This window comes from Petaurus breviceps, unplaced genomic scaffold, assembly GCF_028583685.1.
Source record: "Petaurus breviceps papuanus isolate PSGF00001 unplaced genomic scaffold, PetGlider_PUasm1.0 90919, whole genome shotgun sequence".
Classification (NCBI taxonomy): Eukaryota; Metazoa; Chordata; class Mammalia; order Diprotodontia; family Petauridae; genus Petaurus; species Petaurus breviceps.
In genome coordinates, this window is record NW_027187378.1 from 29,341,495 (window position 1) to 29,413,408 (window position 71,914).

General features: G+C 40.1%; 1 protein-coding gene across 1 annotated transcript; it reads right to left on the minus strand.

The window, feature by feature from the left end:
• Positions 1 to 46,523: 46,523 nt before the first annotated feature.
• On the minus strand, positions 46,524 to 59,681 carry CHMP7 (charged multivesicular body protein 7). Its single transcript, XM_069075663.1, is given in 12 exon segments — positions 46,524 to 47,963; positions 48,223 to 48,402; positions 48,906 to 48,966; positions 49,251 to 49,349; positions 49,691 to 49,810; positions 50,048 to 50,096; positions 52,552 to 52,685; positions 52,799 to 52,984; positions 55,197 to 55,368; positions 58,566 to 58,797; positions 58,800 to 59,112; positions 59,115 to 59,681. Coding segments are annotated over 12 exon segments (1,989 nt in total). The 5' UTR covers positions 59,505 to 59,681; the 3' UTR covers positions 46,524 to 47,910.
• Between the last annotated feature and the right edge of the window lie 12,233 nt (positions 59,682 to 71,914).

Consider the following 71,914-nt stretch of genomic DNA (forward strand, 5'->3'; position numbering starts at 1 on the left):
TCTGATCAGAATCAAGAGCAAATCTCAGTATTAATCATATTTAAGAACTGTCTAAAGCCAGCAATTCATCATAGACTAGGACTTAATATAAGATTTCTGCTCAAGCCTTACACCCTGAAGATAGTAAGGATCCATTCCCACTAAACTGCTCTGGGGACAAGTCCAGTCTTAGCCTCTTCCAGTACCAGGTTGGGGACTCTATATCCTAAGTCCCATTCTGAGCCTGGGGTGGAGCAGTGGGGAGAGTGGAGAAAGGAAAAAAATCTCCATTCCCAGCTGGAGTCAAGCAGTGGAGAAAGAATCCAACTAACCTTCTTTCCCCCACCAAAGGCTCTGCTCTACGCTAGCTGCGGAGAATCTCTCTTACCATCTCCACTAACTAAGAAGTATTTGAGCCATCCCTGGATCCCTAACTAGTAGTGGGCCCATAACCTTTTAGTGCTGGGATCTGTACCCCTCTCACAGCATTGAGACGTCAGCTTAGAACTCCAAAGGCAGAGTTCAGATGTAGGCAATAAGGTAACTGCCCTCTGTCTAGCACAGGCTTGGTCCAGGATTATGGGTCACATAATTTTGGAGGAGAGGGGATTTCTAACATCCCCAAATTTTCTCCAACCTGTCTCCACATTTGGAAATGCAAGCACATTTCCAATGGAATGTTATCTTTCCTCCATGCAATGATTAGGTAAGTAATTAAAAAGTAGAAACTGTAATTAATGCAGTTAATAGGACAAATTCTCTTCCCTAACAACCATTTTTTTTTCTGCAATGGTCTTCTACAGGGAAGCAAGGGGAGAGGAAGAAAGAAAAGGAGAACAGAGGTTGGCCCATCATTTCTGAAGAGAGCAGTAAGAACATAAGGAGCTGGAGTTCCCCACTGGAGTGAGATTAGTACACGTTGCTCCCAGGCTGCATAAAGCCAAATTAGAATGATGGCAGAGTCCAGCAGTGAAGGGATTGGACATAGCATCTCAGCTCAAGGGCTTAATCTACTTGGCAGGAGAAGCGAAGAAGACCATCTAGCCATTCCTGTAGCAGAGGAAAAGAAATCTAGGCTTTTTCTATTTCCCTTTCCCATCAAAGCTATAAATTCATAGCATAGTAGAGCTGAAAGTGATCTTAAAGATCACTTAGCACAACTCCCACATTTTACAAATGAGGAAACAGAGAGGTCAAAGTGACTCACCAGAGTCAAAACTGGAACTAGATCTCATGTCCCAGCCCAAGGTCCATCTGTATGAAATTCCTTGACTTAGGAAGGGATTCTCTTCTCAATCATTTTGCTTAAAAGTATGTATAGCTGGAAGAGACTTTACAGATCATCTAGCCCAATCCCTTAGTTTTAGAGATGAAGAAACTGAAGGTCAGAGACAATCAGTGACTTGCCCAGGGTCACACAGGTAGTAACTAACAGAGCCAGGTTTCAATTCAAACCCACATTCTCTGATTCCAAACCAATGCTCCTGCCACCATACCTCCACTGTCCAATCACTGCAAAGAAACCAAACATTTTCCACTCATCTATTCCCTCCCTCCCTCCTTGGTTTCTTTTCAAAGTAGAAGGCTGTAACTCACAGGAAAGGGCAATAGTGGAGAGATAAACAGAGGAAGAAAGCAGGGAGCAGACTTATAAATCTGGAGGAAAAGAAAAAGAATCCACTTCAGATGATTCTCTAGGCCTATCGTCCATACTCCCAATTAGGACAGTCTTCCTAGAGCTGATAAGGGTGGGGCCTCTGGGGCAGTCCTGGCCTACCATTCCTCAGTGTAATGTTAATGGAATAGGAAGATCTTCCCTCTCCATTAAGAGGCCTATGTGACCTGCTTTGAGCTCTGATCCAGCTCAAAGCTGTGATATATCCTGAATCACATAGAGTCCGTTGTGGGAGGAGCTTGCCTAGGGGAACGTGCTTGTGGGAAGGCCTAAAAGAATGCTAATGGAAAAAAAGGCCTAACAGAAAGAATGCTTGAGATGTTAGTGTTCCCTGCATTGATGACAAGTACCTTGCTAAATCATGCCTCCTGGTATCCTAATAGTGATGTTCCAAATAAATATTTTGGTTTTGTCTTGGTGGAAGACAGTTTATTATATTTTGTGAACCTACCATGGAAATACATATGTATATTCATAGCAGCTGCTAGGGGTATCACATTGGTGTTACATTTGGTGACAGGGATGGGATTGCAAAATGTAAAGCCTCTCCTTGGGAGACAGTAAGGCTCTAGGGAAGGAAATGGATATCCTGGGATGGGAGGATTTACCTTACTCCTCCCTGGTGAGAGAATGAGCAAAAAGCACAGAACTTTGTGAAAACTGGGAACTGAGGCTACAGAAGGGAGAACCCATAGATTTAGAAAGATGTTTGCAAGGAATACCGATAGAACTGGAGAAAGAAATGGCAAGGGTATGTAAGAGGATGGGCATTGTTTTTTTGTTTTTGTTTTTTTAAGCAATTGGGGTTAAGTAACTTGCTCAAGGTTACACGGCCAGTTATTTCTGGGCGTGGTGCTGAGTGTCTGAGCCCAGGACTCGATCTCCAGGTCGTCCCAACACTGGAACCGGTGCTCTTGCTCGCTGAGCCACCTGGCCGCCCCTAAGCAATTGGGGTTAAGTAACTTGCTCAAGGTTACACGGCCAGGTGTTTCTGGGTGGGTGCTAAGTGTCTGAGCCCGGGATTCGATCTCCAGGTCTGAGGATGGGCATTGTTAACAAGTTTTGTATTAAATGTAAAAGAGACAAATTGCTGGAGGAAAAGGTTCAGGAGGAAAAGGAATTAGCTGATTTGCATGAGAAATTTTCTATGGTGTCAGAACTTTCCCTTAGAAGAGCAAACTAGAAAGTATCAGGCGGTCGCAGGAAACACAGCTGTGAGTTTAGCTCAGAAAAAGAAGAGAAAAGTTAACAAGAGGAAGGTGTATGAAACCCTTGCACATCCAGGGCCTGATTGGGACCCAGACACCTGGGAAGAAAACATAGGGGAGGAAGATGAAGCAAATCCAGAAGAGAAAGCTTCTAGAAATGTGGACACAGTCCAATAATACAAAGGAAGCAGGAAAAACAGGGGGGCCACACTGTTTAAAGAAGCAACTGAAGATTTTACTCAGTAGGAAATCATAGATATAATAAGCTGGTTAACCCCCCAAAAATGAGAGAATCAGTATCTTGGATGGTGAGAATCAGTGATGAAGGGAATGGAGGAGTATGGATAGATAACAGAGATTGTTTGAAATTTATAGCTATTAGTCAGAATCTATTTATACAACAAGCCTTCTAGGAATTACCATATTCAAGGAGGTAACAATGGGACTAATTTGCTATGTTGGACCCCTACTCCAGACAGAGGATGCAAATTTATATGTACTTGTGTTAACATCTATTCAGGTGTACTAGTGGCTTGTCCCTATGAGAATGTGACCCAGAAAAACACTTGTAGAACTCTAGATATTGTCTAAATAAAGTCTATATTGTGGAACCCCAATGCAGATTCAAAGTGACAATGGGCCACATTTTCAAGGTAATGAAATGAAAAGATATTGTATATTAAGCAATAAAGAATGGATATATCATATTCCATATTATCCACAAGCATCTGGATTAATTGAAAGAATGAATGGATTATCAAAAGGACAGTTAAGGAAGTTAAGTTCTAATAATTGTTATCAATGTTGGAAAGATAATTTGTTCACTGCTTTATGTAATTTGAATAATAGATAATTGAGAGAAAGTACACCTCTAGCCAGAATGATGACCCCAAATCTGCAGATTAGAAATCAGCAAACACATAAGATCCCAAATATTGAGTATTAGACTGTAGGGCAAGATATCCCAGAACCATATCCAGGAACACTTGGTTTAGCTGGACATGGTTTACATTGTTTGGAAGACTTTTTGTTGGATAGGAAAGAAATAAGGAAAATTCCTACTGGAATATGTATGAGTATCCCTAAAAATTATTTTGGATGGATATTACATAAATCAGGATTAGCAGCTCAAGGAATACATGTGCTGACTGGAGTAATTGATACTAATTATCAAGGAGAAATTATTATAGTATTACAAAATGTATGTGAAGAACCTATATGGTTTTGTAAAAATGATAGAATAGGGGTAGCTAGGTGGCACAGTGAATACAGCACTGGCCCTTAAGAATCAGGAGGATCTGAGTTCAAATCCAGCCTTAGATACAACACAAAACTAGCCATGTGACCTTGGGCAAATCACTTAACCCCAAGTGCCCCACATTCCCCCCTCCAAACGGCAAAAAATCCCAAAAAACAAAACAACAACAAAAAACAAAAATGATAGAATAGTTCAAGTGATTATTATTCCTTGAGAAATAATATCCCTTGTGAAAACTGACCCTCCTTCCAAAATAGCTATCAGAGGAATTGAAGGGTTTGGTTCTACTGATGGAATGAAACTGGGAGCTCAAGTATGGATAAAGCAGAAACCAGATGATATTCCAAAGGCTGCAAAGATTATAGCACATGGAAAAGATAATTCTGTAACTTTTTTTATTCAGGAGAAGATGATTACCAAATTGTACCCTTAACTCATGTATTTTGCCGTGAATAAGGCTATGATAGTGGGTTCATGGACTCCAGAAGCACAACTGACACTATATTTACCCTGCTTCTGGTTATTGTCTCATTATTTTGGCCTTTGTTTGTTTAACCTGTTTGCTAGATTTGTCTCCTCCAGGCTTAGTGTCCTCCATTTGTAGATAACTGACTGCTTAAGCCGGATCTAAGACTATGATATGTCACCCCTGGACCTGGCATTGGCCAAACTCCAGATACCAGCTAAGAAACTGACCCCTCAAGTGGGACCTCTCAAGACAGGGACAACGCTATATTCAATCTCAGCAGGAAGTAGTTTTAGAAGATGAGACATTTTTTTCCCCTAACCCCAAGGGATTTGGGGTCCCATTTGTTTGAGGGGAAAATGATGGGGTGCTTGTGCTCAAGTACCCACCCTAAGATATTGTTTTCTTCAATTGATATTTATTGTATAGGCCTCATGATGTGTTAATTTTGTGTTATCCCTTTTATACTGTTAATGGAAATTATGTTGATACAAGTTATCCTTAATATCACATCAGCCCATATAATAGACATGAAAGATCATGGGGCCAAATGTCATGTTAGTGGAATAGGAAGATTTTCCCTGTCCATTAATAGGCCTATGTGATCTGCTTTGAGCTCTGGCCCAGCTCATAGCTGTAATACATCTTGAATCACATGGAGTCCACTGGGGGAGGAGTTTGCCTAGGGGAACTTGCTTGTGGTGAGGCCTAGCGGAAAAGAATGCTAACGGAAAAGAAGGCCAAACAGAAAGAATGCTTTCAATGTAGGCACTCCCTGGATTGGTGATGAGTACTTTGCTAAATCTTGCCTCCTGGTTCCGAATAGTGATGTTCCAAATAAATATTTTGGTTTTGTCTTGGAGAAAGAGAATTTATTATATTTTGCAAATCTACCCTGGAAATACGTATGCATATTCATAGCACCTGCTATGGGTATCGCATTAGGTTATACTCAGGATGGTATAGGAGGGTCCAGAGCCTCCTGTGGGGAGTTCCGTGGTCACTGAGGAGATCTTAAGCATGTGGAAAGTGGAAACCTTTCAAAATGCACACGTTTAGGACAGGCTATTTTTAACCCCTGTGCACAACTGACCAGCAGTGACTTGGAGAATCAATAGTCTAGGCCTGTTGCCTTTAATGATCCATCATGGCAGACACATCTCAAGGAAACATAGTCATTTTCTCACTAAGCATCTTATTCTGAAAGGCAGCTAAGAAAACTCACAGTAAATATGGTTTGAGTATGGAAAATAATTGACTTTTTTTTTTTACTTTACTCTTTTATAGAGACCCACCAGCAGGACAGCCAAGCCATGTTCCCAGTGACCAGGAGAGTAAGCAGCTTTGACAACAGAAGCAGGTGTAATAACAGAAGAAGGGAGGAGGAAAACAGGCCCTCTTTTGTCCTTTTCGGGCAAAGGGGCCTGGATTAAGGCACAACTCTAAACTGGGTCTGGGCTTTCCTAGAGAGCGAAACCCTGACACGAGCTTTTTTAGCTCTTGCAGGAAACCCTGCCTCTTGCCTGCTAAGTTGTTCCTTCCTCTGTCTTGGTCCATCTCTCTAAAGTTCTAAAGGCTGTCTGTTTCCAAAGGAGAACAGCATAGCTGTCCCCTGTGGAAAGGGAAACACAGGTCCCAGGATGGAAGCCCAACTGCTCAACTAGGGTACAGATGCAGGAGGTGGTGTGCAAAGGCAGCATGAAAGTATGAAAGCAAGTTGGAGCTTCCCAGGACCAGCTCTAAGGCTTCCCCTGTGGCCTGAACTGTCTGCTCCAATAGGGCTACATGAGTCACTGGTGGGGAGGGGGCCATATTCCCCATATTCTCTTCCTTCTTCCTCTATCCAAACCTACTTTCTGGGAAGGGATATCACATCAGTCAATTATACTCCTGTGTAAAATAAAATATACCTATGACATCTCCCAGGAGCAATATCATTTTAAAAATGTTCCCTAATTGGAAAGTGAAAGCATGTCTACTATTTAAGAAATTTTCAAAGTATGTGGCAAAGTTATGGGGGGAGGCACAGAAGGGGCACGGGAGGAGACGATGGATCTGGGGAAGGCTTCCCATCATCACTGAAATCATACCATTCAACAGAACATAAGATCCTGGAAAGCAGAGACAGAGTTGTGGTTTTTTTTTCTTTTATTCCTCAGCATCTAATACAATGTCTCACTTAATAAATGTTTGTTGAGCTGAAATAAACTTCATATTAATAATGCCATTACTTGGGAATAACCTGCCACTTATTAAATTGTAGAGAAAAAAAAACCACACATGCAGAGATCCAACTGTGTCACAGAAGGTAGGAGGAAAAGGAAGCTGTTCTTTGAAGAAGAAAATTGTCTATGTTCTAAGTATTCCTGCAACGACCATCATTTCAGGTAGTGAAGTCCCCATCTTAGAGAGGTCCTATATAATGTTGATGGCTCCAATATTATAGAAAATTGGAATGAAAGGCTGAGACTAAGAAATTCTTCCATCCTCCAATCCCCAGTTCAAAACTCATTCTTGTAACCCACTCCATGCCAAGTACTGGTATCACCTAGCTGTGTTTGTTTTGGTGCAAACCCTGTGGGAAAATAATTTTTTAAAAAAAATGCTTAACAAACTTCCTCCTTCCCTAACTATTAAATAGAATCAAAGTAAAGGGTGAATGATTGGTGTCACTAATTACTATATAATGTGCTATGTCAAATTATGGTCTGCCATGGAGAATTGAGCACCATTTATTATGCCAGAGAATTATTGCCCCAGGCTACAGGAGAACTGCCTCTCCAAGTTAAAAGAAGGGGATGTCACAACAAAATAAGGAGGAAATCAAAGAATATGTGACCCAGGCCATGACATGAGAGAGAGTTGGAAATCCCAGGCAGAAGAATCATCAATGCCACATTTCTACACTGATCTACCCTCTGCCCCCTTAAACAAGCTATTTCTTCAAAATCTTCCATACTTAAGGGCCTCCAAAGTTTGTCCCTACCTTTGTCATTGACCCTGACACTGCCACTATTCTATACATGAATTTCCTGTTCCACCCAGAGCTGTCATTGTTGGGGGAACAGACCATGCACATACAGGTCTCATTGCCAGTGCCTCTAATGAAATGTCGTCTTCCCTCATCTCCTCTTTGGTTGTGAGTCCTCCTTTCCCTTTTAAGGATCAACTCCCAGTTCCATCTTTTCCATGAAATCTTCCCAGAATGTCCCAGCTCTTGGTATAAACCACTCTTCTAAACTCCTATAGCACTTATTTCTGTCACAATTCATTTGGCCCTTAGTCCAGGCTCCTTTGCCTACTTGTTATCTAATGTTTATCCTTTCTCCAGACTAAACTGCAATCTCCTCTGGAAAAGAGACTATGCTTTATACCTCTTTCTATGCCGAACACCTAACACAAAGCCCTGTACACAATCATGGCAGACTATTAAAGATTGCAATGATTATGAATGAGGAGGGTGATGTCTCAGAATTATTCTAAGAAAGATTTATCACCATTTTTATGTCAACAATGTTCAGACCTTGGGGAAGAAAAGGGAACTGTCCTATGACTATAATTCGTTTCAGTTAGAAGGGAAAGCATATCTATCCCTTCAATCTAGGGGTAAACAAAATAGGCAGGACACATTCTTAGCTGGAATTTTAGCGCCCTCTGCTGATGGTCTAAAAATTGCAAATAAGTGAATTATTTGGAATTCATGGCTCTAACTTTACCTAGGTTAAAAGCAGACACCCACTTCAGGGAGCGTTTCCTCCAAATAAGCCCAGGAATCAATGATCTTTGGAAATAATATAGGCTAAATGCTAGAAATATGAGGTCAAAAATCGTTTTTACTAAACTAAATTTTAATGCTAATTTAAGCATAAAATAAAACGTATCAAATTCTACTTTCAATTTATTTACAATGAAGAAAATACTTAACCTTCTAAAATAATGTGGCCAGTCCTGAAGAATAAAAAAAAAAATCAGATCATTAAAACAACCCAAGTTATTGGAATACATTTACCTCTTTCTGAAATATTTACCCCTTTCCCTCCCTTTCAGCATTTGAGTAACTGGAAAATAAAGGATATGCAGAGTACTGAATAGGGCTAATAATTGCAACAGAGCAATGATAAGCAAGGGAGAAGAGAAAGACCCTTGAAGGTTATTTTGGACCTTCATCTTTTACCAAGGGCTTTGCCTTGAAAGATTAGAGGACTCTACAGAATCACCAGACCTGACCTGAGAAACCAAGGCACTACTTGTCCATACTACAAAGCAGCCTCATAAGAAAGACATGTGAAAGAGAGATAAAGAAAGAGACAGAGAGAGGGGAGACAGAGAGGGGTTCTCTTTGTTAAGAGGTATCCAAGGAGCGGTTCACCAAGACACACAAGGCATGTGTAAGGGAGGGCCTTTACCAAAAGAACCCTTTTACATAGTGTAATAGATAAAGCACTGGATTTGGAGTCAGGAAACCTGGGTTCAAATTCTACCTCAGACTCTTACTACCTATGTGACCCTAGGCAAGTCACTTAAACCCCCAAGGCTCAGTTTCCTTAACTGTAAAATGAAGGGTTTAGACTCAACCTCTAAAAACCATACAAGCTTTAAATCTATGCTCTTATTATCCTATTAAGTATCTGCTACATTCAAGGAATTGTACAGGGTGTTGGGACTTCAAAGACAAAAGAAAAATCATCTCTACTCACAAGAAAATTACAGTTTATCAGGGGAGACAACATGAACACAGACAGGCATATATATATATACAAGACCTAAACAAAATGGACAAAAGATGCTGAGAGCAGGGCAGAGAGCATTTAGCTTGTAAGAGGATTGGGAAAAGGCTTCAAGTGAAGAAAGGCACTTTAGCTGAATCTTGAAGGGAACTTCTAAAAGATGGAGAAGGGAACAGCCAGTATGCCAAGGCACGGAGATAAGAAATGGAGTATTATGTTAGGAGAACAATACAACAACTTTAGGCAACTTGTGCCTAAACTTGTGCGGTAGATATAGCCACCAGCCTGGAATCAGGAAGACCTGAGTTAATTTTATTTTTTCCCAATTACATGTAAAAATTTTTAACTTTCATTTTTTAAAATTCTGATTTCTAAATTCTCTCCCTTCCTTCCCATCTCCCTCCCTGAGATGGTAAGCAATTTGATATACGTTGTATATATGCAATAATGCAAAACATATTCCTATGTTAGTCATGTTGCAAAAGAAAATTCAGAGCCCCCCAAATAACATGAAAAAATAAAGTGAAAAATAGTATGCTTCAATCTGCATTCAGACTCCACCAATTCTTTCTCAGGAGGTAGATAGCATTTTTCATCATGAGTCCTTTGGAATTGTCTTGGATTATTGTGTTGCTGAGAATAACTAAGACATTCATAGTTGATCATCGTACAATATTGCAGCATTACTGTGTGTTCTCCTGGTTCTGCTAAGTTCATGTAAGTCTCTGGAGAGAAGGTTTTTCTTGGTATCCCCTCAATTTCTAATTCTTTGCCACCACAAAAAAGAGTTGTTATAAATATTTTTGTACATGCGGGTCCTTTTCCCTTTCTAAAAAAGCTCTTTGGGATGCAGACCTAGTAGTGGTATTGCTGGATCAAAGGGTTTGTTCAATTTTGTAGCCCTTTGAACATAGTTCCAAATGGTTCTCCAGAATGGTTGGACTGGTTCACAACTTCACTGAGTGCATTAGTGTCCCAATTTCCCCGCATCCCGTCCAAAATTTATCTGAATGATGATTTTTCAAAGTCTAAGGAATGGTCAGACAGTACAGAGGAGAGTCAAAAGAATAGTTTCATGAAAATCCAGAAAGGAAATAATATAAAGAACAAGAGAGGTTGGTCAACTGCATCAAGAGCTACCAAAAAAAAAAATCAAGAAAGATGAGGATGGAGAAAAGGTTATCAGATTTAAAAATTAAGAAATCATTGGTAACTTTGGACAGAGTAGTTTCAATTGAATAATAAGGTACAAAGTCAGTTGCAAACTGTTGAGAAGTAAATGAAAGGAGAGGAGAGGTAGGAAATTAGTGTAGACAGATATTTTCAAGAAGTTTGGCTGAGAGAGAAAAGACAAAGAATGATAGAGGGAATGTAGGGCCTAAAAGTGTTGGGATTTTTAAAAATATATTTCATTTTCCCCTAATTACATGTTAAAACAATTTTGTAACTTCTTTTAAGTTCCAAATTCTATCTGTCTCTTCCCTCTCCCTTCCCTGAGAAGGTAAGCAATCAGATACAGGTTACACATGTGCAATCATGTAAAAAACATGTTCATATTAGTTATTTTGTACAGGGAGACTCAAATCAAAGAAAAATACTGGAAGAAAGTGAAAAATGGTATGCTTCAGTCTGCATTCAAACAATATCAGTTCTTTTTCTGGAGGCCAATAGTATACTTCATCATTAGTCCTTTGGGATTTTCTTGTATCACTGTATTGCTGAGAAGAGTTAAGCCTTTTACAATCCTTCATCAAACAATACATATTCTGGTCACTTTGCCTCAGCTCACGTAAGTCTTTCCAGGTTTTTCTGAAATTGTCCTACTTGTCATTTCTTAAAGCATAATCATATTCCATTACAATCATATACCATACATAGCTTATTTAGCCATTCCCCAATTGATGGGTATCCCTTTGATTTCCAATTTTTATCCACTACAAAAAGAACTGCTGCGAATATTAGTGCTGGGGATTTTTAAGGGTGAAAAAGATTTGGCTATATTTTTAGCCAACAGAGAAGGAACCAATAAATAGCAAAAAGTGCATTATATTTCATGGATAAAAAGTTTTATAACCAACATACATAGGGATTCACACACATATATAATACTCAGAACCATCCCCCAATTGATACATGGGTGCAGGACATGTTCCTATTAATTTATGTAACTCAGACATTGTTCTATTTGGGTCTAAGTTCCTATCTTTAGTCTGTGAAGAGAATGTATAGTTTTGCTAAGAAGTTGATCTGGGGACCAATTTTTTTATTTCTTTACTTTTCTATGCAACTAATTTCAGTTGATTTTTATTTTTTATAGAGGACTCATGAAATTTAATTTGGAGTTTTTATTTGTGAAGCCTGAAACAAAGGATTATCTTTTTAATAGCAATATTCTCCTGGTGTTGTTATATGAGTGGGAGTCATAGAACGCTGCAATCTCTGAAAAGCTGAACATGAGCCTCACCCAGAGGTGCACAGTGGGTGTAAGTAGGTTGCAGTAGATTTTCAACATGCAATCACGAAGAAAAAGTGGAGCAGAGGATATTATCAAAGAAGCATGTAAGTAAAACAGGAGATGGGTTGGTAATGTGGTAAGAGCAAAGGATAGCCAACTGCTGAATGACACATAGGCTACAACTATATCCTCACCATGTCAAGAAAAAGCAAAGGCCCTCTCCACATACCCCCCAAAGGATGTTGGGTGAATCTCACATGGTTAAGTGAACATATGTGGTACATTAGATGGGATCAGCTGTTCCATCACTGCAATTGTCTCACAACTACATTGTCTCCAAGACTAGAGACTATGCCCTGGAAGACTTAACCCTTAAGCCCCAGAACTCTCTCCCTGGGGTTCCTGAGGTCCTAATTGGTGGTGTGTCTCATATGTGGCTCATTATATCACAGGCTGGATGCTCCCCAGCCCTACTTCATTTTATTCCCCCTTCTCTGTTCACCAGCCTCATTTCCTCCTCCCACATTCTCCTCTCCACTCCCATCCACTTTTTAGTTCTGGAATCATAATCAAATAAGTACTGCCACTGCTGCTGCCACTAAAAAATAGTAGGTCAGTCTATTCTCCTATGGTTCTACTGACCATCCCTTTAACTTTCCAAACTAAAACACTTTCCCCTGGCCACAACTCTCCCATATGTGTTCTCTCATTATTATTTATTCTCATTAGAATGTAAGCTTCTTGATGGAGTGTTTATTTTTGTATCACCAGGGCTTAGCACAGAGTGTTTAATTCATTCTACATTTATTGATTCAAGGACCACAAAGTATGGGCAAGTATCAGTGAGCTGTGAGAGACATTGAGACCCACATCACTGAGACCACAAATTTGAGTATTTGTTACACCATTGGCTTGGTGGTTTATAGTATCTTGTCTAGTATGGTGGGTGAGCTGACAAGGAAAGTTTTAGAATATTCAGCTGTGGATAGACTGAATGTGGAGATATCACAAATTTTTATTAATATCCACTAGGGGTTATAAACGGAAGGTAGACCATTCATTTAGAAAGAAAATTAAATTATGGTTCTGAATCAAGGAGTATTTTTGCATAAAGCATAGCCATAAAACATGAAGAGAGGAATTTTCAGATGGGTTGATTTCATCTCCTTCCAATAGGATTAGCAGACTTTCTGTTCTCTAACATGTTCCACAACTCCACTATGTGCCACCTCTCACTGGTTTGTTTTCATGTGAACCCAGTTATTTTCCTCAGGTTCTGTTCGTACCAATTCATTAGGATGTTCTGGCTGGGAAATTGGCCTAGTCTACCACGGATGAACTTTTTCCTGCCTGATTACTAGGTGGAAACTCAGGCTGGACAGTATAGATTCATCAAAAGGCTTTGTCACCAACTAAAATACCAATTATCTGTAACTGTAACCTTTAACCATATTCTATGTGTGTGATTGGCCACATGACATCCCAGAGCAAGATTTCATTCATAAAATATATCTATATATATATATATATATATATATATATATATATGATTTATCTTTAGGTATAGATGGGACTGAATGATTTCTGAATTCCCTTCCACATCTGAGTTCCTGAGATTTTGTGTAACTCAGGGTTTTTGAAGAGATTGAGTCTATAGATTAGTTTAGATAGACATCCCAGCTAATAGTTGTATTTTATTTTTCACATCAATACCATCAGGTCTTAGATAGTGCCAGTTAACATGATAATGGAAACTTTTATGATCTGGGAAACATAGGTATGTATTAGACTTTATGTGCTGACACCATGAATCTGTGATTCTTATTCCTTCTACTTTATAGACAAATGAGGGGTCAACTGTTTACTATTTGAGGCAACATGGTACACTGGAAAGATCACTGGTTCTGGATTTAGAGAGAGTGGGTTCAAATTCCATATTCCTTTTCTGTAAAAGGTTGGACTTGGAAGGCTTCTGAGGTACCTCTTAGGTTTCTATGATCAGTGAAATTAAACTATGGTGTGTTATTGAGAAAAATTTTCATTTAGAGCAGTTAAAACTGATAGTAAGATGTTCATCAGTCTATCTCTTTGGCCTTAATTTTGGACAGAACAGACTCCTCGGGATCCAAATTTGATCTGTCAATTGTCTTTTCCAGTGCTTCACCTGTTGCTGCCTGTTATCTATAGCAACTCAATGTTTAAGTTCAAGTTCTCACTCATACTAGTTGTTATGACTGCTCTGAAACCAGCCTGGTCCTCTGAGTTATGCTGAGCCCTCTACCTATCTGATTCTAACTCCCAACTGCCATTCGTCCCAAAGACCCCGACACATATTTTCTCCCTCCCTGTAACCATCATAGTATGGAACCCAGGTTGAATAGTCAAGATCCTTGTATCCCCAACCTATATCCTAACTTTAACCTTAATCCCTCACTGTGTCATATGAATGTGAGTGATCATAGCAGAGTTTAATAGCTTAACAGTGGGGTTCATTTTAAAATTATAAGAGGATATCTCCTTTGGTGCAGTTTGGACTAGGAGGTTTCTGGGGTCCCTTCCAACTCCAAATTTATGAGGGGTTTGAGGTTAAAAAGCCTATCTAGGTTGTGATCTCCAAACAAAGAGTTGTTAATCGCACCTCTCAGAATGCTATCATCAGGTAATGGGGTATAGCTGCTTACATAATAATGGAAAATTTTTTTGACCTGGCAAGCTCAGGTCTTAACAGACTGAACCTTGAAATATCACACATCCTGATTCAAATAGCTTCTGATTTATAAACAAAAGGTGAATGACTCTGCTATCCACAAAACTAAGTTAGGAGATTGAAACTCCCATTCAGAGAAGGGCAACAACTAATATGAATAACTAAATAATGAATAATGATTATTGTCTTCACATCATCAAGTCTACCTCTTTGACCTTTGGTGATTTCTGACAAGTCTAACAGTCATCTCTAGGTCTATTTATGTTCCCCCTATCTAATTCTAGCTCCAACTGCCCTATCACACAACCCCTACCTTTTGCAAGATGGAACCCAATATGAACTCATGGTGTTCCCCAACCCAAATAATAACTCTAAAATTTCATCACTCATAGTGTCAGATGCACATGAGCATATGACCATTAAATAATTGTTACTCTTTCTTTTTCTCTCTCAATAATTCAAAATATTTGAACTCATTATTTTCCCCACTATATATGCTTCTTCTACTGGTGTTTGTTCTATTGGTTGTTCAGAAGAAATTAGTTTTTTCTCTTGAATTGAACTCCAGGCCTACTAATCAGTTGGGGTATCATTGCTCTGATGGAAATAGTTTCATCACCTCTGGAAAATCTCTCTGCCAGATTCTCCCTCCAACTGCCATACCTTCCCCAGATCCTGTCCCCAACCCCTTTGTACCTCACAGAATGGAAGTTAAGGATGAACAGTCAGATTCTTTTAAAGGGCCAGTCCCTGAGTGATGACAGAGTAGGGAAGCTGGCCACAAGGGCCATATGTGGATGCATGTGTGAGTGAGTGTGGGTGTGTGTGTGTGTGTGTGTATGTGTGTGTGTGTGTAAATAAAAGTGAGGGCTTCATTCTTTGCTCTTTCTAAGACTGAATGTGATTATAAGGTACAAAAACAAATTTCTACAAATTAGTGGAAGATAAGTCCATTGTACAACAGGGACCCATTTAAGGCCAGTGTCTAGCCAACCTAATAAGGCTTCACAATGAACAAACAAGTAAGGTAAGTATGAGGAATATTGTTAAGTGAGTTTTCTTTTGCTCTTGAGAATTGCTCTGGTTGCTCTGAATCTTAGTCTCTTCTGCTGGATCTTCATCCAGGTCATTTGCACTAACCTTGGATGATAGCCCATAACCCACAGTGCTCTTCTCTTCTCCCTCTTTACTACTTTACTTGATCTTATCAGTTCCCATGTATTTATCACCTTTTATGCTGATGATTCTCAAATCTACCTATTCTGCCTCAACCTCTCTGCTGACCTCCAATCTCTAAATGCCTTTCAGATATCTCAAACTGGATGTCCAGTAGATGTCTTAAACTCAACTTGTCCAAAACTAATCTCATTATCTTTCTTCTGAGTCCTCCCCGCTTTTAAATTTCCTTATTACCATTGAGGTCACCACCATCTTCCCAGTCCCTCAGGCTCACAACCTAGGTGTCATCCTAGACTCCTTGCTACCTTTATCCCCATATCCAATTGTTGCCAAGGCCTATCGATTTCACCCTTACAGCATTTCTTAAAAACACCTTCCTCTCTCCTCAAATACTGCTAGACCTTGGTTCCAGCCCTCATCTCCTCATTTTTAGACTACTGAAAAGGCTTGCTGATAGGTCTGCCTACCATAGATTTCTCCCTACTCCATTACATTCTTCATTCAGCTGCCAAAATGATCTTGACTAGTCCAACTATATCATTCCCTTAATTAATATATTCCAGTATTTTTTTCACTGCTAAGAGTAAATACCTCTATTTGGCATTCAAAGTTATTCACAACCTAACCTTTGCAGTCTCCATACAGCTTACACTCCCCTCCCCACAATTACTCTTTGATCCAATGACTCTCTGTCCTCTTTGCTGTTCCTCAAACAAAGCACTCCATCCCTAGGCTCCAGATATTTTCTCTGGCTGTCCCCCCTTCCTGGAATGCTGTCCCTCCTCATGTCTGCTTCCTGTCTTTCTTGGCTTCCTTCAAATTCCAACTAAATCTTCACCTTCTAAAAAAAGCCTTTCCATAAACCCAAAGACCCCAGTTTCTGGGATAAGACCTCACCATTTGACAAAACTGCTGGGAAAACTGGAAAATGTTATGGCAGAAACTGGGCATTAGAGCAATATCTGACACCATATACCAAAATAAACCAAATAGGTACACAATTTAGATATAAAGGCTGATACCATAAACAAATTAGGGGAGCAAGGAATAGGAGAATGGAGGAATTTATGGCTAAACAGAAGATAAAGAACTTTAAGAAATGCAAAATAAATAATTTTGATTACATTAAATTGAAGTTTTTACACAAACAAAGCCAATGCAACCAAGATTAGTAGGGAAACAGAAAACTGGGAAAGAATTTTTACAACCAGTGTCTCTGATAAAGACCTCATTTGTAAAATACATAGAGAACTGAGTCAAATTTACAAGAATATACAAGTCATTCTCCAATTGATAAATGGTCAAAGGATATAAACTTTTGTTTTCAGAGAAGGAAATTAAAGCTATTTATAGTCATATGAAAAAAAATGCTCTAAATCACTATTGATTGGAGAGATGCCAATGAAAACAACTCTGAGGTACCACATCACCCCTATCAGATTGGTTAACATGACAAAACAGGAAAATGATAAATGTTGGAGAAGACATGGGAAAGTTGGAATACTAATTCATTGTTGGTGGAATTGTGAGCTGATCCAACCATTCTGTAGAGCAATTTGGAACTATGCCCAAAGGGCTATAAAAATGGGCATATCCAGGGTGGCTTGGTGGCGCAGTGAGTAAAGCGCCAGCCCCGGAGTCAGGAGGACCCAAGTTCGGTTCTGGCCTCAGACACTTAACCCCCCCCCCCCCCACACACACACACACACACACAAACTAGCCATGTAAACTTGGGCAAGTTACTTAACCCCAATTGCCCTCCAAAAGGCAAAAAAAAAAAATGGGCATACCCTTTCCCCCAGCAATACTGCTTCCAGGGTTGTATTCCAAAGAGATCATAAAAATGGGAAAAAGACCCACATGTAAAAAAGTACTTAAAGCATCTCTTTTTGTGTTGGCCAAGAACTGGACATTGATGGGATGTCCATCAATTGGGAATGGCTGAAAAAGTTGTGGTATATGAATGTAATGGAATACTATTGTGCTACAAGAAAGGATGGACAGGAGAACTTCAGAAAAAAAACCTGGAAAGACATATATGAACTGATGCTAAATGAAGTGAGCAGAACCAGGAGAACATTGTACACCAAAACAAACACAGTGTTCGATGACTTATTTTGATAAACTTAGCCCTTCTCAGAAATGCAAAGACCTAAAATAATCCCAAAGGACTCACGATGGAAAATGCCAGCCACATCTAGAGAAAGAACTATGGAGTCATAATGCAGAGTGAAGCAGATTGTTTTCTTTTTTGTTTTGTTTCTTCTTTCTTGTGGTTGCTCCCATTCATTCTAATTCTTCTATACAACATGATTAATGTAAAAATATGTTTAAAAGGAATGTATGTGTAGAGCCCGTATCAGATTGCAAGCCGTCTGGGGAGGGAGAGGAAGAAAATTTAAAACTTATGGAAGTGAATGTTGAAAACTAAAAATAAATAAAAGAAGCCTTTCTGAATCCCTCTCCTCTATTGATTATTTCCTCTTTATCCTGTAGATAGCTTTTTAAATATTTGTTTGCACATTGTCTCCTCTGCTAGACTGAGAGCTTCTCTAGGTCAGGGACTACTTTTGCCTATCTTTGTATCCTCAGTGTTTAGCAGGGTTCCTTGAAAATAGCAGACATTAGGGGCGGCCGGGTGGCTCAGCGAGTAAGAGCACCGGCTCCAGTGTTGGGACGACCTGGATCGAATCTGGGCTCAGATACTCAGCACCACACCCAGAAACACCTGGCCGTGTAACCTTGAGCAAGTTACTTAACCCCAATTGCTTAGGGGCAGCCAGGTGGCTCAGTGAGTAAGAGCACCGGCTCCACTGTCGGGATGACCTGGATCAAATCTGGGCTCAGATACTCAGCACCACACCCAGAAATAACTGACCGTGTAACCTTGAGCAAGTTACTTAACCCCTATTGCTTAAAAAAAAAAAAAAAGAAAATAGCAGACATTTAATAAATGCCCATATGGCATCACACATAGCTGAGGCTAAGTTCTCCACTTTCTTATGGCACAGAGGAAAGAGTGTAAGATTTAGAGTGAGAGCAGTTTTGTGCTTCTCTCCTCCCTAGCCCTTCTCAGTAAATTTCCATTTGTAAGAAGGCTAATTGATATTATTAGGTTAAATGATATTGGGACAAAAATCACTGGAGGGTATAGAAAACATAAGGGAGATATATTAACTGTAAGTGGTGAATGAATTTGTAGAGAACATACTGGAAAGGAAGCTTGAGCCAATGGCATTAGAGAAAACAGCACACCCCCATAGGGGAGCAGTAGCTAACTTTGACTCAGGGGACCTGATTCATCAATGTGAATATGAGTTGGAATAAAGACCCTAGTTTCTTTTTCTAAAAATTAGGTCAGTGGCAGTCAGCATAAGGTCAGGATGAGACATTTTTCCAGTGTAAGAAAACAGGAGGGCAGGAGAGGTCTGTGATACCAGGGTGGAAGCCTCTTTGGAGTTCATAGATGCAGCAGCAACAGCAGCAGTAGTTTTAGAAACACTTAACCCAGAAATGGTAAGGGGGTTGAATAACTGGTTGCTGGGTATGGCTGGCATTGACTGGCAACTGTATTGCCCATATGCAGTTCTGGATCCAGGAAGAGAGAAGCACTGGTGGTTGGTCACAAGAGATCAAGGGCCCTGGTCTTAGTTCTGAGATGGAGAGGAGTGACTCTTATGACTAAGGAAAGTAGAGGCCTTGGTCTCAATTTCTTAGTTCTGAGATGGAGAGGAGTGACTCTTTTTTTTTTAAAGGAATTGGGGTTAAGTTACTTGCTCAAGGTTACACAGCCAGTTATTTCTGGGTGTGGTACTGAGTATCTGAGCCTGGGATTCGATCCAGGTCATCCTGACACTGGAGCCGGTGCTCTTACTCGCTGAGCCACCTGGCCACCCCGGAGTGACTCTTATGAAAGCAGGGGCCTTGGTCTCAATTCCAGGCTCAAGAGGAGTGCTAGCACTTGTGGCTAAAGAGGAGCAGGGGCTCTTCCTAGGTAAAGACCAGAGTGAAAACCAGCAAACCACTGACCACACCTCTCCCTGGATCATACCACCTTGGAAGCACCAAAAATTTATAGACCCCCAGAGTTAGCTTGTAATACAGTCACACAAAAAAGGCTGAAACTTGAAACAATGCCTCCCCACCACAAAATGAACAGAACCCAACTTTAACATAAAATTTAAAGTCAAGAAATACACTGGAAAATGAGCAAACAAGAAAAGAACTTGACCATAAAAAGCTACTATGTTGGCAGGGAAGAACAAGACACAAACTCAGAAAGGGACAACAATGTGATAGCTGCAAACAAAGCCTCAAAGAAAAATGCTAATTGGACCCAAGCTCAACAAGAATTCTTGGAAGAGTTAAAGAAAGAGATAAGAATGGTCAAAGAAAAATTGTGAAAAGAAATTAGAATGATGCAAGAAATTGTGAAAAAAGAATTGACAGCTTCATAAAAGAGGCACAAAAAGACTGAAGAACTACTTAAAAAACAGAATTGCTTCAGTAGTAAAAGAAGCACAAAAGCTCACTAAAAAAAAACAATTCCTTAAAAATTAGAATAGAGCAACTAGAAGCTAATGCCTACATGAGACATCAAGAAACAATAAAACAAAATCAAAAAAGGAAAAAAATATTAAATATATCCTCAGAAAAACAACTGATCTTAAATTATCAAGAAGAGATAATTTAAGAGCAAAACCATCTGAAAGCCATGATCAAAGAAAAAGCCTGGACATCATATTTCAAGAAATTATAAAGGAAAACTGCCTGATATCTTAGAATGAGAGGTAAAGCAGAAATCAAAAGAATACACTGATCATCTCCCGAAAAAAATCTCCAAATGAAAATGCCAAATTCCAGAGCTCCAAAGTCAAAGAGAAAATACTTGAAGCAGACAGAAAGAAACAATTCAAATATTGTGGGGCCACAGGATCATACAAGATATAGTGGCTGCGACATTAAAGGAGCAGAGGTGTTATTCCAGAAGGCAAAGGAGCTAGAATTACAAACACAAATAATCTACCCAACAAAACTGAGTATAATCCTCCAGGGAGCAAAATAGACATTTAATAAAATAGAGGACTTTCAAGCATTCGTGATGAAGAAACCTGAACTGAATAGAAAATTTGACATTCAAGGCACTCAAACAGAAGACTCAAAGGCAGTTAAAAGTAGTTTACATAGACAGAGGGCATGAGTGTGAGTTGATTATTTTGGAATGATCTCCAAAAATTACAAATGGGTGAGAAAGAGGGATGCACTGGGAGAAGGGGACAGGTAAAGGTAGAATGAGGAAACTCTTTTCATATATAAAAGGCACACAAGAAAGAGCTTTTACAGTGGAGGGGTTAATGGGGCAATGCACATTACTGTCACTGGAATTGGTTCAAAGAGGGAAGAATATATATATATGTATGTATGTATTATGTATGTAAACAATCAGTTGTGTATAGAAATTTAACTTACTGAATTGAGAAAAAGGAGGGAAAGGGGAGTGGGAGAGGATAAAAGGGAGGACAGATTAAGGGAGGCAGTGGTTAGAAGCAAAATAGACTTTAGAAGAGGGATAGGATAAAAAAAGAGAAGAAACCAAAGAAAATTGGATGGAGAGAAATACACAGTAATCATAACTGTGAATGTGAATGGAATGAGCTCTCCCATAAAACAGAAGCAGATATAGAATGAATTTGAATATTTTGTGTAAAAGAAACACACTTGAAACATAAAGACACATACAGAGTTAAAATAAAGAACTGGCCAGAATCTAATACAATTCAGCTGAACTAAAAAAAAAGTCAGGGATAGCAATCATCATATCAGACAAAGCAGAATAAAAAACAGACCTAATTTAAAAGGATAATCAGAGAAACTACATTTTGCTAAAAGGTACCACAGGCAATGAAGTAACATAAAAAAATTTTACTGCAAGTTTCTCTGATAAAAGCCTCATTTCTCAAATATATACAGAGTATAGAACTGAGTTAAGTTTATAAAATAAGAGCTATTCCCCAACTGATAGTCAAAAGAGGGGCGGCTAGGTGGCACAGCGAATGGAACACGACCTGGAGTCAGGAGGTCCTGAGTTCAAATCTGACCTCAGACACTTAACAATTACTAGCCATGTGACCTTGGGCAAGTCACTTAATCCCAATTGCCCTCCAAAAAGCAAAAAAAAAAAAAGATATGAACAGACAGTTTTCAGAAGAAAAAATCAGAACTATCTATAGTCATATGAAAAAATGCTCTAAATCACTACCAATTAGAGAAATACAAATTAAAACATCTCTCAGGTACCACCTCACACCTATCAGAAATGACAAATACTGATGGAAATGAGGAAAAATAGGGACATTGATAAACTGTTGGTGGAGTAGTGAACTGGGCCAACCAAAGGGGCATAAAACTGCATATACCCTTTGACCCTGAAATGCCATTACTACGTCTTTTTCCCAAAGAGATCAAAGGAAAAGACCTATATGTACAAAAATCTTTGTAGCAGCTCTTTTTATGGTAGCAAAGAATTGGAAATCAAGGGGATGCTTATCAATTAGGGAATGGCTAAACAAGCATATGATTGTGGAATACTATTGTGCTATAAAAAATGATGGGGAGGTGTTTTAGAAAAACATGGCAAGATCCATATTAACTGACGCAAAATGAAGTGAGAACTGGGAGCTCATTGTATACAGTAACAGCAATGTTGTAATGATGAGCAACTGTGAAAGACTTGGCTACTCTGATGAATATAGTGATCCAAAATGATTCCAAAGGACTCAGGATGAAAAAATGCTATGGGGGGGGGGGCGGGGAAAGGGAGGGGGGAGGAGGAAGAGAGGGGGAGAGAAGGAAGGAGGGAGGGAGAGAAGGAGGGAGGAAGAGAGAAGGAGGAAGAGAGGGAGAGAGAGAAGAGACAGAGAGAACCAATGATCTCAGAGTACAAACTGAAGTATAATTTTCTTTATTTTTTTATATGGCTAATATGGAAATATTTTAAAATTATTTTATACATATAATTGATATATTGCTTGCTTTCTCAGTAAATTGGGGAGGGGTAGTAGGGAAGGAGAAAATTTGGAACTCAAATTAAAAAGAAAAGAATGCTGATTAATAAATAATTTTTTAAAAAGAAAAACATGTTCTATGTCTAAAGTAGTCCATGTGGAAAGCCCCCTGCCTTCTTTGACTAATGCTGATTCATCACAAATACAGGTTCTGGAAAATAGGAAACCCAACTCTGATAATCAGCAGCATGATGAGGGTTACTCTTTCAAGAATTCTTTCCAGTGTTCAACAATACCAGCTACTCGAGGATGACCCTTGGTGAACCAATTCAACTCTTCACTAGAATCTCTTGCCCCCTTGTCCTATTGCCAATCATACCTTACCAAATCCCAATCTTGGATGACTCCTACCATCTGTTACTTCACTCCAATTCGTGGGCAGCTGCTGAATAGAGCTGGAGAAAATCACAAAACTATGAGGTCTGGGTCCACTACTAAACCACGTCACACCATCTCAACTAAGCCTTTAATGCATCAAAGTGATTATTTTCTATCTCCCTACTTGAGTCACTATCCCCCTTACTGTAGTGGCTATTTCCAATCCTTTTCGTTCTTCCTCAACCCTCTCATGGGAGGTTTGAACTCTGGCCCTCCTGACTCCAGGGTTGGCACTCTATCTACTCTATCCACCTAGCTACTTCCCTACAAACATGTCCATGTCTCCCCTTCCCCATCCTTAGAAAAAAATTAAATAACCTTCATTTGATCTTGCTATCCCTCTAGTATTTAGCATAGCCTCTGACCCATAACAGGTGCTTAATAAATGTTTGCAGCAGCTAGGTGGAGCCATAGTGCATAAAGCACTGGGCCTGAGTTCTAATTTGACCTCAGTCACTAGCTGTGTGACTCTGAGCATGTCATTTAACCCTGTTTGCCTCAGTTTCTTTATCTGTGAAATGGATTGCTGAGAGAAAGGGCAAACCACTCCAGGATCTTTGCCAAGAAAACCCAAAGACACAACTGAAAATGACTTAACAACAATATATGTTTATTGACTGACTGATAGTTATCATCCTCTGATGTCCCTCCTTTTCTTGGCTAAAGTCATTGAGAAAGCTGTCTAGACTAGATGCCTCCACTTGAAGGAATGGAGACCATTGGAACAGTTCAAATCTTTCAAAAGATTATGTCCCCAATTCACGTTCCTACCTCAGATTCCAATTACCTAACTCCCTCACAATATGATAATAGCTGATTCGGTCAAGGATGTTACAGTGGGGTTTCATTTTGATAGTAATGGTTGGTTATATTTCACAGTTATTATGAAACGAAGTTGACCAAAATGGATTACTTGATCTAGAATATCTCTGTATACAGTTTTAAAAAATAATGTATAAATGTAAGGTATCCTGTTCATTTCCTAAAGACATCAGCTGGTTAGGGCACCTGACCACTGTCTGCCATTGTTTCTATGTGAAAATGGGTCTGACTTCCAAACAACTGAAGCTTGGGAATATAATTGTTTTCCAACTTTACCTCTTTGGTGGGAGTTGGAATCTGGGAGCTGAATTTCTCTCTCAAAGGAATGAGGCTTTACCTTTCTTTTTTTGATAGGAGGCTGGGTCATCGGTGATACTTCCTTTTCAAATACTCTGAAGTTATCAGTTGGGCAGAGGGTAGGAAAAAATGCAGAATCCTGAGGGGAAAGGCTAACTATGAGGGACAGTTGACTGAATTCCCATGAGACTGTGAAGTTGACACAGGGAATGTCATCATAGCAAAGCGAAGGAAGGAAGTAGAAACCAGGCAACATGGCAAAGGGGCAGTAGGTTCTGGGTCATAATACTGACCAGGAACTAATTGGTATACAAGCTGGATGATCTAAGTTACCGGGAAGGTGAATGCAGAAACTGCCACAGTTTGCCAAACCTTAGTAGAAAATGTGGAATGTGGCTTCTCAGACTGGAATGATAAGTGAGAACTATAAGCAGTGTGCCTTCAAGGCTGCCAAGACTTTGCTCCATTTTCCCATTTTCGGGTGTGAATTTGGAGGGTGAGGGTGAGGAAGCTTCCTTCCTGTGCTATACTTACAAACAGGGAAGTGGGAAGGTATTCATTTGAGGTTGGGCCCTGTTTCATGTTTCATCTGTTTCAATTACATATTTTTATAGAGTGTATGCTATCATTTGCCTGGGTTCTGTTGGCATGGCAGTAACTTAATATGTAAAATCAAGATGAATTTACAAGTCCTCAGGCTTTGGCTGGATCTGAATATAGCACACTGATAATAATAATAGCTAGTATTCACATAGCACTTTGTGGTTTGCAAAGTGCTTTATAAATATCGCCTCATGGGGGGATGAAGGGAGGGCAGGCTGGGGGGGAGGGAAGTTGGAAGCACCCACTTTTGAAAAGGGACAGGATCAAACTAGAGAATAGAACAAATGGGGGGTGGGATGAGATGGAGGGAAATATAGTCAGTCTTTCACAATATAGCCACTATGGAAATGTTTTGCATAGCTACACATGTACAACCTATATTGAATTTCTTAAATTCCCAGTAAGGGTAGGGAAAGAATCTGGAATTCAAAGGTTTAAAATCAAATGTTTAAAATATATATATTATTATTATTATTATTTTACATGTAATTGGGAAATAAGATATGCAGGCACTGGGGCATAGAGATCTACATTGCCCTCCTGGAAAGCTGGAGGGGGGATGGGGGAAGATATAGGAGAGAGCAGATAGGGGAAGGGGATATTCAGTGGGATTGCTGTTTTGGGGTGGTGGGTAGGGGGAAAATGGGGAGAAAATTTGTAACTCAAAATCTTGTGGAAATGAATGATGTAAACTAAAAAATAAACTACCAAAAAAAACACACAAAAAAAATATCATCTCATCTTATCCTCACAACAATCTTTGGAGGTGGATGCTATTAATGTCCCCATTTTATAGATGAGGAAACTGAAGCAAACAGAGGTTAAGTGACTTGCTCAGGGTCTCATAGCTAGTGTCTTGAGACAAGATTCAAACTTAAGTGCTCCTGACATGAAGTCAAGTACTTTATCCATAAAAAAATAAAGAATATGAATAGAATATGAATTCAAGTCCAAGATGGACCAGTGCCGTCTGACACACAGATGATATTGTGTAGGTTCGTCCAAGAGTGTTTATGGGTGTTAATGGGATGAATTAAAGCTACCTGCTGTAACATTTCAGGGATCTACTCTTTTGTTTTTGTCTGGGCTACATAATATTCTAAGTTGTAAATTGCTTAAACTAGTAGCCTTGAACAAGTAATTTACAGTCATTGTTAGGTTTTGAGGTGTTTCGTTTTGGGGTCTTTTTGTTTTTTTAACTCCAGGCTTACAAATGTGAAATGTGGACTACCGTGGTTTTTTTAAACAAAGTTTGATCGATATCTTTTGTTTTTACATGGCTTAAATTTCTCCTTATATTTCTCCCCTTTTACCCTTTTACCCATCCCGGAAAACCACCCTATATAATTCGTATCTTTTTTTTTAAGGAAAAGAAAAAAGGAAGGAAGAAAACCACAAAAACAATCAATTCATCAAAAAATATATCTGAAAACATATGCAATGTTCCATACCAACTCTGCAAAGAAGTAGGGGTATCTTCTCTCAGCTCTTCTTTTGGGCTATGCTTTTTGTCTAGATGTGTAATATTCACATTTGATTGTTTGCAGTGGATCTTTCCATTTCAATTGTTGTAGTTATTGTTTTATATCGTTCTCTCAGCCTTACTTCACTTTGCATCAGTTCATGTAAGTCTTTCCATGCTTTCTTTAGCGAGTAGTACAGTATGGGACATTGATGTTCCATAATTTATTTAACCATTTCCCAATCAATGAGTATCAAATTTATTTGCAGTTCTTTGGTACCACAAAAGGTACTGCAATAGATATTTTGGTACATATGGGAATGTTCTTCTTATGAATGACCTCCTTGGTATATGCCTACTAATGGAATCTCTGGGTCCACAACAGGGATGTGCTGGTAAATGTTTGACACAAGCTCTCTGGGTATGAGGTGAAACTTCAGGGTTGTTTTGATTTACATTTCTTGTATTGCTAGTAATTTGGAGCATTCTTTCATATGCTTGTTAATAGTTTACATTTCTTCTTTTGAGACCGTTCTTATCATTGGACCATTTATGTATCAAGAAATGGTTTGGGGTTTTATACAAGGTGTTCCAAAAGTGTTAGTTTAGTTTTAAGCTTAAAACGGCACTAAAACTTTTGGGACACCCTAAATATCTATCTATCTATCTATGTCTATCTATCCATCCATCCATCTATGTATCTGTGTGTATGTGTGGGTATACATATGCATTTAGAGAGATCAATATAGATATATTTATATCTATTTAGATATCTATGAATCTATTGAGAAAATCATGTGGGTTTTAGATGGCTTTGTTTCTAATATGATTAATTATGTTGATTGTTTTCCTAGTGTTGAACCATTTCTAGTATAAATCCAGTTTGGTCATGGTGAATTTCTTGGATAAGTTGCTATAATATACTTGACAGGATTTTATTTAAAATTTTTGACTCAATATTAATTATGTGTGTATAAATATACATATATACTTAAGTATATACATATATGTATGCATAAATATATATGTATCTAGATAGATATAAATAGATGGACAGATAAGTATATAGTGTTCCAAGAATGTTATAACTTTACTGTCCTCCTGTATTTATTGGGAAAGTTTCTGGCATGTTCCCATTGTATATGATAACTTGCCTTTGGTTTTATATACATACATTATATGATATTTTTTAAAAAGGTTCCTCTGTGCCTATAATTAGCAAGGGTTTAAGCATAAATGAGTGCTGTACTTTGTCAGAGGCTTTTTCTGAATCTGTTGAGAAAATCATGTGTTTTTTAGATGTTTTTGTTTTTTAATATGATTGTGTCAATTGTTTTCCTAATGCTGAATCATATCTGGTATAAATCCGACTTGGTTGTGATAGATCACTTCTTAAATAAATTGCTGTAGTTTGTTTGATAGGATTTTATTTAAAACTTCTGACTCAATATTTATTACTGATATTACTCTACAATTCTTCTTTGGTTTAGGTAATTAAAACTATATTTATCTCATAAAAGTCTGATAGTGTGCTTTCTTTCTCAATTTGTTAGAATAATTTATGTGGTTTGAGTATGAATCGTTCTTTAAAAGTTTTGCAAAATTCTGTAAACCCGTCAGGATCAGGGGTTTCCTCTCCCCCCACCTTTTGGTTGTTTCTTTGTAGCTAGTTCTATTTCAATGGTAGCTTTAAACTAATATTTTACAGTGATTTTTTTTTATTTTGAGTACAATTTTTTTTTGTTGTTTTACTCCAGGACACATATTTGGAACATAAGTTATCGAGATTTTTTTTTAACTGCATATATCTGAACCACCAGGTTTTGGGGGGGGGGGTGCCTTTTTTTTGGAGGGAGGGAAGGTAGGGCAATTGGGGTTAAGTGACTTGCCCAAGTTCACATGGCTAGTTTTTGTGTTAAGTGTCTGAGACCGGATTTCAACTCAGGTCCTCCTGATTCCAGGGCCAGTGCTCTATTTGTTGTGCCACCTAGACATCCCTGGGCCACCAGTTTTAACAATATCATAGCATCAATAAAAACATCTAACTGGAATAGAATTAGGAACATAAAACAATATGAACAATTTCAATAACTATTCCTCCAATAAATATCCTCACTCCTTTTTTCCCTAGTATATTCCAAGAATGAAGCTTCCTCATTCTATGATCCTCCCTGAAAACTGGAGAAACCAGCAGCCTCTGCAGTTTAGGGTCCCCTTTCATGTTGCTAGACTGCATAACTGATGAGTCCATATTAACTGATCATCTGTTCCAACTTTTCCCAGAGTTGCCTGTTGCTCACAGCTCCTGGTAGTTACTCCACTGAGGCCGGCACTCTCTGCAACCCTTTCATGTTAGCGTCAAACTCCAGTTATTTCTACTACTCTGCAGCCTTGTGTCTTCCTCGTAAGTCAGCCATCTGCCTGGTCATCCTTCCAATATGGGCTCTGCTCCTCCCTAGCTCTATGACTTGGAATCTGCTGCCATCTCCATTTCTCCTCCTTTTCCTCCTTCCCTCCATGTCTCTCTTGTCCTCATCATGATAACATTCCTGTACACAATTAACATCTCACCAGAATTTGAGGCATGCTCTGTCCTAAGCTTTTAAGTGTCAAGTTAGGGTACCACTAAAATTTCCTATTATTATAGCATAAATAATAGAATAAATGTGATTTTTGAAAGGGAAATGCTTCCTACCAAATAGATTTTAAATAAGATTTTCCATCAAATTTCACCAAGAATTGTTTAGCCTGATTTCATGACATAGTGGTCAGGGGTCCAGCAGTCATAATTGCCACCCCAATTCCTAACCCCTTCCTATAATCCAGGAGCCATTCTGCCTCTACAATAGTTGAAAACCCTCTCCTCCTTAATAGAATGAATTTTATGAGTAACTTACCTTGACTAAATTTCAAATGAAGCAAAAATATTCACTTCATCTAGATGCAGGCAATGGAGATATTTGAAAGATAGGTGCCTTAACCCAGGGGCTTCCTATTGGCTGTAGGATAAAACATAGTTCGTTTGGTTGGCATTTAAGGGCCCTTATATTGTCTGGGGCAGCTAGGTGGCACAGTGCATAGAACACAGGATCTGGAGTCAGGAAAAGCTGAGTTCAAATCTGGCCTCAGACACTAGCTGTGTGACTCTGGGCAAGTCACTTAACCCTGTTTGTCTCAGTTTCTTCATCTGTAAAATGAACTGGAGAAGGAAATGACAAACCATTCCAGTATCTTTACCAAGAAAAACCCAAATGGGGTCCCAAAGAGTCAGACAGAATCAAAAAATGATTGAACAACATACATTGTCTTCAATTTGTCTTTCCAGGATTATTACATATTATTTCCTATTCTCCAAGCAAACTGGCCCCACTAGCTGTTCCTTCAACCTGACATCCTACCTTTTGCTTTGGTATATTTACAGAAGTCATTCTCATGCCTGGGATGTACTCCCTTCCTCTTCTCCACCTTCTAGGATCCTTGCCTTCCTCCAGTGCCTGTGAAACCAACCCCCAGTCTGTATCAGGTGTTAATAACTAGAAATTATTTGGTATTTTCTTGTGTGTATACATACCTCACCCCTACAGAATGGGTGCCTAGGGTCAGGGTTTGTTTCATATTTTGTCTTGGTAACCCACAGCCCAGAACAGTGCCTTACAAATACTGTAGTAGTACCTAGGCTGTGTATGTGTGAATTGAATTGGAAGACTTACAGAGCCCAAAGTTTTTCTATCGCCGGTAGTGATCAGCTGACCCTAAATGTTCTTTCCTTATGGAAATGACCTTTGGAAAAACATGATGTGGTTAATGTCCAAGAAAAGTAGATTCCAGTTAAACTATGAGTACCTTCATTCTTTTGGAGGGGGATGGGAAGAGGGTGACTTTAGAGAAATCTAAGGCTTTGAATCAACATATAAGGTCAACCCAATTTAGGAGGGGGAAGGAGAGGGGAGGGAAGGGAAAGTATGAGGGTAATTTGGGGGAAAGTGGTGAAGAGACCAGGAGGCAAAAGCACTTATGAGGAACAGAGAAGCTAAAAGAGCATCATCTCTGGAGTTACTCTCCAATCCCCCACTCACACTGATGGGCTTGGTCCCCAGAGGGTGGCTGCTACATCTCACCTCAGGGTTCTTGGGGCCAGTCTCCCAGGGATGGAGTGCAGTGTCTGTCTAATACTATAGCTCATAAACCTCATCAGTGTGTTTTCTCTCATGATTAGCAGTTGCTATCAATTAGTCAGTCAGACTTAATTAGTTTTTAGAAAGCAGTATTTACTAAGGTGCTACAGTAAAAAATAGTCGGTGCAAAACACCTCTCCCCTCAAAAGTCTGTGACACACTTCCTCACAAATATATAAAGAGTCCAGTGGAAAGCTGAGTCTTAGAGCACACACACAGCAAAGACTCTGCAAGGCCTTCTGCCGTGGCCCTCAAGATGTTCCCCTTAAACTCACTAGTTGACAAAAAGTTCTGAGAAAACTAGAAAGCATCTGGAAGAAATTAGGTTTAAGCCAACAATTCATACCATATACCTAGATGAGCTCAAAATGAATATATGACTAAGATATGAAAGGTCACTATCAATAAATTAAAGGAACAAGAAAGTAATTTCTCTTCAGATCTATGGATAGGGAAGGATTTCATAGCCAAACAAGGGATAGAAAGGATCACTTTAAGATAAAATGGACAATTTTAATTCTATAAAATGGAAACATTTTTCTACAAATAAAACCAATGCAGCTAAAATCAGAAGGGAAACTTTACTGGGGAATATATTTTTAACAAGCTTCCCTGATAAAGGGCTTCATTTCTAGATATATAAAGAATTGATTCAAATTTATAAGATTAAAAGTCATTCCCCAATTGATAAATGGTCAAAAGATAAAAACAGGTAGTTCTCAAAGTAAAAAATCCAAGCTTTCAACAACCATATAAAAAATGCTACATATCACTAATAACTAGAGAAACACACATTAAAGCAATGTTGAGATTATACTTCATGCCAATGAGATTGGAAAAGATGAAAGAGAAAATGACAAATGTTGAAGGGACCACAGGAAAATGGTTACGCTAATCAATTGTTTGCAGAGTTGTGAATTAGTCTAGCCATTCTGGAAAACAATTTGGAGTTGTGCCCTAAAAGTCACTAAACTGTACATATTCCTTGACCCAGTGGGGGCCAATTGAATAAATTATTGTATATGAATGTAATGGAATACTATTGTGCCATGGGATAGGTTCAAAGAAACCTGGCAAGATTTGTATGAACTTAAGCAAAATGAAATGAGAACTAGGAAAATAATTTACATAATAACAACATTGTAAAGATAAACATTGTTGAAAAGCTTGTCCAACCTTGATTTATTCTCTCCACCTACTTTCTTCACTCTTACTTGCTTGCTACTGAATAGAAAGTGTTCTGGCTTTGTAGGTGGCCTGAGTGTTTATAACTGGAGAAATCAGGAAGGGAATGGCCATTCACAGACACAGACTTGGGACTACAGATTAGTAATCCTGAAAATACCAATCTACCCACAAAAGTGTGAAGACTCTCAGTCTCAGTACAAGAATGACCACAAGCCACCACAGAAGGGCCTGGACTACCTGGCCAGTGATAAGGCTGATGTACAACCCCTTAGGAGTTATGGGAAAGGATGCCATTCATATAACCAGGTGAGGTCAGCTAGCATAGGTCAAGGTATATCTTTGGGGTAGGATGACACAAATCTCAGAGTATGTGTAAAGGATAGTAAATATAATTTTATGGTGTGATGTTTTGTAGTATATTACCTGTATGTGATATAATTATCTATGATAATTTGCATATATGTAATTTGACAAATGTTGTATAATGTGTACCTACAATCTGTATACATATACCTGATGCAATTTGTAGGGACTGAAAATTATTTACCTGAAGGAAGAGTAAAGCTTACATGGTGAAAGCAGCAGTGAGAAGTGCATTTCCTAGAATGCTCTTGGCTAAAGGTTCAATCACAGAAAACAAGAGATAACATTGATTGGGTCAGAAATAAGAACATGGAGAACTTATTCTCAACCACCAAGTTGCTAGGACTTGGACCCTTTAATGAGTTGGAAGACTGAACTTAAGAATGCCAAGAAAACTCCCATAAGGCTAGGAAGCTCTTCTCTCTGGGGTTGGTAAACCTTTTCCTCTATCATCATCTCTTCCAACTAGCAAATTCTTTAATGAGTTGATTCCTCCATGTGCCTGCCACAAAACTTGACAGTTTAATATAGTAGAAAGTGTGGTACCTGGACTCAAGTAATCCTCATTTTAACTGGTCCTGACAAATGGTAATGATGAAAAGTCACTTAACCTCTCATAATCAACTTCCTTATCATAGGCTGCATTTCTATGATGCTTTCAGATTTATAAAGCACTCTCCTCAAAACAACTTTGTGAAGTGGGCAGGATATGTGTTATTATTCTCATTTTATAATCTAACAGGTCCACTCTAACAATCCTTCTCATTTCTTTACATTGTCAACTTTATATATGGGGTAATGGGTGAAATGTAATCGCACTTGTAAAATGCTCCATCGTTGTAAAGTTTCCTATGAACTATTCCAGAAGACTATCATTGCCTATCCCACCCATGGTAGTCATCTGTGTAACAGAATATGGTCATGTTACTCTTTATGCTTGGGGTTTTGTTTTGGAACATAGTTTATGTCATAGTCCTAGAGCTACATTGAACCTAGGGCCAGCACTCACCCAGCAAGAACAATGGGAATTCAGGGGGATAGGAGTGGGAGGGAAGGAAGTCATCCAAGAATTTATAGGTTGAATATGCTCTGCTAAACATGTAAATATTGCAGCCTTAGGGAAAGTCAAAGAATGTATACTGAATACCCTCTGAGGAAACCATTTGGCTGGTAGCCTGAGGGTAGTATCAGTTGGTAGCCAAATTAATACACTACACTCTCTCCCTGGTTAATTAATTAAATTAATTTTTTTTAGGTTGTCGGAGGACAGAAGGAGCCAATTGCAGATTATTACTGCTCTTGATGTACCACCAATTGCACATCTAGCCTACATACTAATTGTCTTTTATAAATGAGGAAAATGAGAATAATGTTACAGTCCCAGTCAGGGAATCACTGTGTCAAAAGGTATATACATTGTCACATTGCTTTCCAAATATACCACACCAATTTCCATCTCTGCCAGCAATGTAATACAGTGACTATTTTTCTACAGTCCCACTACCATTTGCATTGCTTCATTTAAATAAAAATTTACCCATGACAAAGCATTTTTCTTCTCTAAAAACAGTCCCTCTCTCTCTTTCTCTTTATATATATATACACATATATGTATGTATATGTATGTGTATGTGTATATGTGTGTATGCATATATATACACACATACAGATGTTTGTGTATGTGTATGTGTATCTATACTGGCTGCCTGAGCTGTCAATGAGCAAAGTCAGAAAAGATTTTAGGGAAAAGAGGAGATTTGAGCTGGATCTTGAACGATCAACAGCTGGCATCTTTCTCCTAGGCCAGGCCTAAGGGTTTTTAGGTAAATACCTCCACTTCCTTTGGGTTTCTGCAGTCTCTTGTGTAGGGATTAAGAGAATAGTGCTACCAAGAAGGCAAAGGGATTATTAGCTTTCTCACTTGAGTACATGCCATCTCAATTCCTTACCAGACCTAGCACTAAAGCCAGAAGGAGACTCTTCATATATCCTTGCATTGTAAAAGAGTTAGCCTCTCCCAGCTTCCCCCACGCCCTCTCACTCTCACTTCTTCCTAAAATATGGGCCTAATTATTGTGATTTCCAATTATTGGAAGAGCCAAGATTCACCCTCATTTCCCAGGTTCCTTCCCACCTCCTTTCCACTAAAGCTTCTAACTAAGAAAGGCAACAGCCCTAGGTCACTCTGTTTGCCACTGTCTATCTGAGTAACCACAAGTCACATTCCCATGGGTTTCAGTTCCTCTTCTCCCTTAAATTTCTCTTACTTCCCTTTCCCACTTTACTTCCTTTGTCAAAAGCACAGGTCTAAGTTCCGGGTTATTCTGGTCTTGTAAGGTCAGACCTGAAGAGTAAATGGGTTCAGGGTAACTGGGAGCAGTCAGTTGCCCACCCAAGCCCTTTCCCTCTCCCCTAGCACTCGAACCAGACCCTGGACTCAGCCACTTGGGTCCCTACTCACTTTTGGAAAGGATTTTATCTCAGTTCTCATACTTTACTCTGAATTTAGAACTATTAAGCCTCCTTTCCCTGGGGTCTTTGCATTTTATCTAATTTTGTAGTGAAAGGCTTTGTCTTCTAATTTAAAACTTCTATTTACTTCAGCATCAGCAGGAGTGAGTGAGTGAAGGGAGGTTTTGAAAAGGGCACTTTTTGAAGAGGGGATCATTTCCATGGAAATCATGTTCTGCCCTGCAAGACAACCCCAAATGGGAAGTAGCCTTGCTAAATGACACAAAGGGCAGGAAGGGGCCATGCAAGTGGCAAAGGGGAAATCCAGGCTAAAAACCCATGATTTATAGGGAACTTCCAAGTCTCAGAGACACAGAAGGATGCTGTCCATCCCACTTGGAGCTGAAATTAATTTAATCCTACAACCTGAGTTTAACATAGTCAAAGGAGCAGCCTTCCTGGATCCTCAGCTCTATTCCTCACCTCCTGTCTACCATCTGCAATTCACTCCAACCCAATGGGGATGGAGAAAGTGGTCTCCTTTAAGGACAGTGCCCTGCCAACCAGGTCATATCCCCTCATGCTCCCAGAGGGCTGATTCTCTGTAATGAGCACAGGGAGTTGAACTGGGACATAGCTGGGGGAGCAGCAGAGTTCTCTTTCTGATAGCTTGTGTTCGTGTGGTGAGTCAATATTGCTGCTGAAACTGATCATCTCCCCTGTGACCTGGGAATCCCTACGATATCCAACCTAGGAATAAGGCAAAGGCCCAGAAGAGTTTTAAAGGCTTACACCCCAGGGTTGTAGGCCTAGTCAACTCAACTACACCAAAGATTCTGAAACTGGTTTCTCCCATGGACGAACACTAGTCAGCTTTTACCACGAGAGAGATGGATGCTGGGAAGTTGAGGAATAAAGACAACTAGAAGGGCATTAATACCCCCATCTCCCTACTTTCCCAACCCAATGACTGACAAGGGAGTATTGAGCATTATTTGGTCTCTCTGAAGATGGAATTCTGAGAGAAAGAGCTAATGGCCTGCTCTGGGAGCACCTTAGGGTCAGCCAGCTGACGGGACCCATCTACCTGACCCACAACCCAAGTCTCTGCAATTGGGTCTGTCACTCAGTAGATACTAGTCAGTACCACCATGATTCTAGGGATGAAAAGCTAGTCATCAAGGATACTGTATGGATGTGGTTCAAGCAGAGAGCAAGAGGCTGGCATCACCTCTTCCTGCCACCAGTTACTTCTCTCCCTTGTGTCGGTGTAACTGGATGGAGATGAAGGAAATGAGGAAGGAAGACCAGCTTGCACACCCTCAATGAATGTCATGAAGGAGCTGGTGAAGGACCAGTAACAAAGATGTGTCAGAAGTGCAGGAGGGATGCTGTGGAACCCGATACTGAGTCATCCAGATACCACAAAGGGCCAACAGCCAAACTCCCTGGGCCACCATTCACCAGGCAGCTTCAGCCAGTCCAGGAACAGATAAGACAAGCATCAAGGAGATAAGAATGATGGTAACCTAGGAAACAATTCAGCAATGGATACCTGGGGATGGTCCAGCAAGGGGGCCATGAGCAAGGAGAGAGCAACTGCAGCTGGTCCCAGGGCACTCCCCCCCCTTTCATCTCTTCCTTCCCCCTCTCCCTCTCCTGGGCTACTTACTGCCAGCTGCTGCCTTAACAGAGAACATCTCACAGGACTATAGCTGTAGGACAGGAGGGGACCTCAAACACCACCTCGACCAATCCTCATTTTACAGACAAGGGCCTGAGAGTGAGGGGCATTAAAAGACCAGAATTGAAAGACTTGACCTTAAAACTGAGAAGCAAATGAATTTGAACTCCCATGATCACTAGTGTTTCTATACTTCCCACCACTTTCCCAAGGTCACACAGGTAGTTAGAAGCACATGCAGTTTTCCTCTATGCCACCTCTCCCTAAAGGATGCCTGACAATGGCAGCCACTTGAGCAGGGCTAGGAGGTGGGGGTGAAGAACCCTGAGACTCAGAGCCTCCCTCAAATCAGGCATCATTACCCTCTCCTGCCAGCATAGCCAAGTAGCACCTTCCATTGGAAGGTTGGAAAATTGGAAAGCAAAAGCCTTTGTTCAGACCCTGCTTTCAGGAGAGAGGATTATTTTCTGTGGAAGTCAGGTAATAGACACTGCTTATTACACTCTGTGTTTATTTTCATTGGGATAGTCTAAAGAGAGAGGAGGGTGTAAAGAGAGGTACCAGGCAGAAAGGATACGGGATTTGTCACAAGGGGATTGAATGCTATTCTGCTATACAATATACCTATGGGACCAGGGGCAAGCCATCTCCCCTCTCTTGTCCTCAGTTTACCATCTTAAAAATGAGGGGGCCGGGCTAGATCAGTGATATCAAATTCAAATAGAAATGGAGACCACTAATACATACATAAGGATCCCTGGAGGCCACACACATACTGAATTTTTAAATGTAGTATTATCTATGTTTTATTCCATTTTTATTTATTTTGTTAAATATTTTCCAATTACATTTCAATCTGGTTTCCACAGCATGGAAGCACTGATTGGGGGCCATGCACAGCCACAATGTTTGATACCTTTAGGTTAGATGACCTCTGAGATCCCTTCTAGCTCCCACAGTCCTATGATACACCTCTTGGCCATTCTCTGCTCTCTGATTTGGAAGGAAGGTCCAACAATGGAGACCACAGCTGCAGACCTGGACTGATGTCAAAGCCCTAGATTGCAGCTGGTGCTCGTTCTCTGCTGCCTTGGAACTGGGCTCTTTCCCTTCTACCAACAGTCACCTCTGGCCACCCAGAAAACCAACCCTCCCCACTTACCCATCCAGACCTAGGGAGAGAATGAAAAGAAAGGTTCTATCATCCACAGGTCTTTTGGGGGGACGAGGGAGATGAGCTTAGGGAGGTGATACAGTTATGCTTGTCTTCAGCTCTAACAGTTCTGGTAATCCACTGAAACTAGTGGAAACCAAAGGCATTGAAATGGAATGGAGAGTAAACCCCCTTCAGCCTGTACATCATTCACTAGTAAGCAGGCTATTGACTACTATTAGGCAGTGCTATCATAAGGAAATTGTGCTTTGGACTGGTTTGATCAAATGTTCTTTTTCTCAAAGTGCTTTATCAAGATCTTGAGTTCACCCATTCCAGTCCCCTGAGGTCTCTTAATCTATATTTATTATGTTTTCTATAGAGACAAAGTGACATTTCATTCCCAAGAAATTCATACTAAAACCAACATTTGGTTATAAGAAACCAAAACAAAATTGGGTGAGTTTTAACTCAAGCTTCCCAGAGGTGGTTTCAATCAGATGTGATACTAGAATTATAGGTCTTATCTTTTATCTCTTATCTTATCAATAAATATAAAGATAAGTGTCTCTGAGAAAAGCTTCATTTCTAAAATATATAGAGAACTGAGCCAAATTTATAAGAATACAAGTCATTTCCCAATTGATAAAGGATATGATCAGACACTTTTCAGAAATTAAATTAAAGAAATTAAAGTTATCTATAGTTACATGAAAAAATGCTCTAAATCACTATTGATTAGAGAAATACAAATCAAAACAACTCTGAGTACCACATCACACCTATCAGACTGGCTAACATGACAAAAGAGGAAGATGATAAATTCTGGGGACGATGTGAGAAAATTGGAATAGTAATGCATTGTTGGTGGAGTTGTGAACTGATCTAACCATTCTGGAGAGCAATTTGGAACTATGCCCAAAGGGCTATAAAAATAAAAGGGGGGGCTATAAAAACCCTTTGACCCAGCAATACTACTTCTAGGGCTGTAATCCAAAGAGACCATAAAAATGGGAAAAGGACCCACATGTACAAAAATATTTATAGCAGATCTTTTTGTGATGGCCAAGAATCAGAAATTGAGGGGATGTCCATCAGCTGGGGAATGGCTGAACAAATTATGATATATGAATGCAATGGAATACTATTGTGCTATAAGAAATGATAAGCAGGCAGACTTCAGAAAATCCTGGAAAGACTGTTATGAATTGATACTGAGTGAAGTGAGCAGAACCAGGAGAACATTGTACACAGTAACAGCCACATTGTATTGCAAGATCTAAGACAACTCCAAAGGACCCATGTTGGAAAATGCTGCCACATCCAGAAAAAGATCTATGAATGTAGATTGAAGCACATTATGTGCTCTCTCTCTTTTTTCTTTTTGTTTCTTTTTTCTCATGGTTTCTATTGGTTTTAATTCTTCTTTACAACATGACTAATGTGAAAATAGGTTAAAAAAAGTAATACAAGGATAAGGAAAATGCAGCCTTGGCTGTGAAAGGAAGAGGAAATTGACTTGAAAGAGCTGAAAGTGTCCTGACCACTCCTATTAGAGTACACCTTTCATGGACCCATTCACTGACCCACTTGAACAAGTAGAGAGCATATGTACAATTCTCTGCAAATATTAACAGTCATGGAATCCTCACTTGATTTGATTCAAATGAGTCTAAGCTCTCTGAGGTCAGGCCTTTGACTGAGCTGTCTCTGTAGCCTTTGACACTGTCAATCACTATCTTCTCCTTAATATTCTCCTCTTTTTCTGTTTTCTGGTCAGAAAAAGAAACAAGGCCTTCCTCTGACCACACCTTCCATCTCTCACTGCATGTGACCCCTAAGGGAAGGTAACAAGGGTACAGGTCGGGCTGGGAAACTTCCATAAGCCCCCAAATGAATTCCCCCTGTATCAGGAGACTCCCTTCCTGCTGTGCCTTTCTGATCTACAGCCTCAGTTAAGACACCTTTCTCGACTTCTGGGATTCTATCTCCTGCTATGTGTGTCCCCTAAGGAAAGGTCAGTAGAGGCTGCTGGAGTGATTTCCATCTGTGTCAGCTCAAGGTAACCCCAACCTGTTCATTGCAGCTGTCTCCCAACCAAGAAGCAGAAAACCTCCCATGCAAAGAGAAAAAACCTTCCCTTTGACCTCAGGCCTTCCATCTCATGCTATGCCCATACCTTAAGGGAAGAGAAAGAGGAAAGTTGGTGGAAAGTGGGACTTCTATCTCCTATTGTGCAATTTCCTGCCTGATTTCCAGCTTTTAAAGGGTAGTGAAATTGGGCATCCCATCTGACCACCTACCTTTCATCTCATACTCCACCTGTTTCCAGTCCAATCTTCAGCATCCTCTGAGGAGCGGTGCCTTCCCCTCAGTGATGAAGATTCTCACACATCCCAGTGATTCTGAAGCCCTGTAGGTCCAAACCCAATTCCCCATACCCCACCAGTCAATTCCTTACTCTCATCCCCCTCAATTCTCCTACCCCAAAGTTCCAACCAACTACCACCCACTGTACCCTCTGGAATGCCTGTTTCACAGACTACAAACTTCCCTTCACCTGAAATCTTTTTCTTCTCCTACTCCTATCTTCTAGTCATCACTGAGACCTGGCTCCTCCCATGACAAAGACTCCCTGGCCACTTTTTCCAGTCCTGGATGCACCTTTACTCATGTCCCTACTGATTCCCCCTCAAATACCCTAACCATTCAGGTTCTCAACCTACTTACTTCCTACCTCAGCCACACACAAAGATGGTCATAGCCTTGATCTTGCCCTCACCTACAAATGTACCACCTCCACGTCCAAGAATTCTGAAATCCCTTTACCCAACTATTGGCTTTCATCTCTCCCTCTGCCTTCCCTCACCAAACCCTACTCTTTATTCACACTGTGACCTTTAGCCCCCAGATCTCTCAGTTCTCTCCCAGGCCATGGCCCCTGCATTAGCCACTCTCCTCTTTTCCACATCTCAACCCTTGGTGAACCAGTTCAACCCTATACTGTACTTCTCTTTAGTCCCTGACCCCTTATCATACAGACAATTTCACCCTGATGAGCCTCAGCCATAGATCACTCCACCATCTGCTGTCTTTGCTCCTACACAAATGATGAAAAATGAAGGTGGACAAAATCATGCGACTGTTCTAACAAAGTCTACTACATATCCATGTTACATTACTTCAACTGGGCCCTCGCTGCTGCTAGGCAATCCTACTATACCTCCCTTATCAGTTCATTATCCCATCCCACTCTCTTCAGGGCTCTTCCAAACCTTTTCATCCTTCCTCAAATCTCCCTTAGCTCTCCTTACTCCCAGCCTCTCAGGTGAAAACTGCCTCATATCTTGTAGAAAAAATGGAGGCTATTCACCATAAGCTCCCTCTTCTTCCCTTTCCCACATCTCAGATGCCCTCTGCCACTATCTCCTTCATCCTTGTCACATGATGAAATGACCTTACTCCTTACCAAGGCTGAGCCCTCTACATGCATAACCCATTTTCTCCACTAGATTGCTCCCTCTGTCATCCCCACTCACTTCTTTTCAGTCTCCTTCCCTACTGCCTACAAACATGCTCATTTCTCTCTCATTCTCAAAAAGCTCTCACTTAATCCTTTCATTGCTGCTAACTTTAGTCCTATGTCTCTTCTGCCTTGAGAAGGCTGTCTACTTTCTCTCCTCTCACTCTCTTCCAACATAGATTCTAATTTCATCATTCCACTGAAAACAGCTCTCTCCAGTTATCAATGATCTCTTTATTGCCAATGTAATGCCCTTTTCTTAATCCTCCTTCTCAGTTTCTCTGCAGTCTTTGGCAGCAATGATCATTCTCTCCTTGATACTTTCTCCTCTCTAGGTTTTAGGAATATCATTCTATTCTGGCTCTTCTCTCCGATTGCTCCTCAATCTCCTTTGCTGGATCCTCCTCCAGATCACCTCTAACCACAGCTGTCCCACAGGGTTGTCCTTTGCCGCTCTTCTCTTCTCCCTCTATACTATATTTCACTTGATGATCAATCTCATAAGCTCCCATAGATTTAATTATCACCCTTAGGCTAATGATTCCTAAATCTACTTTTTTAGCCCTAATTTCTCTGCTGACTTCCCATCTCACATCTCCAAATGCCTTTCAAACATCTCAAACTGGACATCCAGGAGACATCTTAAACACAACAGGTCCAAAGCTGAAATTGTTATCTTTCCCCTTAAATCCTACCCCCTCCGACTTCTCTATTATTGTTGAAGGCAACCGCATCTTCCTAGTCTCTCAAGGTCACAACTTAGGAGTCACTCTGGATTCCTCACTACCCACCCTCCCCCATATCCAATCTACTGCCAAGGCTTGTTGATTTTACCTTCAAAACATTTCTTGAATATGCCCCCTTCTCTCCTCTGACACTGCCCCCCACTCTGGTGCAGCCCTCATTACCTCACACCTGGACTGCTGCAATAGCCTGCTAGAGGGTCTGCCTCCCACAGTTCTCTCCCCACTCCAGTCCATCCTCCATTCAGCTGTCAAAGTGATCTTCCTAAAGGTCTGAACAAGTTCCCCCCACTACTCAATAAACTCCAGGGGCTCCCTATTGTCTCTAGGATCCGATACAAAATCCTCTGTTTGGTATTCAAAGCCCTTCCATAACAGCCACATCTACCTTCTTACACCTTACTCCCCCGGTGTACTCTTTAATCCAGTGACACAGTAGTCTTGGCTATCCCCCAAACAAGATACTGATCTCTCCACTCTAAGACTTTCTCTGACTATCCCCAAGCCTGGAACGCTCTCCCTCCTCAACTCTGCCTACTGACTTTTACAGGAAGCTTTTTCCAAGTCCTCTTCATTCTAGTGTCTTTCCTCTTTTAATCATTTATTATTGGGGTGGCCAGGTAGCACAGCGAGTAAGAGCACCGGCTCCACTGTCGGGATGACCTGGGGATCGAATCTGGGCTCAGACACTTAGAAATAACTGGCCGTGTAACCTCGAGCAAGTTACTTAACCCCGACTGCTTTAAAAAAATCATTTATTATTTATCCCATATATAACTTGTTTATATTTATTTGTTTGCTTGTTGTCTCCCCCATTAGATCGTGAGCTCCCAAAGGTCGGGGCTGTTTTTTAACTCATTTTGTATCCCCAGTGTTTAGTACAGTGTCAAACATTTGTATACCCAGGGTTTAGTAGGTGTCAAACAAGCAGACACTTGCTCTCTCCTGGTTCTCCTATCTCACTGTTCCTTCTCTGCCTCTTTTCTTAGATTTCTTTTTTGGAGGGGAATTGGGGTTAAGTGACTTGCCCAAGGTCACAGGGCTAGTTAAATGTTAATTGTCTGAGGCCAGATTTGAACTGAGGTTCTCCTGACTCCAGGGCCGGTGCTCTATTCACTGAACCACCGAGCCGCCCCTTTTCTTAGATCTTCGTTCAGATCATGCCCCCTGATCCTGGTTGTCCCCCAAGGCTCTACCCTCTTCTATTTTCCCTCTAAACTATCTCACTTGGTGATTTCAGCAGTAGCTCCATTGGTTTCAACTATAATCTCCATGCACATAATTCTCAGATCTATTTGTCTAGTTCAAACTTCTCTTCTGACCTTGTTTCACATCTCTAACACCTCCTGAATATTCCAAACTAGATGACTCATAGACATCTTAAATTCAACATATCAAAAACTAAACTCATTATCTTCCCCCCAAATCCTCTTTTTCCTACCTTCCTTATTATTGCCAAGGGTACCACCATTCTTACAGTGACCCAGGCCAGCAACTTGTGAATCTGTGCCATCCTTGACTCTTCGCTCTCTATCATCTCACTCTCCCCCCATATCCAATCAGCTGCCAAATCCTGTCCTTTCTACCTTTACAGCATCTCTTATATATGTTCCCTTCCTCCCCTCTGATGCAGGCCCCCATCACCTCCACCTCGTGCCTGACCTACTGCAACAGCCTGCTAGTTGGTCTCCCTGACTCATGTCTCCACTCCATTCCACAGGGCTCTCAAACTGCACATTTGACCATTTCACCATCCACTTTAGTATGGCCTTGGGGATCAAATATAGAATTCTGTTGGGCTCTTAAAGTCCTCTATAACCCTGTTCTTTTCTATCTTTCTAGTCTTGTCACTCTGTGCACTCCCTCTACATATGCTGCAATCCAGTGACACTGGCCTTCTTACTGTTCCATTTTCACTTGCTGTTTCCCATGCCTGGAATACTCTCAACTCCACCTCCTAATTCCCCCAATTCCTTCAAGACTTATCTAAAATAGGGGCGGCTAGGTGGCACAGTGAATAGGGCACCGGCCCTTAAGTCAGGAGGACCTCATTTGAAATCCAGCCTCAGACACTTAACACAAAACTAGCCGTGTGACCTTGGGCAAATCACTTAACCCCAATCGCCCTCCAAAAAGCAAAAAAAAAAAAAAAAACAGCTAAAATTCCACCTTCTGCAATGAGTGTTCCCAATCCCCCTTAATGCTAGTGTCTTCCCTTTGCTGATTAACTCTATTTTATCTTATGTACATATGTGTCTATATATACATATATATTTAGTTATAATTTATTATATATATATATTATACATATATATAGTGTGTGTGGGTGTGTGGGTGTGTGTTTTGTTTGCATATTGTCTCCCCCATTAGACTTTAAGTTACTTGAGAACAGAGACTGTTTTACCTCCCTTAGTATTACTAGTGCTTAAGACAGTGACCAGAACACAGTAGGTGCTTAATAAATGCTTGCAAACTAACAATAGAGGCAAGCATAGTGTAATGGAGAGAGGACTGAACTTGGTTCAGCTGATTCTCTGCACCTATAAAACAAGAAGTCCGACTTGGGCAAGTCCTTTCTGCTTTGCACCTGTTTCTTCGTTAGTAGAGATACAGACTGTATCAGGGAGGAGTTCTTAGCCAGGAGTCTATGATTTCTTTTTATACTGTCAATATAATTGGTTTCCTTTGCAATGCTAGGTATTTTATTTTATGCATTTAAAGACATTATTCTGAGAAGTCCATAAGCTTTACCAGGCTTCAGCAGACTAAAGAGTGTCCACAACACCAAGAAAGGCTAAAAACCCCTCACCTAGGGGTACTCTAAGATCTATTTCAGCTCTAAGTCTTGCTGATTCTACCTTCTCAACATCTGTCACGTATGCCCTCTTCTCGACACTCACCCAGCCACCACCAGGTGAGAGGTCAGGCAGACAGCCTGATAACTGGTCTCCATTCCTCAAATCTCTCCCTTCTCCACTGCCTCCTTTACACAACTGTTGAAATGAGATCAGCCACTCCCCTATTCAAAAACCTTCTAGGATGTGTCTACCATTCAAAGAGCTTCACAGTCTAGCTCTAGCTTACCTTCCAAGATTTGTTACATAGCACAGTCCTTGACATACTGTACCTTCTAGTCACACCATCCTTCTTGCTCTTCCTCACACAATGCACTGAATTTCCTGTCTTTGCACAGGCAGCCCCCCATTCTTGGAGTTCATTCTCTCATTTTCACATCACAGAACTCCTTTCTTCACAGCTCAGCTCAAGTACCTCTTCCTAAACAAGGCTCTTCTGGATCTCCCAACCACACCATCAACAAATTATTGCATTTAATCCTCTGTGTGCTGATGGTTTCCTCTGACTTTAGAACCAAAGCCCCTTGACAACAGGGATTATTTCATTTCTATTGGAGTCTAACAGTGTCAGCACCTGATGGATTCCCAGGCCACAAGGACCTTTACCCCTTGGAACTCAGGTTCCCAGGGTCTATACCATTCATTTAGCAACTGATCGTACACTGTCTTCTTACCTCTCCTTTACTGTACAGAATCATCTTCAACCTGTCCTTAGTTTATACCTGGTCTCTCCAACTACGTTGAATTTTATCAAGGGCAAGGAACATGTTTTAGACTCTTTTGTGTCCCCACACTCCCTAACAGATCTGGACATACATCAGGTTCTCACTAAATGATGTGCATACAAATCATTCATTCAAGAAACATGGTGCTATATCCATTAGGATATGTTATAATGATACAGACAAAATAGAAAGAATTTTATTATTATCGAAGGCAAAACCCCAAAGAATTCTTGAGAGCTATTCAGAGGAAGAAGTTTCCTCCTTTGAGAGGAATGTCAGTTCTATCACCCACCTGAATTACTGCATTAGCCTTTCTAACACATCCTAACACTTCCATTGTCTCCCCTTCTATTCTTTATACCTGTTGATCATTTCACTCTTCACATCAAAAACCTTACTAACTTCCTATTGCTTCATTTAAAAAGTTTCAAATAATTTAGTCTGGTTGTCAAGGTCTCCCACAATCTAGCAAGACTCTACCTTTTCAGCTTTATTACCTGTTACTTCTTTATCCATTACATTCCTACAAGACTGTACATGTCTCTGTCCTCCTGAACACATTTTGTGCTCATGCCTCCATCCATGCCTTTGTTCAGGCTGTTCTGAAATGCCTCTTCTCCCTCCAAAGGGTAGATTTTTAAAATTCTTTAAAGACCAACTCAAATGCCACTTCCTCCATGAAATCCTCCTTGATCCCCTGGTTAACTGATTTTTCCCCCTCAGACCTTACACAGCATGTTGTTTTGCAACTTTTGAATGTACCTGACATACAAGCACAAGCCTTCTGCATAATCTATAAGGCCTTTTTCGATTTAATACCAAATCCTATGTTCAGCCTTCCTCCCCAAGACCAGCTTCATGCTGAAGTTACTGAATTTTGTTTGGTTGGATCTTGTCAAGTTTTCATACTTGAGAACTCATATATACACTCATCATATGGTTTTGGAGCATAGCAGTCTGTGTTGGCTCTGACACTGTTAAGGTACTCTAGGATCTCTTTCAGTTCTAAGTCTTGCTGATTTTACCTTCTCAACATCTGTCACATATGCCCCCTTCTCGACACTCACCCAGCCACCATCAGGTGAGAGGTCAGGCAGACAGCCTGATAATTGGTCTCCATTCTTCAAATCTCTCCCTTCTCCACTGAGGAAGGGAAGGGTCTTTTGTTATCTAAACTTTGTATCTTGATAGCACTTAGTATACTGCACACAGTAGGTGGCCAATAAATGTCTGAGGCATGGTGCCAGAATACTTCTGAAGCTTGTCTTTTAGGCTGCCAGCGTCCAAGACCGGCCTAACAGATGTCAAGTTAAACAGAGCACACACTAGACAGCACAGAGCAGTAATCCAAAGGAAAAACAGAGCCAGAGTGGACAATGACCATGATTTGTTTGTTCTTTTAATTATGTACCAGATAGAAAAGGGGAAAAAATAGTGATTGTTTCTCTTCACCCCCAACACTTCTGTTTATCAAGGTGGAATGGGAGAGAAATTTGTTGACCATGAGTCTTGCTCCTGCCCTGGAGTAAGTTCCTTCTTGCCCTCTGCTCCATATCATTTTGGGGGCAAGAGCAAATAGCTTAGGCAGAAATACTTGTGCTTCTGCAGCCACAGTGGCAATGTAGCTGCCATCTTCTCCTCTCCGGACTATTGTTTCACTCAGCTCCTGCTCTGTCCCTGATTCACCAAAGGGCAGAGAGAGAAGTAAGAATATGGTAGCCTCAAGAGGCAACAGTAGGTAGTGTGCTCTGACAAATAAATAGAATGTGGGAGGCATATACCAATATGGCAGAAGGACAAACCCTTCTGCTCCTATTGCACAAATTGGCTCAGATTCCCCTACCCTTAGCAGTGGTCTATCTGCAAAAGAAACTTCTGAAACTTGAGCAAAGAACTCACTCTTGTTTTACAGGCTCATAGAAGGGAGGTTTTGTTGCGTAGTTTGTTCAGGGTCTTCTGACCATACATACCCCAATAGAGGCAGAGCAAGGGGGCAGCCTCTTGCTTTAAAAGAAGTGGGACCTGGCCATCCACAATCCACATAGGATGGCTCTACAATCACCTAGGGCTCACCACCCCAAGTTCAAAGGCCAAGAAGAATTCTCTTTCCCTCTGCACAAAATAAAATGGGAGTCAATGAGAGTCAGAGGTGCCACCACCTTGAATTACTCAAGGGTGACAATTTCTGGACCTAAAAAGCTTGATGCAATGATAATAAAGAGCAGAAACTTTTGCACTGTTTGTTTTCTCCTTGAAGAAGCAGCAGTTAAGTCCCCTTGAATAAAACTTGTCTGATTCTCCTCACCAGTGAAAATGGAAATGGGTAGGAATAAGTTGTTTAAGTAAACTTATAAACACCTACAGGTAAAGATGACAAGTCCCCCTAACCAACGGGAGAAAAACTGTCTGCAATCTCTCACCTTTGTTGGCTGGAAAAAAATTCTAGTGGGAGTTGGTGGGTGAAGACAAACATAAGTGGGCCAAAGTCAAGGACTGCAGGCTATATGGAACAATAGGTCAAACACAGGACATCATAGATTGTGGCACTATAAAGATGAGAAGACAGACAGGTCCATGACACCAGCTGGGAGCAAGCCTTTGGAGCATAACTTCCAGAAATTACTTCTGTCCTGTAGTAACTGGTAGTATCCAGCTAAATGGAGTAGTCTTTCTTCCCCATCCCATCAAATTCTGAGAGTTTTTCAATTAAATAACTATGTACAAACACACACGCCTGATATCTCCTTAATGTGGAAGTCCTGCGATAACATTAGAGAGTGGGTTCCAGCTGTCTTTTGGAGGATTCATGGCTTGGAAGCAAACCTGCAGAGGAGAGAGAAAGGTTGAACAATATAACAAGCTATACCTGAGTCTAAGATAGAGGAGAACCCAAAAACTGAACCCTAGTCTTTGGAGAACATGTGACACAGATGACTGACTTCCAACCCATTATACTTTTGATTACCTCAGTGCTTCTATATCCTAGGTAAGCTGAGAAAAGGACTGGCATCCACCAACTCAGCAGCCACAAGGCTAGCTAAGTGACAAAACCCCACCAGCTGCCCTTAATATATGTCCATACCTCCTTCTGATAGGGACAGTTTCTCCAGCTCAGCTTCAAGCTCAGCATCTGAAATGCTGGGATTAGGCACATTGGTGGAGAAGAATGGCTTGTGGGGTGTATCAGGCAGATCCAGAGGTTCTTTGGTGGTGTCCTGGAGGAGGATGTCCAGTTCCTTCTCCAGTTCCTCGCTGTCACTATCTGGGGAGAAAACAAGGCGAGAAGCACATAAATCCCTGTACAGGGAAAACAATCAAGACTCAATACTAATAGATAATTAAAAAACAATGACTAAGACTCTTAAGTTGGTAATACACTGTAGCTGAAGGTAGAATAGCTATTTTTTATGGAATTACTTGAGAAAAGGGGTACTCTCAAAAACAAAGTGGTAGGGCCTCTCTCCTAACCCTGGTGAGTATCCCTCATCTTTTATGCCATTTAAGGGGGTGCAGTTTCCCCAATGAGAAACAAAACCTTATATCCTCACATTCAAGGAGCTGGTTCAGATACAAAAGGTGCCTTAAATCAGAATGGGGGGGTAGGGGCATGAAGGGACATATCATTTCCTATGGCAGCTTCCATGTCAAAAGTGTTGGGTACAGGAGGAGCTAAAACCCTGTCTGCTGCCACATGTGGGGAAAATGTGGCCAGATAAAGAAGGAGAATTCCTCTTAAGGTGTGGGAACATCTTTTTCACAACTCACCTAAGCCATTTATCCCCACCCCAGCCAGAGTCTGAGAAACTTCATCCTGGGTATCACAGAGCTGTAAGAGAAATAAGTGAGATCCTGAGCCACAGTGTTTCTAAACAGTATAAAATGTGGAGAGGGCAAAGGAAATGGCAACTACTCAGAAATAGAAACAGAAAATCCAAGTAGAACTCTAGTAACCAAATAACAAGGTCAAATAAGCTTCTGCACAAAAGTTTAAACAGATGAAGGAGGTTTTCTCCACTTAGATTGCCCACACAGAGTAAAATCTGACAGCCTAGTGTGAGGACAACACATCCAGTATCTTCCTATCATCTTTGTTCCCAATCCATCCTCTACCTCTTGGATCTGGTCCACCAGACTCTCTGCTTTCTCCACTGTGATGTCCTTCATGGAAAGTTTGAGGGCCCCTACACCAGCCTGATAAGCATTAAAAACCTAAAAGGAAAGTAGAAGTATTAGTACAGATGAAGACTATCTGCAAAAACAAACACTATTGTTTCTAGCTTCTTGAAATCTCTATATTCCCACACCAACTTGGCCTTTCAGAACTGCTAATCAGGAAAGACCAGAGACCTGCTACAAAGAAAGAACCTCGATCAAGCAGATACAGGATAGATAGGTAGCAAAGAGGAAGCACAAGGCTGGAAAAGCAGAATTAAAAATGAGTATTGCAGAAATGAAGGACATCCCTTGGACGTTCAGTACAGAAGTAAGAAAAAGGCAAGTAGTAACTATTAGCTCAACTAATTTTGTCATCCCTGGTGCAAGTGAATTACCATCTGATCTGTTTGGGAAGCATAGATCCGATCCAGAATGCCTTGTACTGTGTCCAGCTTGGCATGTAGTGCCTCAATACGCTTCTCTGTCCTCTGCTTAGACTTGAGATGCCTTAGCGCCTAGAACAACAAGGGGAAATGTGGTCAAGATCTTAGTCAAACCATAATCCATAATACTGGGGAGTGAAGTAAGAGAGCAGCAGCAGCCCTACAAGGAGAGTAAGACTTCCCAATTCCCTACACACATTCTCACTCCCAAGGTATGTAGTGGTGCTGAAGCCATCTTCATCTCTTGTTTCTGTCCCGGCTACTAAATGTGACAGTACAGAGTTGGCAGGGGGAAAAGAAGACACTCACCAGTTGCTTCTTTCCAGCTCGGCATGCTTGTCGGGCATCTTCTTTACATCTGTGAAACAGAAGGGCAGATTAAGGATATCTGATCTAGGGTAGGAAGAGGGGTTCTAGCACCAAGGAAGAGGCAGAACCCTAAGAAATCAAGAATAAGGAGAAAGTCAGTGAAGAGGGCAGCTAGATGGCACAGATGGATAGAGTTCTGGGCCTGGAGATGAGGAAGACCCATCTTCCTAAGTTTAAATTTGGCCTTACACACTTACTATAAGACTCTGAGTAAGTCACTTAACCTTGTTTGCCTCAGTTTCCTCATCTGTAAAATGAGCTGGAAAAGGAAATGGCAAACCACTCCAGTATCTTTGCCAAGAAAACCCCAAATGGGGCCACAAAGAAGCAGATACTACTGAAACAACTCAACAAGTCAAGCAGGAAAAAAAAAATGGCAAGGGATCTTGAGCCCAAATCCCATTCTACCTACTGATTAAAAGGAAAAATGAACCATCACACCAAGTCTTGTATTACAGCATAGCTCTAGAATGGAAGTATAGGATATCTTTGAACACTCGGCCCGGGTGAGGCAGGGCAAAGGTGCTTAAAAGACAAAGTCCTGACTTGGAAGTTGAAGTTGCTACAGGGAACTTCTCTCCCTCCAAATTAACTGTCACCAATCTACTTTTTTCATGCACTATCACAAATTGACTTATTGGCAATGAAACCAGGAATTCCCATCTCAGAGCTAACAACTACCAAGCACAAATACCATCCCAAGGTTCCCACTCAACACGGAAAATATTCCACTTACTTCAAGGGACCAAAAAAAGACTAAAGAAGAAAACAGAAAGAACAGATCTTAACAAATTAAGAAAACATTTTTAACCTCAGAAAGCCCAAAGAAGGTCATCCACAAGCTGATCAGTCTAAATGCCCGTTTCTAACCTTTCACTCCACCACCCTCAGCTAATTTCTCCTTAAGGATTTTATAGTCAAACCCATGTTTTTTGAACTTGATCTGTATAGACCACCAGGTCTGGCACCACTCATATCTAATGGCCCCTACTTTCTTTTTTTTTAATTTTTTAAAATTTTAAACAAATATTAAAACTTAAATATATAATAAGAAAAGAAAAAAAACATTATAAAAATTAAAATTAAAAAATCAAAACTAAAATTAAAAAAGAAAATTAAATTAAAAATTAAAAAAGAAAAAATGTCATGTATATAGTAGAACACAGGAAAGGATTCAGAATATTTAGCAATAACTCATCATTTCAAGAAAGCCTATATATTAAATACTGTGCATTATGTTGAAAGCTGTTCATCTTTTCTTTGCTTCCTCGTAGGTTTTCTTTCGTTCTCTGCTGTATACTTTTTACTTTGGTTTTTTTTTGTTTGTTTGTTTGCTTTTTGGAGGGGGGAAGGAAGGACAGTTGGGATTAAGTGACTTGCCCAAGGTCACATGGGTTAAGTGTTAAGTGTCTGAGGCCAGATTTGAACTCAGGTCCTCCTGACTCCAGGGCTGGTGCTCTGTTCAGTGTGCCACCTAACCACCCCATACTTTGCTCTTTTTACCCCTTTCCTCCCCCCTACTCACCACCCCAAGGCTATAACTGAACTTTACTTTATTCTTTTTTTTCCCCTTCCCCCTCCCCCAGAAGGCTACAAATAATTTTGGACATATTTCTCTATAGCTATAGATATATACATACATATACACATATATACACACATATACTTTCCCAAACAAATTCTACTCCTGATCTTTGTTTTTATGTTTGTGCATATCTACTTTCCTATCCCTCCTGCCTCCTCTCCTTTACTTCTACCCACTACCTTGCCCTATTACGTGCCTACTCCCCTCCAAGATCTCTCTCCTATCCTCCCACTACCATAAATCTAAACATCCTTCTATCCCTTTTACCTATTCCTTCACCCTCCTCTCTAAAGATAACTCCCTTGTCCTCTCCCAGGGCCTTCCCTAAGCCCCTACTGTTTTATTGCTTCTGAATTTAGAAGACTTTTATACTCTTCTAAATATATATATATGCATTATTCCCTTTTAAACCCCCCATTTTCTTGGACCCTGAACTCATTTTTTATTCTACATTTTGGCCTGCAACTAAACACTGAAATAAATCACTATATGCCTTTTTGAGTGCTGTTTTTACTAGCCCACTGCGTCCTTCATTCCCCACCTTACAGAATTCAGAAAACCAAGATTCAAGTCCCACCACCATTGGGCATATATATCCCTTCCTGTCTCTGGTTGAGTCTTCTCCCCTCAGTAAAATGGATAGAATCCCACTTCCTAAGACTATGCCTATAGCTACTCAGCAAAGCAAAAAGGCTGATGGTATCACTTCACCAGGCGTAACCCCATATATCTACAAAAAAAGAGAGTGGGAAAGAAAGGGACCTAAAAAGAAAACATCCTGGCCCTAAGTGCTCTGGAGAGCTGTGAGGACTAGTTGGAGCAGGAAGGGCTCACTTAAAGCCTTGGGGGAAGAAGTTACCTCTCTGCTTCCTGGGAAAGGGACTCCACCTTCCGTGAGAGCAGTCGTTCACTTTGCATCAACTGGTACACCCCCACATCTACATCATTTACCGGGGAGACCTTGGCATGGAGCCCTCTGGCAAATTTCACAATCTGTAAGAGAAGAACAAATTACTCCTACTCTGAAAAAAAACTCATACAGAAAAACTGATGGCAAGATTACTAGATATTTAATAGGTATTTACAGAAATTCCATTATTCAATACCTTCTCACCACTCTGCTCTAAAACAGTGACTCTCTTCTCTTTCTGCAGCTGGAGCAACACCAAATAGAAGGTTCGCTCATCTGGGCAGGAACTAGCACAGAGGGTGCTCAATTCTGACAGGGCCACCACAGGATGAGAGGAGATTGGAGAGTTCTGATACAGACGATAGACATCCTCTGCTTTTTCCTGTAGAAGAAAGGAGCTTGTATTCAGTGTCTGGGTACAGAGACCAAAGAGTTCTGACCTTTCTTTTGTAAAGCTAGACCCATAAATGTCCAGATAAGGCCAATTTCTTCACTTAATGTAGGATTTTTTCTCAAAATATTTGCTTTTAAAAAAATTTGGAAGAAAATTTAACTAAAATGTCTATAGGGAGGCAGCCTAATCTAATAAATCAATACCAGGCTTCCAAGTCAGTCCAATTTGACTATGTACTGAGAACCCATTATATGCCTATCTTCTACTTATCACTGACTTCAAACAAGTCTTTTGCCTCCACTATAGCAATGTTTCCCCTATTGGTAAAATGTAGCAATTTAATATGGTGCGCTGGAATTAGGACACCTGAATGTTAATTCTGGCTCTGCCACTAATAAGCTATGTGACCTTGGTTAATTCACACCTCTCTGCATCTAGTTTACATTGTACAGAATCAGGGCATTGAACCAAATCATCCTCAAAGTCCCTGTCTGGTCAAAACAATGCTATGAAAATAGAAATAATAAACCTTGCCCCATTCCTTTCAACCAAAGGATTTTACAAGCAAGTTAATTACTAGGGCTAAAAACTTCAATTTTTCTGTAATATAGAAGAAATTAAATTTTAAAGTTTTTACACAAACAAAACCAATGCAACCAAGATTAGAAGGAAAGAAACTGGAGAAAAAAATTTACATCAAGTTTCTCTGATAGAGGACCCATTTCTCATATACATAGAAAACTGAGTCAAATTTATAAAAACATAAGTCACTCCTCAGCTGATAAATGGTCAAAGGATATAAACAAGCAGTTTTCAAAAGAAGAAATCAAAGTTATCTCTAGTTACGTAAGAAAATGCTCTAAATCACTACTGATTAAAGAATTGCAAATTAAAATAATTCTGAGGTACCACCTCACACCTATCAGATTGGCTAATATGACAGAAAAGAAAAACAACAAATGTTGGAGGGCATGTAGAAAAATTGGGACACTAATGAACTCTTTGATGGACCTGTGAACTGATCCTACCATTTTGGAGAACAATTAAGAACTATGTCCTGAGGGTTATAAAACTGTGCATATCCTTTGACCCAGAAATACCACTACTAGGTTTGCATCCCAAAGAGATCAAAGAAAAAGGAATAAGTCCTATATATGCAAAAATATTTATAGCAATTCTTTTTGCGGTGACAAAGAATTGGAAACTGAAGGTAACAGTTGAACAAGTTGTGATATATGATTGCAATGAAATACTATTGTGCTAAAAGAAATGATGAGCAGGATGGTTACAGAAAAATCTGGGAAGACTGATATGAACTGATGCAAACTGAAGTGAGCAGAAGCAGATCATTGTACATGGTAAGAACAATATTGTACAATGATCAACTTTGAATGACTTAGCTATTTATTCTCAGCAATACAATGACACAAGACAATTCTGAAGAAGTTATGATGAAAGATGCTGTCTGCCTCCAGAGAAAGAACTGTTAGGGTCTAGATACAGATAAAAGCCTACTTCTTTTACTTTATTTGTTTTTCTTTTTTTGGTCTGTGTTCTCTTTTGCAACATGGCTGATATGGAAATGTTTTGCAGGACTGCACATGTATAATCTATGTCAAAGTACTTTCTCAAGTAAGGAGAAAGAAATTTAGAACTCAAAAATCACAAAAAATGAATACTAAAAATTATTAAATAAGAACATTCTTTAAAGTAAATTTTCTTCAAAGGTAGAAGAAAAGTAAATGAAATGATACTGTATGATTTGGGGAAATAGAAATATAACTCCTAAGAAATCATGCCATCTTTTTTCCCCTGGACAGAATGACTTTCTTGATTGTCAGATAACCTAGGTATGAATTTTGTCAGTAAATCTCAGACCACAAGAATTTCCTAAAGCTTAGTTCATTTTTTGTTCCTTTTAAAACCCAGAAAACAAATCTGTGCATTACTTGATTTAGTCCTGAGACAAGGGGTTTTTCTTAAAGCAGAGAAGAATGTTGTAACAAGTAACAAACATTGTAACACTCTATAAGAGAAACCACTACTTCTCCCTTACCCCTAGATATTATGTGGCAGACTGGAAGTACACAAAAAAAATTAACCAAGTAATTAACTCTGTCTCTGCATCAATAATGGTGAAGTCCTTCCTTTAAAAAAAGGAAAACTCATTCCTGACCTGTTTGTACCCAAATGCACCTACCTTAAGCAGCTCCACAGCCACCAGCACCTCTTCAGCAGGGACCTTGTTGTCCCCCAGCACATTAGAAAGAGTCCATTTGAGAGGCTTCAACAGGAAGACACCTACTCCCCATGAAATCCAGCTACTGTCCACACTGGCCATGAAATCTGACTCCCGTTGTAGCTCCCCTCGGCTCCAGGAACAGAAGGAAAAAGTCATGTCAATCAGGGTACACTAAATGGTTTCAGTCAGCGTCCCCAAACAATAGCCATCAACCAGTCAAAAACAGAGACAAGAGAAGCTATCCATGGACCACCATGCTGTAGTCTCTTTTTATGTGCCAAACAAAAAGAATCAAGTATTTATTGAGAATCTACTAAATGAAAAGTACTGTGAGGAATAAAATGATAAATAAGACATAGTCATGGAGTCCAGGTTGTCTAAGGCAGCACTATCAAATTTAAACAAAAATGGATCCCTGTGGGCCCCATACTGACTTCACTGCATGTTAACATTATCGACATTGTATCATGTTCTTATTTATTTTGTTGAGTATTTCCCAATTACAGTTTAATCTAATTAGGGCTTGCACCTGAGTTTTGCAGACTGTGCATCTGACACCTCTGGTCAGAGGCCATTCCACAGTACTTACTCTAGAGTGAGCTACTATAGACAGTGAAGCAGTGAAGAGCATTCGAAAACTAACCACTGAAGATGGGACAACGGCTTAAAGGAAAGACCAGCAGTTGATTGCCTGACCCTATTGCACTGGCTAAATGAAATCATGAAATTGACTAACAGTGGCTTTTCCAACGACTGTCTCAATAGCTCTCCATTACAGTCATGATCTAAAGCACACTCCACAACAGAACAGGGGGGAAAAGGTACAAAAAGACTTATCAAGTCCCATTAGTGACAATCTGGAATATGGGGAGCGAACACAAAAAGGGAAGACTTCCAACTGCCAAAGAACAGGATGTCCACCCCATCAAGTTTTTCCTTGGAAGTGCATCATAGTGTCCTTGACTTCAGACATTTTCCTCCACACACAAGCCTCTTAAGTACTGTCTCCTCAGCACACACAAATGACTGATGCCACTTCCCAGATCATAAAACATCTCAACAAAGGGATTGTTAGGATTTGACAAGTATGCTCTGGATCTGGGAACCAGTCTCCAAGTTTAGGAACTAAACTAGCTTTTCATTTCTATGGGGAAAAAAATGAAAGAAAAAGATAGCATGTATGAGTAGAACACTGGATCTCAAGTTAGTGTTAAACCCAAATGAGATTCATGATCTGTCTTCTAGAAAGTCAAACCCAAAGGAGAAGAAAATAATCAGGCTCCTCCCTCATCCCTGTCCTTTCCCTTTCCTCTTCAGCTTCAAACAGGGAATGAAGCCAAACTCAATCAGCAGCAGATGTACTGGTGGTTAACAAACCCAGACTCTCCAGGTGGGTCCCCATTAATGCCCTGATCAAATGGTACTACCTGGTACTAGAGACATCTTGTCATATTAAGAAAGTAAAACATGAATACATATGAAGCCTTTTCTGTAGCTTGGTGAAGACTAAATAGAAACTATTGGGTGCCAGGGTGGCCAGTGTTCTGGCTGTCTACATTGGTTTATGTTTGACTTGACATGATCAAGACATATAACCACAGATTTAAAAGTGGAAGAGGTCTTGGGAGACCACTGAGTCCAAAACCCCCTCACTTTAACAGATGAAGAATCTGATGGTCAGGCAGGTTAATCGACTTATCCAAGATCACACAGGTTCTAAGGCAGGATTTGAACCCAGGTCTTCCTGATTCGAAATCCAGAGCTCTATACATTATACCATGTTACCTCCTAAGCTAGGAGGAATATATACATTATTTTTTATTCCTTTAAGAGGACACCTACATTCCTCTCCCTAAGGGTGTTGTCTCCCAGGACTAGGACCAAAGTTATGATGCCTCAATCTAAATCCCCTTAGTTCAACAGTTCTCCTATCTACTCCCATTGCCACTACTTCAGTTCTGACCCTTTTATAATTCACCTCAATTACTGCAAGAGACTCTTAACCAATCCTCCTTCCCCAGGGTCTCCAACTAATGAATTCCTACTGCTCCATGACTACAGTCTTCCAAAATTAACTCTCCTCTTATCTGGTCTCATAGCACTTTACACTCCTCTTATGCAATATAGCTTAACCTTTGATAGGTTACTAGATTGTGAGTTACCTGACAGCAGAGCCCAGGTTCCATTTATCTTTTCATTTCCTCTAGTGTTTATTTAGTACAGTGCCCTGAAAAAATAGGCACTAAATAAATGTTTCAATTCCATTTGTACCATCGAGGAAACCCTCTACTCCAGGAGATTTCAAATTTTGAGGCCTCAAGCAAAATTCTAAAAGGAAATACCTTAAATAATCATACTAAGCCTACTGGGGAAGGATGGAGGTTGCAAAGGTGTTTTCCTAATCCCTGAAGCCCAAGATTCCTCTCATTTGCCTCTCTCATGCCATTCTTTCTCCAAAAAGCCCTAACCAATTCTGTTGAACAAACACTTATTAAAATCTACTGTGTGCAGTGCAAGGGAAGAGATATGAAGTTCATGTAAACTACATAATATGTATCTTCTCTTATGAAGTTTACAGTCTGGTGAAATATGACATAATTGGTCAACAAATACTTATTAAGCAAGTAAGTGCCAGGCACTCTGCTACATGCTGGAGATACAAAGAAAGGTAAAATTGGACCTCCTGCCCTCAAACTCCCATTTTAATGGTGGAGACAATATGAAAGTAACTAGGCCCATACAAAATTACAGACGGGGAAAGCACCGGGAGTCAGAGAGTTTTCCAGGGAAAGGGTTCAGAGGGAAGTCTTGAAGGCAGCAAAGAAGTCTTGAGGTGTGAAGGTGAGGAGAGCGAGCATTCCCAGGGCAAAGGTATAGAGGTGGGAAATGTGTTATGTGCATATAATGAAGTATATATAAATGTATATAATAAAGAATAATGATTTCCTTGATTGTCAGATAACCTAGGTATGAATTTTGTCAGTAAGTGCACTGAGGTTGGGGGGGGCAGGGGAAGGTGGAGTCAGGGAAGGTCTCCTCGAAGAGGTGGGTCTTAAATGACAGCAGCAATTCAAGAAGACCCTTCTTTCCCCACCACAGACACCCTAAGTTGGAATGTATGGCACAGTCGGATTTAGAATCAGAAGGCCTGGATTCAAATCCAGCTCTGCCATCCTCTCTGAGCCTCAGTTTCCTCATCTGTAAAATTGGAAGGGTGACACTAACCGGCTCCTCAGTGTCCCTCCCCTTCAGCCCAGAGGGGGAGGGGAGTGTCGCCCTGTCCCCGCCCCCATCTCGGGAAGGCCCCGCCCCCGCCCCACCCCTCACCGGAGCAGGTCCTGGAGCACCGTGGCCAACCCGAGCGGGACGCTCCCCTTGCGCTGGAAGGCCTCCTGAAGGTCGCGCAGGCGCAGACGCACCGCCCCCTGGCGGCGACTGTGGCTCAGCACCAGAGGAGCCCAGAAGCCCATCTTGCTATCCCAGTCGGTGCTGTTCACCTCCCGACTCCTCTTGAAGGCGGAGAACAGGAAGGACATCCGTTCTTCATCTTCCTCCCATTCGGGGGGCAGCAGCCCCGCCGGGTCCCCCCCGGCTGGGGCCTCGGACTCCTGCCCCGGGGACCACATCGGAACCCCTGCCCCGCCGAGGCTCCGGACACAGCCCTGGCCCTGGTCCCCTTCCGCCCTAGTCCCCTCCCGGCTTCCGTTCTTCCACCGCCGCCTCCTCTTCCGTCATCGCCGTCGCCACCGCCCCGGATGAAATAAGTCCCACACGACCTCACTGCGCATAAACCAAACCCGCCTTTTTTCACCTAGTCTCGGAAACCTACAGGGCGCCTGCGCCACCCCCTTATGGCCTTTGTGGAGGAAAAAAATCCCTAATGCATGCGCGGTTGAGGAGTATCTCGAGGCATTGTTGTAACCATAGAGTCTTTCGAAGAGCAATAGAGTGGCACACCGTTACATCACCTATCCACACACACACACATTCCTTCCAGCGAGTGAAACTGGGCAAGCCCACGAAAAGATCCCCACAACAACTCCTCCCGGATATCTTGATTCCCTTGCAAGTCTCCCGACCTATGCCCTTTCGGTCTAGGCTTAATTCCCGTTGGATTCCCGCGTCTTCCCGCCCCGATGACGTCACAGGGGCCTTCTCAGTAGGCCTGCGCGCCAGGCGCTTGCACCTGCTGACAGCGGGGCTCGCATCGTGACGCATTACGACGTGGGCGTGGCTCCCGCTTCCACCCTGGAGCGCAGACGGCATCCAGCTGTGCACTACGCGACTAGAACGAGCTCCTGTCCCTCCTTTCTCCCAGGGAGAATGTGTGCTTCTTGAGGGCAGGGCACGGCTCGTGCCTCGCCCATAACACGATCTTTGATAGCTAATGTTGTCGCGGGTATCTCTGCTAGAAGTCCGACATCCTGAGGAACTGGCACTTTGTTTCTATTTTTTTGAGTTACGGTTCCATTCCTCAGTTGGGTTGGTGGTCGAAGGATATAAAGTAGCCGTTTCTAGAAATCAATCCACAAGCATTTATTAAACCTAAACATGTTGCAAGCAAGTGTGCCAAGCGAACAGCTCTGGGTGCTGAGGAAGCTTACGTTCTAAAGGGGTTTCTCCAATGGCGTCCGACTCTAGGTGACCACATTTGGGGTTTTCTCGGCAGAGATGAGGGAGTGGTTTGCCATTTCCTTCTCCAGCTAATTTTACAGCTGGGGAAACTGAGACAAACAGGTTAAGTGACTTGCCCAGGGTCACACAGCCTCTAAGTTTCCGAGGTCATGTCTGAACTCGCATCTTCCTGACTCCAGACCAAAACTCTATTCACTGTGCTACCTAGATTCCCATCTACAGGACGAAAGGGACATTAATGAGCAAATACAAGACACATTCGGAGTAGATACATAGTAACTAGAAGAGAATGCACTAGTAACTGGGGGGGGCGGGGAGGTGTGGGGGAGAACAGGAAAACAAATTAGCAACGGTCACAGGAAATATGGTTCAAATTCTAAAAATATAAGGAATGCAAATTAAAGCACCTGACTTCACATTGGCAAAGATGGTTTGAAAATTAGAAAATTGAGTGTTGGCTATGGTGTGGAGAACCGGCACACTGATAGCACTGGTGAAGATGTAAATTGAGCACTTTTTGGAAAGCAATTAACAACCCGGCCTAAAAAAAACCCAACTAAATACCCTTTGACTTAACGATCTCTACTACTAGAACTATACTCTAGGGGTAGTAACCAAAAAAAAAAAAAAAAAAATAAAGTGAAGATGTATACTTAGAAAAATATTCATAATAGCAAAAAATTAGAAACAACTTGTGCCCAGTAATTGGGGAATTGTATGGTATATGGTATATGAATTGCATGGAATGTGATATTATTGTGCCTTTAGAAATGACAAGTATGAATGCTACAATGAAATACAGAAAGACAAATTGAGGTAGAGTGAATTAATAAGAATCAGAATAACTATGTCATTGACAATGACTATAAATAACATTAGCAACAAAATCTGGAAAATACACAGAAGAGCTTAGAATAGTACATGGAAAATAAACAGGCCATTTTTGTCACTATCTTGCTAACACTAAACATTGCTAACATTAAAAAAAACTGAAAAATAACAGAAATTGTAAGAATTATGTCGTCTCCTCTGAACTCACCACTTACCATCAACTGCCTGCTGGGTGTCTCATGGACATCTCATACTCAATATGTCCAAAAAGGAACTCATCTCTCACTCCTACACCTGCCTCTTGTCCAGACTTTTTAAATGAGGATACCATCATTTTCAGTCACCCAATTTAGCAACCTCTCCCTTACCATGACCTCCCCAAATTCATTCTGTAGCCAAGTCTTATTGGTTCTGTCCAGGGTTGTGCTGGTAAAGATTCAGCAAGAAACTCTCCCCGAAAAAAGTATTTACGAAACACTTTTAAGTCTAACCTAAATTAACATTTTCTCCATCACTTTTTAAAAGTCTGGACAATCAAAAACAAACCGAATACTAATTTATGGCATTTGCTAATTTCCAAGGTATCAGTGCTCATTCTGAAATTTTAATAAATAGTTCTATTGAGAGGTCCTTTCAAACTGGCTCCAGCTTAAGTCCTGACCCTACCCCTCAGACATCTCTCCAGTCTGTTCCCTTCTCACCACTCACACAACTGCTTACATAGTTCAGACCTTCATTACCTCTCACCTAGACTGCAATAATTTACTAATTGGATTAACTGGTTCTAGTCTTATCACTCTCCAATCCATCTTCTCCACACAGTTGCTACTGTGGGGAAAAGATATTGCAAGTCAGAGAGGGGGTTTTGGACAGTACCCTCCTTCCTATATTCTGTGATGTAGCCAACTAGGCCTCCTTCTGTTCTTCACACAGGACACTTCATTTCCCATCAGTGCCTAACATGTCTAATAGACCCCCTCTGTTCCTTTAAGAGGAACCCCAGGTAATATTTTCACATGAAACCTTTCCTAATCCTCACCCCAATTCCTAGTACCCTCCCTATCAAACTATCTTGTATTGAACCTATTGTTCAATAGTTTTTCAGTCATGTCTGACTTTGTGACCCCATTTGGGTTTTTCTTGGCAAAGATACCATTGTGGTTTGTTATTTCCTTCTCCTGCTCATTTTACAGATAAAGAACTGAAGGTAAACAGCATTAAGTGATTTGCCCAGGGTCAAACAGCTAGTAAGGCTGCATTTGAACTCAGATCTTCCCAAATCCAACCTAGTGTTCTATCCACTGTGCCACCTGTATTTTATATATTTGTATCTATTAACTTTATCTTTATGCTCTATACTTTTTGATACTGGGAATTTCTCTCATTGAAATATAAACTCATTGCAACCAGGGATAATTTCATTCTTTGTAATATTTCCAGTGCTTTGCACAGTACCTAACTTAATAAATACTGCTTATTAATAATAGTTTATAATAACTGCCTAGGATCTCTGGAGTTCTGTTCTAACTGCTTCCTGGTATAGAATAGAGAGAGAGTACTAATAACTATTGACTAATTATAGTCATAAATTAGAATAAGTTTTCCCACATTAACAATCTTATAAATAGCAGTGAGGTCCTACAATATTATTAGTACATATGAATTACTTCTACTACATACTACATTAACACATATATTACCAGAAATATGGGTTCAGTGAAATTAAACAAAACAGTTATTAGGCATCTAGTTGTTTTTTTAAAGGTACTTTGGGCTAATTTTAAAACCAAACTAGCATTTAGAAAATTATAGAATATTGTGTTCCAATTTCAAATTCCCCACTTAGAATGAGCTTTTAGATTTTTTCCTTACAGGTTGTAGACCCCTTATATGTGTATATGTACATGCCTATACAATTATAGAAATGTTATACATAGATGTCTATGTCTATATATGTGTATAGAGAGAGACAGAGACAGAAAGACAGATAAAAACAAAGTAATCAGGAATTGTGGTTAGGTCATCTCATCAAAGTGAAGAGCCTGACCCTTAACAAGTATATCCAAGGAACATACTCCATGGGATCATTCCCACTATGTTTTCCCACCAGTTAAATATTTGTTGTCTCCAACAAATCAGCTGGGATGCTTTGGCACATAATCCCAATTTTGAATAGTTTGACTCTGAGTAGGCTCAAGCATTGTCTTCTTCAGTATTTCCCTCAGTACCTAAAGAATCTCACAAAACTCATATGGCAGATTAATTAATGGCCTCCTAAATGCCAAACAAAAACTCTTTAAGATAGACCATTCAGAACAATTCCTAGACAATCCCAAAATCAGGGTTTTTTCTGCAAAGGCCAAGGCCTGCCATTAGGCAATGTATTCATGGATTGTCACCTGCCTGTTGCTTCTAAAGGGAATGTTCCAACCCTAAATACTTAGAAAAGACAAAAATGAAAATAAAAATAAAGTAAACAACAAAAGTAAAAATGTCAAATAGTAAAGGAAAGAAAATAAGCTTCCCCTCTCAGAGGGGAAGTCTAGTTTCAAATGAACTTTCCTTCAGCAAGGATTAGGGACCTGGATTCAACTTGAAAACAGCCTCCTCAAACTAAGGTAAGAAACTAAACTATCCTAGGTAAAACAAACAAATAAACAAAAACCCTGTTCCCACAGGTACCTGAAGTACATCCCGTGTATTTGTCCACTGGATTCTTTGCAAATGCAAAAGATAAAATCTCTCCAGGGATCTCTGCAATACATGGAGCCAAATTTCCCTTGCAAAATCATAGTGCATTCCAAATGGACATCCAAATGGATCCCACAATAGGACAGTCTCCTTTGACAACTGAGAGGCACTGTGTTGTTTTTTCACTATTGTTGACCTGATTAGCAAGAAGGAAAATTTCAGGAGCATCTTCCACTATAATACCTTACCTGATACCTTATTAATGAGGGCTCCATAGTACTTGGAACTGAGCTATATACTGAAGCAATACCAGATACCATTAAACAGTTCTCAGTTAAACAATTTAATAATATAAACAAGATTTTCAAGTTTTATTTTTGAACTGCTTTATCTGTTGTGTAAAACTTTAGAAGATCTCATATATAATTAATGTTATTTTCAAATTTTCCATTATAATACTAATCTATTAATTAAATCTTATCATTTAAAGAATTGCAATTGATCAAAAATTTCTCCAGACCAAAAAAAAAGTACTTATAGTTATAAGTCAAAAGAACTGTGGTTTAAAAAAAGAATTCTCTCCAATTCAGATTATTTTACTAGGATTATAGGCCTAGATGAGAACTTAGAGATAATTTACATTATCTTTGCCACACCTAATTAATCTTTAATCAGTAACATTTTGAAGTATTAGAAATGTTCTTTGAAGAAATAGGGGAGTATAGGTATGGGCTAAATGATCCGTACACAGTGTCTGAGTTGGTGTGTTTATTAGTTTTGTAGATCTGATTTCTTTTCCTATTTTTTATTAAATATAACAAATTATATCTCACTGAAAGTGGAAAGGGGAAGATACATGTTCAGAAATTAAAATTATATAAATATAAAAGATATCACAAATTTAAAATGGGGCAGGAGAGTTTTTTTTAAGTTCAGTTATTGTGTAATCAAAGTTTCATTAAATTTGGTATGTAAGCATTCACAAGACTGCCAATTAGAGAAAGGAAAAAGGAAAAGGAAACAAATTATTAGGACTGAGTAAAAACATTCCCCTGGGAAGAAAGTTCACTACTTAAGTTTAAGGTCTTTTCCTTTTGGTCTGGCTCTTGGAAAAGGTTTGAAAATAAAGACAACTGCTTCAGGCAGTGTTGAATCATCTTGGGGAATGTTGACCTTTGTCCTATGTTCTCTAAGGTTTCAAAAAAATTGCTTCTGCTCTTCATGGTTAAGGAGTTCAGGGACTAAGAAGCTTCCAGACAACTTTCTCTCCCTCTGAAAACCTTACCAGCAGTCTTACTGTGGTGAACCAAGAATAGGCCAATGGCCAAGGAAATTCTGGGAGCAAACCCTTTTAAAAAATTTGTCAAATATTTCCAAATTACATTTTTTTAAATTAACATTCTTTTTTTAAAAATTGATTTCAAAATTCTCTCCCTTCATCCCACCTTTCCCCTGCCCCTTAAAAAAGCAGGCGATAAGATATCAATAATACCTGTGAAGTCATAAGAAACATATTTCCATATTAGTCATGTGAGTAAACCCTTTTTGGCAACAGGAGGAAGCCCAGAGCCAACTGAATGTACAGCTGGTAATAAGATAACTAACACTCCCTTCAGTCACAAAGCTAATTTAAGGTACCTAGGCACCCACAGAATTGTTAGATCTGGAAGGATCATCTAGTAGAGCCTATTTATTTTATGGAGGCAAGAAACTGAGGAACAGAGGGGAGAAATGACAGAGCAAGGGATTTTGAATTTTGGAGGCTAACTCTAGGAATTTTTCCACTAGGCTTTGTTTTTTTCCCAAGGTAGCTATGCAGTTTACAGGCCTAACCTATAGGACTAGATAATATTATTGCCCAGAGAGGCAGGTACAAAAGCTTCCCAGGGTGAATAGTGGAATACTAGTAGAGAAGTGACTGTATTCATCCTGATACCATATTCTCTGGGGAAGCAATTGCCTCAGAAAAAGATCAGTTATCTCACTTAACTCCCCATTCCAGCTCAAGCTATGGGATGTCCCTTCTCCACAATTCATTCTCAGAACTATCTGATTCTCTAGGACTACATTCATAGTTTAATGATTGCTAAGGTTTCTAGGGTAAAGGAGAAGAGGCAAATGAGATTACCATAAGGATTTTTGTGATAGTTGCCTCCAAAACTTCACTCTGTTATTGCTGTTCCAGTGACATTTATCTTCTGCTACTTTCGAGTCAGTTGGAGCCTGTGGGTTAGGGCTTGATAAGGGTTGGGGTTCAGAGGAGAAAAGACTGGGAGCCCTGCCTGTGTGGGAAAGAACAGTCTTAAAGGAGGCTGTGAAAAGTCAAAGCCATTCTGGAGTTCAAGCTTTACATGGAAAAGAAGATTCCCAAAGACAATGTGAATGCAAACATCCAGGTGAGAGTCTTGTCCAGCTTTGAACATAATCAGGCTTTAACCAAGAAGTCCAGTGCATAAGCAGGAATAAAGAACTATGAACCAGGCAGAGACTTCTACTCTCTTGTCCCAGTAGGGATTTCTACTCAAATCCACACTGGAGGAAGTCTGTAGAATAAATTAATAGGTGATGCCTTTCAATATACAATTTAGTGTTTTCATCTTCTTTACTTTCTCTTTTAAAATTTCAGTAAAAAATATGCAACCCTGGGAGTTCCGTATTATTAATGAGTAATAATTTGTTTTGTGAGAGTTTTTATTTAGAGAATTCTTCCTTTGGGTATGAGTTGGACCAGATGACCTTGAAGCATCTTAATGAGAACTTCCCCACTAAATCCCAGGCTGGGGAGCTGAGCGGTAGATTAAGAACCTCTGGGGCACCAAATCCTTGTTTGTGATTTCTTTTTTAAATTAAAATTATGTTGTTCTATTGCTTTCAAATTTTACCCTTTAAAGAACAGGCTTATTGGGAAAACTTAGATGAATTAAAACAAAGTGAAGTAAATAGACCCAGGTAAACAATATACACAATGATTACAACAATGTAAATTGAGACAATAGAAACCATGTCACTCCCTTTCTCAAGAAGCTTTAGTGGTCTTTAGGATAAAACAAAATCTCTTCTGTTTAAAGCCCTTCACATCTGGTTCCAGCCTGACTACATATTACTCCAGACTTCTAGGCTGATCACACAATACTTTTCCTCAGACAACCTCAGGTTTAGTCAGGCTATTGACTGCTGTCCTCATACACTCAGTACTCTGGTTTTAATATAATGTGCTTCTAGAAGTGTGTGATGACACACAACGATGGATTGTAGCTCTCTACTTCAGAGCATGAACAGGCATAACTCTTTCCAATTCATAAACTACATAGTGAAGAAATGGACTTTTGAATGAGTGATGAGTCAGAGTTGGGTGTGTATTCAAACAGTGCTAACTAGCCACAGTAAGCCTCAGTATGTCTCTGTTTCCTCTATGGATGCTTTGGAGTAAAGAGGCAAGGATTCTTGCAAGCCTCTAGGTAAAGACAGAAGACTAGTGCCAACTGCGCCGTCTCCCCATCCAGATGGACATGTGACTTGTGAATGGGCTTCCTATTGCTTCTGTCCTTGCTATGTCTATTTTTTCCTGATGCTGGGCCATTGCCAATCATCTTGACTCTTGTCATGCCACTGGGCTCCAGTGACTCTGGAGGAAGGAGTGGGGCTGATGACTGTGAAGCTCTGCCTCACTTAAATCTAGCTCATGCAATTCAGGACACTGCCCTCCTGATGTCATTGATCCTCTTCAAGAACAAAGGATGAACAACAATTCTTTCCTGCATTACTTAAAGAAATATCAGAGGTCTGGAAATTGACAGTACAGACAGGTGAGCCCAGTCTACCAGCACAGCCCAAAGGAGTAAGAAGTGCTTAGGACAGGTTTGACCCTGCAGTCAAGATGCCAAGTCCTTCACCAATGCTACATTTGGAAGTAAATTTGGTGGGTCATATGTTTTACATTAACTGCTTCAAGTCTGAGCCCACCTGCCATGGGAAAACTGTTGCACTGGTGTACTGTTGGTGAAGTTGTGAATTTGTCCAGCCATTCTAGAAACTAAACGAGAACTAAAGCCACAAAGTTTCCCTGTTGCGCATATCCTTTGACCCAGATATACCACTATTAGGCCTATATGCTGAAGAAACCAAAGAGGAAAAAGAGTGACATATACAAAAATATTTATAGCAGCTCTTTTTGTGATAGCCAAAAATTTGGAACTAAGAGAATGTTCTTCTACTGGGGAATAGTTAAACATTGTGTTATATAAATGTAATAGAATATTATTGTGCCATAAGAAATGATAAAATGGTCACTTTCAGAGGAAATGTGGAAGATCCCAAGGAAATAATACAGAGAGAAGTGAATAGAACTGCAAGAAAAGCTACATAATAATAACATAATAGGGAAAAGGAAAAAAGCCTTTGAAAGGCTTTAGAACACTGTTCAATGCAATGATAATCTGTAAGTCCAAAAGAATGAAGATAAAACATGCCACTCAACTCATGTCAGAGAGGTAATGAACTTAAATACAGGAAGAGACATGAATTTTTAGACATGGCCAATGTGGGTATTTGTTTTGCGAAACTATGCCCATATGTGTTGAGTGCTTTACCTTTCAGGATTTTTTTCCTGAATTTTTTATCCTCTATGTCACTTGCTGTCTCTGGAGGGTACCAATACCACATGCTGACCATTGGTTATCAGTCACTCTGGAAAATGGTTATTCCATGTCCTACCATATTGGACCATGTTTCTATTCATACATTTGTTAAGTGATATATTTTATTCCACATTTCTTCCCAAATTCCTTGTTTGTAATGTGTTAATCTGCTAATGCCTCTCTGCTATACCTGAGTGATAACTTAATTTCAATTCTTTAGAAATTGTAGTATTCCATGACTCATAGTCAACATTGATATAATATTGACCTTTTAAAAAATGGCATTTGTTTCAAACACACACAAAAAGTGCTCACTGAAGATAGGAATAGTAAAAATGAAAAGGTTTAATTGAAGCAGGCCTGAATTAAAGGAAAAAAGTTTTTTGTTTTTTTAATTTGGGCCTGCTCTTCCCAGAGACCAAAGGTGATATAGGGGAGAGTATATCCCTAGTTAAGAATTAAATATTTTGGACTTTTGATTCTTGCCATGTTTTTTTCTTGCCATGTAAAGATCCCTTTTAAAAATCTAATTGGGGTGGCTAGGTGGTGAAGTGAATAGAGCACCTGCTCTGGAGTCAGGAGGACCTGAGTTCAAATCCGACCTCAGATTCTTAACACTTACTAGCCATGTGACCTTGGGCAAGTCACTTAACCCCAATTGCCCTGCCCTCCCCCCTCCAATAAAAAAGTAAAAAGAAAAAGAAAAACATCTAATTGATATTGCAAAATTAAATGATACTGGGGACTAACTGATTTTGAGGTAAAAGCACAAGAATAAGAGTTCAAGTCAATAACATTAAAGAAGAACCCTACTGTCCTTCAGAGTATTCCTAGTTCCCAGAAGGGGAGATGTAGTTACCATTGTTCTGGGGGAACGAACATTTCAGTGTAAATAGTAATTGGGGAAAGGACCCTTAGAACTTACATAGGACCCTTAGAACTTACACACTTTTATACAAATTTTTATCAGAATAGCATAAATAAAAACAGATCGATACCAATACATCCAGTGTTCATACTTCTAGTCTGAGTTCCTTTCAGTTTCAGTTTCTTGCATCAATTCCCCAAAGTGGCAGGCAAGTTTAAGGTCTGGAAATTCAGCTAAGAACAGTCAAAGTTTTCTCACCAGACTTTAAAAAAAATTTCACAAACACTATCATAAACCAACTTTTGTTGGTCTTTCCCAAAGGTGGCATAGGTTGAGCAAGCAAGGCAACACTAGATATGGTCTCACTTGCAAGTGATCTTGATTCTGTTTCTTAACTGGCAGTTCATCTCAGGTGTGTGCATTTAGTTTAATCACTGTCTCCTCCATACTTAGCAAATCTAATGGGAGAGGGTTCCCTGAGCCTCAAAATCTAAGCTCTCTGGTTATCACAATCCCTCTGGAGCAACTGTTGAAAAGAAAATCTGAAGCAGACACAAAAAATGAAATATTTCCCTATTTAGTCCCCACTACATTAAAACTCAATCTATTCTAAAACCATTCACCTTTACTGTTTTCTGTTAGGTGTATGGCCTGAGTGAGCAGTGGTGCCACATCTGTACAGTAGCTCTCATTCCCGCCCTATCTGCCTGACAAGGCAGCTTCTGTCCAGATGATTAGGAATTTGAATAAGGTTATATGCCCAGTCCTTTCAAGCATGCACAAGATGTACAGATGATATCCCCAAATGGACTTTAGACCTTGTGCAGACATTCTCTAAATGGTTCTGGGACTTTTGATTGACTTCTGAGCTGGTACTGGGGTGCATTCAAAAAAGCCAAAGCAAGCCCCTTCCTCTTGACTCCATGGCTTTGTTTAATTAAGAAATACTAAGCTCCAAGGAGGGGAGACTCTGACTGACATACTGTATCAGAGGGAAAATACTAGTTAGAACAAAGATTTTGATTGAAGACTACTATTACTAGCTCTGCAGTGCCAGAGGTCTGTCATCTCATTCATGAAGATACACACTTCAGGGTGGACAAGGGAGGCAAGGCAATTGGACTACAGAGAGGCAGCGTGATATGGCAGACAGAGGACAAATTCTGAAGTCAAAGGACCTGGGTTCAAATCCTACCTCTGACATAACCTGTGTAATCCTAGGCAAGTCACTTAATCTCTCTAAACCTCACTTTCATCACGTGTAAAATGGTGGCCTCTGAGGTCCCTTTCAGCCCTAGAGTCATGTGATTTAATATACACATATGGGATGTAAACACAATGATTTGTCTTATATAAACTTCTCTATTTGATATTTAAAGTCCTACTCAAATTAGCTCCAGCCTACCTTTCCTACTGTGTTCTGTATCATTTCCCTTCATGTACTCTCCCACTCAGTCAAACTGGACTTCTTACTATTCTATATGCAGGAAAAGTAGCTTATCTCCTGTCTTTGTTTTTACATTGCCTATATCCCCTGTGCCTAGAATGCACTCCCTCTTTGCCTCTGCCTCTTAGAATTCTTTCTTTCCTTCAAATCTCACTCTTTATGATGAATCTTTTCTGATCTCTTTAGCTACTAATGCTTTTTCCCTGTAATATTTTTAAAATCATGAATTTATTTGGTATATATTGATGCAGGTAAATGCTTCCTCCCTGGATAGAATAAAAGTTCCTAGAGATCATGGAGTTTTTCAGTTTTCTCTTTGTACACTTGGTGCCTATCACATAAAAGGCACTTAATTAATTTTTGTTGATTGATTGATTGATTTTGCTCTCATCATACTCTGATTGGTAATAGTGCATGGTGAAAAAAGCCCTGGCTCTGGAGTAAGAGGGCCTGGGTTCAAATATCAACTCTGACACTCACTGCCTTGGGCACATTGCTTAACCTCTCAGCCTAAGTTGTTTGGAAATCATCAGGAGCAGTCAATGCATAGACACATAGACTCTAAGCATTGGAAGGGACTTCACAGGTCTATTAATCTAAGATGTATCTTAAAAAATACAATACATACAAAATCCTGAACAAGTCTGTCCTCAGCTCAAAGAAATTAAATAACCCTTTAAATATTTCTGTCACACCCACTAGCACATTACGTAGAAATACTTGAAGGGGGAATTCCAAACTGATTCATAAAGGCAAAATGTAACATGTGGGTAGAAAATGCTTATTTATTTAAATATGATTCAGGAATTCATTCCTTCAATAAACATTTATTGAGGCCTACTATTGTAAGACAATGAATATATTAAGCACTATAGTGATATAACAAATGAGGCAGATTTTATCTATCTCGTTGTAATGCAAGTGCCACAAATGAATTGCTTTGAGGCATGAATCAGGTCAATGCTTTACATTCAAACCAGGAAATAGATGTCTGCTAATGTTTGTATGCTAATGTAATAAATGATCATTAACAAAACTATTATCATTACCGTTATTGTCACCTATTTTCAGGGTCCTCCATGATCTGTTGCTTTGAGGTATGGACATGAACCCAGATTCTTGAAAGTATAACATAGAAACACAAATGCCAGAAAGGCTATGAGCACGGTCCCAGCAGTAGACTATGTTTACTGTCCAAGGGCCAGCCTAGCTAAGTATAGAACAGTTCTTTACCAACAGCTTGACCAATAGTTAATAATTTCTGTAACGGGGGTGACAAGCCCAGTTCTTTCAAGTATGCACGGGCAATATAATTTCCACATGGATTTTAAAGCATGTGCAAACATTCTCTAAATGGTTCTGGGACTTTTGATTGTCTGCTGAGCTGGAACTGGAGTGTATTAAAAAAAATCCAAAGCAAGCCTCTTATCATTTCCTCCATGGCTGCATTTCATTGAGAAAAATGTGCTAGATGCCTCTTAAGAGAGAGAGGCCTCAGTGTGTGTGTGTGTGTGTGTGTGTGTGTGTGTGTGTGTGTGTGTGTGTGTGTGTGTGTGTGTGTGTGTGT